The sequence below is a fragment of the Lactuca saligna genome, chromosome 4 (assembly GCF_052625555.1).
Source record: "Lactuca saligna cultivar CGN05327 chromosome 4, ASM5262555v1, whole genome shotgun sequence".
Classification (NCBI taxonomy): Eukaryota; Viridiplantae; Streptophyta; class Magnoliopsida; order Asterales; family Asteraceae; genus Lactuca; species Lactuca saligna.
In genome coordinates this window covers 135,752,112-135,824,200 of record NC_136420.1, presented here as the reverse complement: position 1 = coordinate 135,824,200, position 72,089 = coordinate 135,752,112, and the positions used below count along the sequence as shown (strand labels likewise).

General features: G+C 34.7%; 4 protein-coding genes and 1 long non-coding RNA gene across 7 annotated transcripts; 3 read left to right on the top strand and 2 right to left on the bottom strand.

The window, feature by feature from the left end:
- The first annotated feature begins 23,906 nt into the window (after positions 1-23,906).
- On the top strand, positions 23,907-26,164 carry LOC145042860 (inorganic pyrophosphatase 2-like). 2 transcript variants are annotated; one of them, XM_078991363.1, is made up of 5 exons: positions 23,907-24,115; positions 24,214-24,335; positions 24,425-24,626; positions 24,712-25,740; positions 25,846-26,164. In XM_078991363.1, exons 1-4 carry the CDS (start codon positions 23,978-23,980, stop codon positions 25,063-25,065), a joined length of 816 nt encoding a protein of 271 aa, XP_078847489.1. In that variant the 5' UTR covers positions 23,907-23,977; the 3' UTR covers positions 25,066-25,740; positions 25,846-26,164. The 2 variants fall into 2 exon arrangements, with proteins under 2 accessions (XP_078847489.1, XP_078847488.1); XM_078991362.1 differs by having other exon boundaries at positions 24,712-25,764.
- A 20,845-nt stretch (positions 26,165-47,009) lies between these two features.
- LOC145040176 (uncharacterized) lies at positions 47,010-47,618 on the bottom strand. The gene has a single exon (XM_078988143.1). It carries the CDS (start codon positions 47,616-47,618, stop codon positions 47,010-47,012), a length of 609 nt encoding a protein of 202 aa, XP_078844269.1.
- A 3,352-nt stretch (positions 47,619-50,970) lies between these two features.
- On the top strand, positions 50,971-54,059 carry LOC145040175 (uncharacterized). The gene is made up of 5 exons (XM_078988142.1): positions 50,971-50,991; positions 51,080-51,277; positions 51,359-51,482; positions 51,643-52,389; positions 52,459-54,059. Exons 1-5 carry the CDS (start codon positions 50,971-50,973, stop codon positions 54,057-54,059), a joined length of 2,691 nt encoding a protein of 896 aa, XP_078844268.1.
- Positions 54,060-57,716: 3,657 nt separating this feature from the next.
- Positions 57,717-58,948, top strand: LOC145038827 (inorganic pyrophosphatase 2-like). Its single transcript, XM_078987062.1, has 4 exons — positions 57,717-57,892; positions 58,021-58,142; positions 58,219-58,405; positions 58,530-58,948. Exons 1-4 carry the CDS (start codon positions 57,755-57,757, stop codon positions 58,866-58,868), a joined length of 786 nt encoding a protein of 261 aa, XP_078843188.1. The 5' UTR covers positions 57,717-57,754; the 3' UTR covers positions 58,869-58,948.
- A 2,391-nt stretch (positions 58,949-61,339) lies between these two features.
- On the bottom strand, positions 61,340-64,900 carry LOC145038826 (uncharacterized). Of its 2 annotated transcripts, none has more exons than XR_013679588.1 (4): positions 64,711-64,900; positions 63,963-64,066; positions 62,655-62,771; positions 61,340-62,343 (listed from the first exon to the last, which is right to left on the bottom strand). It is a non-coding gene; the product is annotated as an uncharacterized LOC145038826 (long non-coding RNA). The 2 variants fall into 2 exon arrangements; XR_013679587.1 differs by having other exon boundaries at positions 61,340-62,205.
- Positions 64,901-72,089: the final 7,189 nt, after the last annotated feature.

The following is a 72,089-nucleotide window of genomic DNA, read 5'->3' as shown; positions in this document are numbered from 1 at the left end:
AAACTTGAGGGTAGATTTTAAACTTTTCAAAAACATATAGGCTCAAACAACAAATAATTTAAATTATCATTTAATCACATAATTATCCATATTTGATTTATTTAATTATTTCTTGCAAAACAATTTACCAATTTAATTAAAATAATTAGTCAATTATCACATAAGGAAACTAATATTTAATTAATTGATAAATATCTTCAATTAGGTCAAGGATATACTCAAATATATCAAAAAATCGGATTTATATTGACCTAATATGATTAAGGTAAGTTTCAAAAGGATAAACAGCAAGAAATCCCGAAATTAGCTCTTTCTGACGCTCAAACTCGCCGAGTACCACAATGGACTCGCCGAGTTCATCAGGCAGGAACACAAAAATCGAATTTTGCAAGCATCAAACAAGTAACCAATGCATCAATTCAATAGAAACCAATCTAGGCTCTGATACCAGTGATGGGTTTTAGCCATATGAACATTCCTATGTGCACATACCAACCCTAATGCTTGGATCTAGGTTTCTCTAATTGAACATGCATGAATCCAAGACTTATAATGGTTATTCTAGCATAACAACATTGAGAATCCAGAGTTATAAGGTTACCTTGAATCACTTGTTTGATCTTCTTGTTCTTGGAGCTTTAGAGTTACAATTGTCACTCCTCTAATGGTTTACAAACACCAACTAGAAAGAGGATGATTTGAGAGAGCGGGGAGGGACTTAGAAATTCGCTAGGGTTTCCTTATAGACAAGGGTGCCGATTTCCATGACCCCAAGGGTCTATTTATACTTGTAAGGCTCCTAGGGTTTCACCCTTAAACCCTAATTGGATAACTTAAGCCCAAATAAATCCTAATCCCTTTATGATAACCCTTTGGATGGATTTTAGGATTATCCTAATCCCTAAAATCGTCCACCGTACCATCTATAAATGATTACAGCCTAAAGTATAACTATCACACATTTGACAGTTTAAGTCCTTCTATTTAATTAATCTCTTTAAGTCACCAAATTAATTCCTAATTAATTAATGACTTATATTAATAAAATAATAATAATATTATTCATTATAGTATTTCAACTCTCATTGTAAATCATCCTATCAAGTTGCTATGGTGATGGCAACCCAAAAGGACCATGCTCAATCGGGTCAAATACTTGCTTAATATAGTTGCAGCCTTGGACACTATTCCAACAATTTTAACCCTATAGGGCTGGATCTGTAATTTGGGGCTTTAGAATTGACTGGAAGGGGGATGAATATTTTGAGACAGGGGAAACTTAACGAGTTGACCTGGCAACTCGACGAGTTGGGTTAGGTTTTCATGTTTTCTACGTAATGAGCAAACTTGCCGAGCCAAGGAGATAACTCGGCGAGTTGGCTAGGGTCTTTCCCAGTTTTCTTGAACATTAAAGGAACTCGACAAGTTGCAAGATGCACTCGGCGAGTTGGGTCAACATAGGTTGTTGACCTTGACCTTTGACTTTGATTTTGACCTTTAACTTTGGGCAAGTTAGTGCCAAGGTGTGCTTGGAGTAAACAAAATTATAATAAAGGGGATTATGGGATTAGAGTAAGGTTGTAAGGGGTTGGGGCCCAATTTGGAATTCATAAAATTAGGTCATTGATGGATTTGTGGACATTATAGTGTTGGGCTTTTATTTTGGGCTTGGGCCTCAGTTTCACATCATACTAAGCTAGGGGTAGAATGGTCATTTTACCCTATGTATGGATTAAGGATTTTAGTATGGGACTCAATTGCTAATTGGGCATACCGATTGGTAATGACAGCTTGGGAAGTTAGCAGGGCAACAACTAAGGATGTCATTCGGGAAGCTTCTGCATTCAAGGTGAGTCTTGTCACCATACCAATGGGTCGAAGGCATTTAGTTAGTTGTAGTGTTTACTATGGATTCACTACTATTATGTCTGGTATACATGTATATGAGAATGTTAGTACTTATTGACTGGATATATGAATACCTCGGGGGGGGGGGGGGGGGGGAGAGCCTGTGGCAGTTGGATATAAGACCATGTGGGGGAGCCAATGCCACGTACAAGTAAGACCGTGGAGGGAGCCCGTAGTAGTTGGATATAAGACCATGTGGGGAGCCCATGGCATTCCAAGGTAAAGACCATGTGGGGGGAGCCCATGGAAAGTAGGTATACGACCCTTGGAGGAGCCCACGACATCCTTATATGTTTGTATGCATGGCTTATATGGTTATGGAGCTTATATAGCTAATATGAATTATGTGACTATGTGGATTGTGTGGGGGTATGCTCTGAGGAACTCACTAAACTTCATGCTTACAATTTTGTTTATGCTTTCAAGTATCATCGTTTTGGAAAGGAAGGTTCCAACTTGATCGCAATGCATACACCCGTGTTTTCCGCATTATGTGATTTTGGGAAGCAACTCTGATAAATGTTTTAATTAAGCAATGTTTTTTAATGGTTGGATTAAGTAACAATTGTATTTGACTATAATAAAAATGAAATTTTTACCCTTGATTTTTAGGTCGTTACAAGTTGGTATCAGAGCCTTAGTTTGAGGGATTCAGACATATTGTATGGTGTGTCTAGACTCCAAATGAGGATCTGTAAAATTTTCAAAGAAAAATGTTTTCAAGGAAAGAGTTTTCTAAGACAAGAAGGAGTGTGGTGCATTCAATCAGTCGAGCTCAAGTAAGTTTTCCCTAGAATACTATTATATGTTATCTGTTATGACTTGATTTATAAATCTAAGAATCACATACTAGTTAGGGCTAGGAGAGAGATGCCTTTATATGTTGTTTGAGCTGGTAGACTTGCATGCTAGTGCTGAATAGTCAGTGATATATTGGCCTGATATGTGATGCTTGTAGCCTTGGAGATATTGGATGCCATGCTGGAATGAGATGGATTATTGTTATTGGTAACTATTCTATGTATGTTTGGAAATTTTTATACGGTTAGGATCTTATAGCCTTAGAATGACTGATTTGGCCTTATTTCCTATTCCTAGGGTAGAGTCTCTTATTCGACAATCTATTAGATCTTGTTCTATGTATAATTTGAATGCATAGGGAAGCCGACAGCGAGAACGGATGTTGATAGCATGAGTTGTGGTGTGTAGACTAAAGGTCCTATGATAGTACTTTAGATTGAAGTGCTACTACACAAAAGCTTCTTGCTTTGTGCTTTGTGCAACTCTTGAATGATGGGGGTCAGCTACTATGTGAATATGACGATATTCAGGAGGTGGATGGCTAGCATCATGAGGAGTTCTTCAGCAGCTACTGGCAGGGCGGGGTTGGGAACCTAGGAAAGCCTAGGATATGCTCCCATGAGTTAGTGGGGTAGTTCGGTGAGGTTGGAAACCTAGGGAGAGCCTAGGAGTTGCTTCGGTGGGTAATATGCTGCTGTTTAGTAGATATTTGGTGCATTAATGGAGTAGGTGACTTAGAGGATTCAGAAGGATTGTCGAGGAAAGTATGGATAGGTGTGGAAGATAGTACTGAGCCCTTAAGGATCCATACTCACATCAGTGAGAGTCTTGGAGAATATAAGAAGCTTATTGGAAGGAGAGTTCTTCGTTATGCTCTGATAGTAGGGATAGCTGCTTTTCCAGATGTGGATGAACACGCATAAGGAAGGACCAGAGTTTGGTCCCAACTCCAGTGGTGAGCCAGTTTTGGGCATGACTATTAGGAATTTTGAGTTCACGTTGGAAAAGGGATATGGAAAGTTTTTTCCGCACTAGTGCCTACCCCTTAGCAGCTAGGGTTCGGTTTGCCTTGGATCTCTTGTATCGGGAGGCAAGGAATTGTTGGGAATTAATGGTGCCACTTATGGCGCTTTCAGAATTCGAGACTATGTCTTGGTAGGAATTTGAGGCCCGGGTTAGGGTAGAGGTTTCTCTAGCTATTACAGTTCTACCATTAATGATTGAGCTGGTGAGGGTGATAGGGTGCGAGACCCTGAATGATATACGTTCAGGTCATGAGAATTTAGTGGAGGGACTCGGGAAGAGATCCAAGACTTAGAGCAACATTTGAAAGGCCAACAGGTCCGGAGTCAGTGCAGTACATGCGGGAAACCGTAGGTTGGAGTTTGTCGTTCTAGGGGTTAGGGTTGCTACGGTTGTAGCAGGGTCAGTCACGAAAACAGGGATTACCCATAGGGGGTAAGCCCGTTATATTTTCGTTGTGATTAGGTGGGGGATAAAGAGGTCGATTGTATAATGATCAAGGAGTAGCGGTGAGTGCACCTTCCCCTACTATTTTGAGGATCATCGACGAACAAGAGGGTAGGGCAGGAGCCCCAACAGATAGGGGTTGCACTTCACAGAATCAGACATGAGAGATTAGAACCTCAGCAGGTGAGGGTGCGGGGTATTTACCTTTTTGCTTTTTCTAGCCTTACCTTTATATGGTTGCTGCTAACATAAATCAGCATGAGTAATCATATCGTTGGGTTGTTACCTCTGTTTTGGGTCGATTTATATATATATATATATATATATATATATATATATATATATATATATTCAAGAAGAGTTCTATGTCATTTTCATACTATGGACCTTTGGTTGTGTAACATGAGGTCGCCTCCTTATACATAACATGTACTCAGTGTTCAAAAGTCATCTTGATTGTAGTCAGTGTTGGTTCAAGGACTTGCACAAAAGAATTATGACTAGGTTTCAGTAGCCTTAGGAAGTATGCTAGGAAGGGCTTTCGGAGTTACCGAGAGAAGAGAGATTTGTTGTTGAAGTTTTCGTTGGAGCATCCGTCCTTTGGACTTTGAGATCTAAGTGTGATATAAGATTAATCATCGGGAGTCAATGATGTTGTTGGGATTCAAGAAGTGTTAGCTAGTTTTCAGGAGTTGTGTTGATTTAGGAAGGGTTACTTATGGTGCAATAGTTTTGGTAGGCACCGGTCGTCAACAGATTGATCATTGGAACATAAGAAGGATTGGAAATCATTTGATTTTCATGTGCCAAGTGGACTTAGTTGAATCTAAATAGGGGAGAACCTTCCAGGTATCCAGGACGGAAGCAAGGGTGAAACTAGGATGTGTTTACATGCCCATCGGGGAAAAGGAAGGTAGCCCTAATGGCTGTTTGAATGTAGGATTTTGTAGGTTGGGAGTTCGGGAAAATCCCCAACATTTGGATCGCGTGTTCTTAACGATAACAGGCTTTGGGGGAGGGAACCAGGATGGGTTCCAGTCAGTACCCGAGTCTAGTTTGGGATGTTAGACCACTTGAGTGCTCATGAGCAACAGCCGAATAGTAGGGGAAATGATGTAAGACTATGGGGGACCGTAGCATTCAGTAGCACTGTATAACGTGGAAATAGTTGTAAGACTGCGGGGGAGCCATAGCATTCACTAGCAGTCGGATAGTGTGGTAAGTGTTGTAAGACCACGGGGGAGCCGTAGCATTCACTAGTAGCCGGATAATAAGGTAAGTGATGTAAGACTGCGAGGGAGCCATAACATTCACTGGTATTCGGAAAGTGTGGAAAGTGTTGTAAGACTACGGGAGAGCTGTAACATTCACTAATAGATGGATAAGGTAGAAAATTCCGTCACACTGTGGGATAGTCATAGCATTCACGGATTCTTTCAGATAATTTAGGCTCGTTTGCAAGGTTGTGGGGAGGCCACAGCTTATCAGAATCAGGATCGAAGGTGTTTGTTCGATCAGTTATCCGTGGGAGAGCCCGAATGGTTATGGGAATTCAGGATGGGACTGGTAGAGACTGTTTATTCAAGGTCTTGATCATGAGTCGCATAATCATGTGGATAAGTAGTACGTGACACGGTAGGGCTACGAATGGGTAGTCCTGATATTTGATCTCTTGGGAACTTGGTTGTTGGACCAGGTGCGAGACTGGTAGTCTTGGGGAATTGCCTAAGGGTATTTATTTATCGGTCAAGTAAGGGATGTCGGAAGTTATGGTGCATTATGAAAATGAAGATTCGTGGATATCGATGTAAGGGAGGAATATCGATTCGTTTTGGGAAAGATCCTGAATCGGAGTTCATGCATGTTCAGTACAAGGTTTTGTTTCAATGAGATGAGATTTAGGGTATCTATATGCCAAGGGAGACAATTGCAAGGTACAAGGGTAATGGGTGGACTTAGCTGATAGTAGCCCGAGTTACTGTGATGTGTCTTGGGTTAGCCTTTTCCATGAAAGAGCCACAACGTATTTGAAGTTAGGAAAAGATGGGTCGATGGAGACCAGGCGTGATGTAAGACTACAGTGGTTCTGGCAACAATCACTTTTCGTATTAGATTATATGGTGACAAGTTGTCAGGCTAATATGATTGGATGTGTCATAAATATTCATGGAGCCATGAGTGGCGGTATAGCTAGGACAATTATTGCTAGACGGGGTCTCTTTCGGAGGTCACATGGGGAGAGTGTGAGGTTGCTAGTTGGCTCAACAACCACACAAGAATCTGGTATTTTGAATGTAGGTGTTTGGCATCCAATTATGGTAAGTGAATTCATTAAGTTGGTAACACCGAGATAATCAGGACCTGAGAGAGTCAAGTGTGGTTGGGTATTGTTGCCTTTTGAAAGGCCATTGAATGATTGGGGTGATGGTGGTGTCTCTCGGGATGTTAGGTGTCGGTATTCGTTGGGTTCAGAATGGGTTGTCGATTATTGGTAAGAGTTGGATACCCAAGTTTTATCAAAGCTGAAGTACTCTTAGGGCTTCGAATTGAAGGGTGACACCCGGTTCGGGAAGCGGGGCTGAAGGCCGAGTATTGTGATTTGGTCAGAATTTGGCTTGGTTGGGCAAGGCGATGCATCGTGTGGGACTGTTGCGGAAGCTTAAACTGATTCCTAGTGCATACTATGTATCAGCCACATAAGTGTTTGGACGACGAATCAAATGTACTTCCTTATAGTCGATATTCTGGCAAAGGAGCGTCTGAATCATGGGAGAAGTTAGTGCTAGTTATCAAACAAAAAATTCAGGCCATGAGGAAGTAAGGTAGCAAGATTAGTGAAGGTACAATGGGAATCATCAGTTAATCATAGTAGGTAATGGAAGTCATGGATGTGGCTCATGAGCAGCGGCCAGAGGAGGAGATGAGAAAACATTAACCAGACCCCGTGTATCAGCAGACTTTGAGGATGAAGTCTAGTTCAAGTGCGGAGATTAGTAATGCCTTGTTTATGTGTTATTCAGTTTTTAGCATTTTTAGTCTTTTGGACTGGAACTCGATGAGTTGGGGAGTTCCAACTCATCGAGTAGAGATCATTTTGAATTCAGAATGAATGGTCTACTCGACAAGTTGGAAGGCCCCAATTCGACGAGTAGACACTGGAAAGGAAAACCCTAATTTTCAAGGTTTTTACCCTATTTAAAGGCCTTAAGCCTCACTTGTAGCCTCCCTTATCACCTCCTTTGTCCAAAGAAACCCTAAATCGTGTCTCCTCTCCGATTTTGAGTGTGTAAGGGCTTAAAGAGTGCATTTTGGTGTTTATGTGAAGAAGCATGAAGTGGTTGGTGCATAGCTGAAGGGAGAGGTTGTAGATCTAGTGTTTATTATGTTGTGGCAACCATTTTAAGGTATAAAGTCGAAACCTTGACCTTCCATTGCTTAGATCTTCTTCTATGAAAGTTTACGGCCATTATTAGCCTAGTTTGGTACCGTTCTTAGTTTGGAGCATGATATGAAGATATGGCTTTAGATCTGGACATCTCAGGGCCTTTGGGGACTTAAAGTTGCATACTTTATCAAGTTTTGGCCCTCATTCATGCTCTAAGTCCCTTGAAAAGTTTTGATTTAGTGTTTTTAGCCTTTGATGCCTTGCATGGATGTAAAGTTAGCAACTTTACGTGGTATCTTAACCCTAGGGGGATGGATCTGTAGTTTGCCGCTTTAGATTCGACTAGAAAGAGGCTGAATATGTAGAGACAGGGGAAACTCAACGATTTGGGTTGGGTTTTCCCACTTTCTGGATACTGAGCAAACTCGAAAAACCAAGGAGATAACTCGGTAAGTTGGCTAGGGTCTTTCCCAGTTTTCCTGAACATTGAAGGAACTCGACGAGTTGGGTCAACATTGGTTGTTGACCTTGACCGTTAACTTTGAATTTTACCTTTGACTTTGGAAAGTTAGTCCCAAGGGGGTGCTTGGAGTAAACCAAATTATAATAAAGGAGATTATGGGATTAGAGTAAGGCTCGTAAAGGGTTGGGACCCAATTTGGAAAATTAGGCCATTGATGGATTTATGGACATTATAGTGTTGGGATTTTGTTTTGGGCTTGGGCCTCAGTTTCGGATCATACTGAGCCAGGGGTAGAATGGTCATTTTACCCCATCTATGGATTAAGGATTTTAGTGTGGGACTCAATTGCTAATTGGGTATACTGATTAGTATTAACAACTCGGGAAATCGGCAAGGCAGCAGCTAAGGATGTCATTCAGGAAGCTTCTGCATTCAAGGTGAGTCTTCTCACCATACCAATGGGTCGAAGGCATTAAAGACACCCATTTAGTTAGTTGTAGGGTTTACTGTGGATTCATTACTATTATGTATGGTATGCATGTATATGAGAATGTGCTAGTACTTATTGACTGGATATGTGAACACCCCGGGGGGAGTCTGTGGCAGTTGGATATAAGACCATGTGGGGGAGCCCATGACATTCCTAGGTAAAGACCATTTGGGGGAGCCCATGGAAATTAATCAATACCATGTGTGGGAGCTAATGGAAAGTAGGAGTAAGACCCTGAAGGGAGTCCATGGCATCCTTATATGTTTATGTATGAATTATGTAGTATGATAGATATTTCTATGATATATGATATGCTAGTTGATAATTATGCATGGAAGACCCGCAGGGGGAGCCAGTGGTAGTTGGATATAAGACCATGTAAGGGATCCCATCGCATTCCGATGTAAATACCATGTGGGGAGAGCGCATGGCAAGTAGGTATAAGACCCTGGGAGGAGCCCACGACATCCTTATATGTTTGTATGCATGCATTATGTGGTTATGGAGCTTATATAGCTAATATGGATTATGTGACTATGTGGATTGTGTGGGGGTATGCTCTGAGGAACTCACTAAACTTCATGCTTACAATTTTGTTTATGCTTTCAAGTATCATCGTTTTGGAAAGGAAGGGTCCGACTTGATCGCAACGCATACACCCGTGTTTTCCGCATTATGTGATTTTGGGAAGTAACTCTGATAAATGTTTTAATTAAGAATTTTTTTTTGAATGGTTGGATTAAGTAACAATTATATTTGACTATAAGAAAAATGAAAGTTTTACCCTAGATTTATGGGTCGTTACACATTGTTCATTTTTTTAGGTGTGACTATGGGCCTACACAGAGTCCAATTTTGGCATGTCACGTTGGTTGGGTTGGTATTTGGATTGATCTGATCAGGGTTTTGGCAATATTTCTGTATAATTTTTTACTTTGTATTTGAATTTGGAAGTTTTATTGGTTTAATTTCATAGTGGTGGGATCTTTTCAGCTTCATTTAAGGTATGGTATCTTGTTTTGGTTGTTAGGAGAATGTTTCTATTAAGAATTTGAGGTTTGTCACTTCGTTTGATCCATTGATACTTCACCTTTTGGGTAATGGTGTAATGGAGAAGGAATGCGTTAGACCTAGGTCTGGTTGCATATTCCCCAATGGGAGTGTGAAATATTAACAATCCATCAAATATTGTCATGAGGGGTATATGTGGACTAAGTTAGATAGCCTAAGAACGATTGGTCCGTCTTTATGGCATGGTTCTTGTTTGATTTATTTCTTTCAATTTGCAACAAGTATTCAACCGTCTATCTTATTTAAACTAGGGGCTGAACTATAATTATGTGATAGTTGCAAAGTAGGGAAATGGATGCCCTATAGGATAGGGTGGACGAATTCAAGGGGATAAGGCCTTAGAATTGGTCCATGATAAGGTTTCTAGGGTTATCCTTTAGGCTGCTTGGTGGGCAAGTAACCAGATAAGGTTAAGGACCGAAACCCTAATCCCTACACCTATATAAACACCCCTTGGCATATGAAATTCGTCCATGACTTGATCCCTAGGGTTCCTAGAGCCGAATTTCATACCTCCCCTCTCTCTCTCTCTTGCCTCTCCATTTGCTCTTAGTGTTTGTGAGCCATTAGAGGTATTACACTTGTGGTACTTGCTTTCAAAGACAAGAAGATTCAAGAAACAAGTTGTTATTACAACATAACAACAAGAGGTATGCATTTTATCGTTCCTTGTGATTTTCGAAATTTCTAGGAACATATTAGGTTTCCTTACGAGTTCATAATGTTTTATAACTAATAATGATAACATATATCCAACTTTAGGGTTGCATGCACACATAGGATTGTTTGTATAATACCCATCAAGAGTTTCAATCAATAGTAGAACGAATAATAAGAATCTAGTAGGCAGAAAGATAAAAGTTTCTCTATTCTAAGAAGAAGGGAGAGTAACTTTTATTGTGTTTGATGATAGGTCTTAATGATTAAGAACCATGTCTCAATTGATCCTCTAAGTGATTCTTAGTGCAATTGCATGTCTAAGAAGAGGAATCGAGTATTGTAGAAATGGTTAAATCACGAAGTCAATGATACTTCTTTCCAATATCGAGTCTTAGAGTCATACTCCAAGATTGCGAATTGAGTGACACGTATTAAGTAGGTTTGTAACACTTATCAAATGTAGAAAAAGACAGTTTCTTATTCTTGTACATTTGAAATTGGTAAGTTTTGATGTCTTGGATAAGACAAAGACCAAATAGAACCAATTGAGTGAAGTGTTAAACTTGATAAGAAGCTAAACTAACTCTTGAATATTTGTTTTGTCAAGAAATGTTTCTTGACAAGAGAACCTTATATGTCATGGAGTCAGTGGGAGTCTTAAATGTCTTGAAAAGTTTCAAGAACAAATTCAAGAATAAACCTAGTTGATCATCACTAGCGCACGACTTGAGGTTTATAACCTATCGTGACTGACATACTCTAGTTTATGTGTCATTCCATTTGAGTTAACTATGTATGTGAGTTCTATGAGTTCTCATTTGAATGCATAAAGGCAAGCACCCTGATCAATGGAAAGTACATTGATTGGTAAGGTGAGTTGCTTAACAACCCGGAAGCAATGGTGGCACTCGTGCTGCCACGAGGCAAGAAATTAAGATTGAACAAGTTCAATCCATATGAGTTGGATTTGTCACAAACATTGTCTTATGATTGTTGTTATGATAAATTTACATGGATAGGAACACATACACTATAAAATCTAAGTGTCATAAGTTCTCTCTCCTTCATAATAATGGTTGTGAGTAAATGCTTTCACTAAGAGAGATTTTAAGGAGATAGCAGTTGTGTAAATTGTATTCTCAAATTCGATTATGATTACGGCATCCCCCTTCATAGTTCGAATTGTGAGATTTGACAATTAGTCTGACCATTTGGGACTTGGTAACATAAGTGCTAAAATTGTTTAGACACACATAAGCTATCTAAGAAAAGTTATATGAGTTTAAGAAGCTTAGATAAAGGATTATAAAAGCATCTAGTATTAGAAATATGAACTTAAGGAATTCAATAAGCATTGTCTTCTGGAAGATCCATTGTTTTCTGAATACATGTCAAAGCTAGTGGGAGCACAAGTGTTATGCCAATAAGGAAATAATCATCATGTTAGTGGGAGCATGATTATTATGGTAAGTATTGCAAGTTAGCAATATTAGTTATAGAAAACAAGAGTTATACTTTGCAAAGTCGCAAGGGTTGAAAAGTCGTTTTGCTATAATTAAGGGAGAGAATATTATACTTCATTTCACATCTAAAGGCTTAGATTGTGGAAATTTATTCAAATTTAGTCAAATATATATGAATGTTGTGTTGGAATGGTTCAACATGAGGAAATTCTATATAAGGAAAGGATAATTACATTTTCAAAATTTGGTTATGATTACGGCATCCCTTTTCATAATCAAAATTGTGAGAACATGGAAATTAGAAATATTGTAGCAAAAGACTGGTAAAGTATCACGTCTTTATGTAAGAAATTATGAATTGTGTGCCATACGCTTCGGGTATAGGATCGATTTCATATGCTATAATGTTTGATCGTTCTAATATTTTTCCAAATGCTTAGCGCATTAAGAGGGAAAAGGGACTAAAACGGTTTTTGACTGAAATTATTAAACAACTATCAAAGGACGATCTAAGGTTCGCAAATGATTTGTTGCTTGTGAGTAGTTGGAAGTATAGTGTTGGATGGACCATATCGACATTATTATGAATAGATAAGATTCTATTAAGAATGAGTTATCATATGGCAAATATGGAAATGTTTCCATATTAGGAGTTGGAAATTTAGAATTTATGTCTAGATTAGAAAATTTTATGCAAAAAGGATGTTCAAAGGAATGTACTTTGAGTGAGAGACATCACGTCTCTAGAATTTTTTTGTAACAATTTCTGATAGAGAACCTTGTATTTTCATTGGCCAAGTCTTGGTGACTTTTGTGCCATGACTTTACGAAAGGATCGTTGCATAAAATGTTAGAATCTAACATATTCTAGTAGTGGCAAGAACCTTGTATTCTTACACTAATGATAAGGATAAGGAATTGTGAAATGAGCATCATTGGAAAAGGTTTTCAATTGATCTATTTCACAAAGTATGGACCATAGGTAGACATAGTGTGCATGCTCGGAGCATGGGACAACTATTGTTGAAATTCAAGAAATAAGTTGATTAGCTGAAACATTAAACAATTAATAATGAGTAAGCAATATGGTGTTCAAATAAAAGTGTTTTATTTACACTCAAAAGTTTTGGGGACATATAGGATTAAGTATTATTGTGTTTCAATTTTGCATGTTTTGACTTCCAGAATAACTAGGTTATTCGAACCTACACAGTCGGTCATACGTTGGAAGTAGGTATGAAGCAAGACTATCATGAAGAGTCTGTAGATTGTCTAAAGAGTTTAGACATAGCACAAGTTTGATGCAGAGTTCATGAGTGCTTTAATAAAATTATAGTATTGGGCTAAACCCACACTCATAAGAATCACTTCATGGATTTTATCATGAGTGATTGTGAGTCGATAATATTGTATATTCTTGAAACCGAGATGTGTGATTTGTTATTTGCTGGTCGGTTACACATTGATGATAAGTAAATGCACCAGTAACTTGGTGTTATAAAACTTATTGTTGTGTGTGATTCGATGAGTGAGTACAAGCGAGCATTTGAGTTGAAGTGTATCCATTTCTTTTACTCAAAGTGTAATAAAAGCGATATATATGGGCCCCTCGATGATTTAGTGATGACACCCTAAGTGCTTGGCCAAGTCGGGACTAAGTTGATGTGTTCAATCGTAGTCTATTGTCAGTCCTCATAAATCGGAAGTCGAGAAACAATCTAGAGAGAATGATTAAAATTCATGTCTTGTGTCTATATGATATTTTGAGAATGGAGGAATATATGATCCCTTATCTAAAGGACACACATATCTGATAAGATCAGAGTTGATAGCATCTTTTGAAAGCTAAGATTGCTGATCAGGTTCTGAAGTTATGCAAAACAGTTATTAGACTTATCCAAGTGGGAGACTGTTGGATTAGTGTCTAAGTCCATAACTATTTTGGTATGTACTTGACCCGATTATGAGCATGGTTCTTTTGGGTTGCCTTCACCATAGCAATATGTAGGATGAATTAAGGAGAGAAATGATTAATTATGATTTATTAATATATTATGAGAATAATATATTAAAGGAGAAATCATATTGTTTAATTAATATTACTCAAGAATTAATTTTGTGGCTAAAAGAGATTAATTAAACTTAAGGGACTTATTGTGTAATTATAAGATAATTACATAGATGGGCTTATGGACTCCATAGAGGGTGGAGTGGACGAATTCTATAGGGAAACACATTAGAAATATTCCAAGGCTTCTAAAGGAGTTCATGAGCTGCTTAGGGCTTAACCAGTCAAATTAGAGTTTCCTTGTTAGATAACCCTAATTGCCTACCTATTTAAGGAGCCCCTAAGCCCTAAAAACGTGAAAAATGATTCCCTTAGGGTTTCTGGATGATTTTGGGTGCTCCTCTCTCTTCTCTCTTCATCCAAGTTGGTTAGTGGTGTTTGTGACTCCATTAGAGGTGCAACACTTGAGCCACTAAGCTTTCTGAAGCCAAGGTTTGATTGTTATTGCAATATAACAATCAAATGTAAGATCTAAACCCTAATTTCAGTTATAGTTTATTAGATATAGGGTTTATGGTTTTGGATATTTAATTGCATGTTCATTAGACAAACTAGATCCAAAAGTTATTAGGGTTTGCATGTGCACCATAGGAATGATGTATTGCTCAAAACCCATCAAATATCTCAATCTTGTAATATATTAATAAAACCATTTTGAGTACTAATTTATTATTCATATAATAAATTCTACTCTCTCTCCTCTTGTCATCCTATCAAGTTGCATGAGTGAAGGCAACCCAAAAGTACCATGCTCATAATCAAATCAAGTACATACCAAAAATAGTTATGGGCTTAGACACCTAATCCAACATCTTGAAGCAAAGTCACCATACTTATCACACTGGTAACATTGAATATTTGAGAGATCCCTTTATTCACATTGCTTTCCTTTTTGTTTTTTTATCATCACGAGTTTTAGTGGATTCCTAGTGATTGTGATTTTGGGTGTTACCCCGACCATACCCACCTTCACTTCCACCGCGACATCCTCTTCCTCGGTAATTTGAACCACGACCTCTACCTTTTGATGATTTGGTGTTTCTGTTGGACGATTCAGTTTTGGAATGTAGTAATTTATTATGTGTCTTAATTACTTTGTCTTCTCCTTTCGATGCAATTCTAGATAATCTTGCTGCGAAGTTGTCTACGGTGTCTTTAGATTTTCAAAATATGTGATTAAGGTTTGGAGACTCACTTCCTTCACTCAATCAGCTCCTAAATTTCATGTTTTTATAGCATCCCACATTTTTTCAAGTTTTCATATTACTGATTTGAAGGATTGAGTCTTCTGTAATCGATTGAAGCAACAATCCTTTCACGATGTTGTTTTTCTTCACATCATCTAGCCTAGGATTGATGACATCCCAGGCACCATGAATCCCAAGTAGCACCTCCATGCACATCCTCCAAATTATGTAGTTCGTCAATTTCAAAGTCAAGCATTGGTATGTTAATGAAGTGTATTCCTTAGTTGGTGGTTGTGACGATTCTCCTCCCGACATCACAAATCGATTCCCGATCCCTCCTTTGGTGCTGATTAATCAAAGGCTTTATGATCCACCACACGAAACAGAAAAGAAAATTGATTTGGTTTTCGCTTCAAACACAAGCATAAAACAATTTCTCAAGTGAATTCAATTAAAGTGAATATCGTTGACAAATCAAAACTGATAAGATTTGGGCCCGCGAGAATAAAGTGAATATCGTTGACAAATCAAAACTTCGTGTGTCGAATAACTCACGGTCTCACGACTATTCACAATTTTGATTTTGAAACCGATCAGGAAACCTCACTTGGTGTCGTCGAGTTCCCACTTGCTATCATGATGTTACTTGCTGCTCAGATTTCCCTACATTAGAAATCTGATCAGGTAGCGATTTTTCTCCACACGAGAAATCTGAACAAGTTCTCCACACGATCCATCCTTCAAATCTTGAACACGATGTCTCTCTTACCTTTGTTGCATGTATCCTTCTGTTCACATGTACAACCTTCTGTTGTAGTGCTTTCGATGAAAGCTTCCTACTTGAAATGCTTCTTAGAACTCAGGTTTTCGATGAAAGCTCTAATACCAATTAACCAAAACATAAACGCGGAAGCATAAGTTTGGATCTTTAATCTCGAATCTGATTAAAAGAAAACTTAAACATGAAATAATGATTACATACCTTGTTCCATTGAGATTTTCGGATCTAGAGACTAGGAAGAGCTTTCCAGTTGATCTAAAGAGTTCTCTCTAAAATCTCCCAGCAATGAACCATACGAATTTCTTAGTGTATTTTCGTGTTTTTTGATTTGCTCCTCATCACATGTATTTATAGATGGAGATAAACCCTAATGTGAGAGATGGAAGGGATCTTCAGGATCTTGAGTCAAACCGGGAACTCAACCCACATGGTAAGTAAATATTGTATAAATCGGTCCATCAACAATTTATACTCTTACCATAATAACTTGATTTAATAATATATCGTACATATTTATGAAGTGGTCCCATAATTATCCAACAATCTCCCACTGGACCACGAATATATAAATGTACGTATAACTGTATAAGCGCTTTAATGAATATTATTATAACATTGGTAACCCTTAAACAATCTCGTCCACTAATCATAATAGTATAGGATCAAAGCGACTTTCGTTACAATTTACATAACTACACCTTTCAATGGTCACATATACATATATAACTAACGACATAGATTAAACATGATGTGTGGTTTTAAAATCTAAATAGATTTCCAACGAGTTCCTCTTGAGATTGAAGTGAGATCAAACTTCAAATAAGTGCAACTAATAATGGAGTTAACCAAATTCTTAATTCTGTACAGAAAAACATATTCTTAAACAAGACATAACGCACCATAAAACTCCCACTAAAACCAAATATCATACCAACGTGTGTAGTATGCTCATGAAAGACCTAGGGAGGTAATCCCTTTATGAGCGGATCCGCTTTCATGGAGTTTGTTCATATGTGCTATATATATTTCCATTTTGCACTATTGTGTTAACAGAAGGAAACTTGATGTCAATATGCTTTGACTTAATAGAACTTCTGTTGTTGGAATATAACATTGTTGATTTATTATCACAACTTTAATGGTCTTTCAATACCAATAATGTGTAGCCTCGTGACAATTTTTCGCAACCATATTCCATGCTATAAATTATGATGCCATTATGGAAGATGCTACCAAAGTCTATTCCATGATGTGGCTCATCATGCTAAAATGTAAAAGTATCCCGATATGGATCGGTAACCATTTTGGCATCTAATAAAATCAGATTTTTAATAAAAATGATATCCAAAACATCTGATTTCCTATAGTTGAGCATATAGCCTTTTGTTATATATAGATATCTCAAAATTCATTTGGCTACTTTCTTATGATCCAAAATTGGGTTGCTTAGATATCAACCCAAAACCAAAAAGAGATAATAAATTGATGAAAAAAATGGTACCATGCATAGGATATCCAAAGTTGAGGTTGTTGAGTTTGTGTATTCAAAATAGGAGATTGAAAAACATTGTCGAAAACTGATTCATAATTTGCATACTATCGAAAACAATAATAGGAATCAAGATTGATTCCTCCTTAAGGACAATGTTTTAACCTTGTTTCTCCCCCAAACTCAACATCCTCAAAGAATGTTGCTCTATCCAAAATGAATGGTCAATATCCATGCAATTGAGAACTAACATAATGTCCTCATTGCATTTCTTAAAGTTAATCTCATTGAGTAAGAATCATAAATGTGATCAATGTTAACAGGTATAATACCATAATTCAAATTTCTGTTTTGAGAATATAGGCAAATCTACTTTTATGCCCATTAATCCATAAACCGTAATCAATAATTTTAATTTATGACATCTTTACAAGGTATCAACACAACATTAATATCAAGTCTTTGGACAATAATACTAACTTGCAAGAGATAACCTTGTTTTAGAGATAAACATTGACAATAAATCATGTTAATTAACAAGCCCCTCTTTGGATTGACTTATTAATCACATGGAATCAAAAAATCACCACATGTTTATCACCACATATATGTTTATTCGGCCAAATATCAGTCTACCTTTGGGTCGGCTAATACCCGCATTAATAAACACGTAAGCTACAAATTTTGATAATAAGAATTGACAAAATATCATGTCAATTAATAAGCCCTTCTTTGGATTGACTTGTTAATGACATGTAACCTAAAAACTGTCACATATTTATCATCAAACATGTGTTTATCCGGCCAAATATTAACCTACCTTTGGGTCGATTAATATCTGCATTAATAAACACAAACCATAAAATTTAAGCTCTTTGTAAATTAATTTTCACAAAAGAGATCACTTTGGCGATATATTGTGTCAATTAATTTACTTTCAAAATAAATAACATGTCATAACTTTAATTTATTGATAACCAAAAATAAAAGACTACGATACATAAAATGGTGTCAAATTAATATAACAAAAGATGTTATCAAATAATTTCCTTAAATGCTCCACAATACTTTAGGCCAATTAAATTATGAAGATAATTACATGGACATTGTTGTATTAGAAACAACAACAATAAAATCAAAATATATCATAATGTAATCCCCATATAATCGTATGTGCTAAAAAAATTGAACCTTATGAAATCACGAAAATATATACAATAAAAAAAATGGATTCCATAAGTCCTTCAAATGTCAACCAAAACAAATAATTCAACTTGCAGTCAATTAGGCTATATGATCTGGCACTGCTTCAAAGCCCATCTACACACTCCAACTGCCTCCTTTTGAGCTAGTCAAGCAGGCGTTGAACACGGACTGAGACTCTCCCGCCCCTTCGACAGCAATTCCTGCACTTGACGTCGGATCTCCTCATTCCCTTCTCTTACTTAGATGGAGGAGAAAATAAGCAAGACTTTCAATGCGGCTTTTCTTTATTTCTTTTACGCTTGTTCTTCGATCAAGTTTTTAATGACTTTCTAGTCAGATCGTTCCTGCGTTTCGGATATGAAGTTTCATTCGAAGCTTTAGACAAAGGTGGCTTTCCTTCATTTTCATAAGAAAGGTGATGCATCTGTTCGCATCGCGCTAATTCAGTGCCAGCCGTTGGTGAAAGACTAGCCGTCAGAGATTCTTGCTAATCAACAAGTGACGCATTCCTTTGCAATCACTTAGTGGAAAAGGAAGTGATCGAGCGATGGCTACCGACTTGGCCTACTTTGACTACGCTAATGTACGAAAGGTGGTCTTGTCCTTTCCTTTACAACTAGTAAATGCTTGCTGCTCGCTTAGCGCACGGATCATACGTTATCTCAAACTCCGTCGGATACAGTATAGAGTAGTCTTCGCTAAAGTAGGTCTCGCATTCATTTTTTCATGAATATTCATAGCTGAGTCTACTAAAAGAGGGACCAGCTCTCCTTCAGAAAAACGAAGTTATTCAAGTTCTTTTTCTCAAAGAAGTCATTGCCTGAATGGCACCGGCTCGATAAGGCAGATCTGTGGGAAGACGTCGAAGCGGGTTTAGAATCAATCCCATCCGCACTTTCCCCTTGGGTTACCCTCGAGGAACTGTTTAGCGGTCCGGTTGTCATTCCAGGATTTGCAGTCCGATACATTTCCATTATGTTACCTAGCCAAACCCGCTGTACATTGATTTTTCATATATAGAGAGATTCCCAAAACGAACACGCCTGCTACCTACTGTACTGGACCTTCGACCAGGCATTCTACCTTTGTCGAATCGGAACCAATACCACTGCATTGCGCTCGAACAGTTGAGCGGCCACCATTTCAAGAACTTAAGACTTTTTAGACGGCCCTAAAGAAAGAAATTATCAAAACTCAAAAGTGATAAGCATTATCAATAATAGCGGAAGAATTTTAACAATAATATTGTGGGATTAACTTATTTGAAAACTCTATTTAATATTTTCGTTAATTATATCAAAACAAAAGTTTCAAATTGCCCCTCTGAAACATATCTTGATCTAAATGGTGAATTAGTATACATATACACACGCAACATGCATGGTAAACACTAATAACAGATCCATGAAAAACTAGAAGTAATCAAGGTGGGTGCTTTACAAAGGAAATTATTGGATGAGTATCCCATTAAATATTAAATAAGTTTTCCTAAATTCAAAGCATATATCAGCCATATGTATAACATCGGAAGCAGCAAGACGACCAGGAGAATTAAGATCAACTGTTATTTATTATTATTATTATTATTATTATTTTACATCGAGAAAAAACATGCTTGTTTATTTTGTTTATTTATTTTAATAACTTTGGAGTTTCAAGAAATCTTATGACCTTACAGGTAGGTAAACTTCAAACCCATTTTAAAGATTTCAAACCAAAAAAAAACATATCGATCTTAAAATAACCAAAAAAAAAATTATAAATCTTATACCCAAACATAATTTTCTGATAACATATTCGAGTTAGCTCTAATACCAATTGTTGGTTATTTTCATATAACCAAAACATAAACGCGGAAGCATAAGTTTGGATCTTTAATCTCGAATCTGATTAAAAGAAAACTTAAACATAAAATAATGATTACATACCTTGTTCCATTGAGATTTTCGGATCTAGAGACTAGGAAGAGCTTTCCAGTTGATCTCAAGAGTTCTTTCTAAAATCCCCCAACAATGAACCATACGAATTTCTTAGTGTATTTTCGTGTTTTTTGATTTGCTCCTCATCACATATATTTATAGATGGAGATAAACCCTAATGTGAGAGATGGAAGGGATCTTCAAGATCTTGAGTCAAACCGGGAACTCAACCCACATGGTAAGTAAATATTGTATAAATCGGTCCATCAACAATTTATACTCTTACCATAATAACTTGATTTAATAATATATCGTACATATTTATGAAGTGGTCCCATAATTATCCAACACTTCCTACTTGAAATGCTTCTTAGAACTCTGTTTTCGATGAAAGCTCTAATACCAATTAAAGAAGAAACACAAAAACTAGAAAGAATATGCAACCTAAAACTCACTAGAATCTTGGAATCTTTATCGAAGACAATCACTCAACACTTCAATCTTTATTATTTATAGGAACCTATCTACCTGAATTTATACTAAACAAAACTAATTATTATTAACCTAAGAATCTAAATACTTTTCATACACAAACATTCATTATGCTTCAAGGAAGACTTGAAGATCGTGGACAAAACTCTAAGTCTTGTGATATGGTCCATACATACCTATAAGCCTTATAATTTATTAATATTTTTTAGCTAAAAATACGAATTATATAAGTTCTTATGATTCTGGATGGTATAATAATATATCAGGACATAACTTGCTTCAAAATAATCCCAAAAATGATTGAGATCGTTTTTTCACATCTTAAAAATCGTAAAACTTTTAAAATTAAAATCTAGATCTTAACAATTATTTTTCAAAAATTAATATTTTAGTCTAAATTTATTTTAATATAGTTAAATGTGGCTTAGAAATACATGGATTAAATATTTTGTTACAATATTAAAACTATAAATATATCGTTGTCATTAAGAAAAGTGAATATAGTTCCTATAAATTATAATTAGCCACAATTTACCCAATATTAAATAAAACAACATTAATTGTATACGTTTCTAATTTCTATTCAACATGCGACATCCGGTCATCATGTCATACAATGTGTCTGCCATGTTAGACTAATACTGATTTATGTCATGCGCGCGCATATATATATATATATATATATATATCACATATGTGTATTATTAAATATACAAACACGTATACATTGCAATATAATCATTCAAATTCGGATGCAAAATGTGAAAAAAGTTTTAAGATAATATACTCAATAATGCAGCACACAAAAATCGACGTGAGTGATCGGTGTATCCTCGCCAGATTGGATCACATGAAACATGATGCGGATATACGTGGCGAGTTGTAGTTATATCTTAAACAATTTTTACAATTATATTCAAAATAATTTAAAATGTAATTATTATTTTATCACATCATATTGTGAAAATTATTTTATGTGGAATGGACACGGCCGCCTGTTGTTGTCCAACGTCACGGACTTCCTGGTAATTTCCTTAATCACATGCCCTAAGTTATATATATATATATATATATATATATATATATATATATATATATATATATATATATATATATATATTACTAATTTTTTTTTAAATGCGAATAAATCACCCTTAAACATCTCATTGACCATTTTATAAAAAATCAATATATAATTAACTACTTATAATCAATTTTAATCAATAAAAATATTTTAAAATTAAATTAGAGTTTTATATGGTAAAATTGGATTTTTTTTAGCCTTTTTTTTGTGATGAATATAATCTAATTCTAAAATACTTTTAATTTCATTTATGTCTACGACTGAATTTGAACCTCGATCTTAAGGAAAAATGACAATACTTGGTACTACCAAGCTAAAAACCTTTTGGTTTAAAGTATTGTGAATATATTTTTTATACTTAAAAAACTTAATTGTTATCTTTGAAAAATTAATTATTTTATGAACTTTGTTTTTCTAGAACATAAAGATAGTATATTTCTAAGCTAGAAGATATGATATTTTTGTTAGTAACTTGTTAGATATTTTGTTAGAAAAATGAATATATGATATCTAAATAATATTTAAAAAACTAATTAATAAAAAATAATATTAAATAAACTATTGAAATATATAAAATAATATAAAAAATATTAAATTCAATGAATATATTTTTAAAAATCAATTTAAAATATATTTAAAAACACTCATGAAAAACTACTTTAACTAGATTTGTAAAAAAAAAAAAAAAAAAAAAAAAAAACTAATTTAGGCTATGGCGTATTAGTTAAGAAACTAGTTGTTAGCTGAAAAGTTATATAATAGCTGAAAAACTAATTATTAAATAAAAAACTATCTAATAACTGAAAAATTAACTGATAAAAAATAACGTTTGATAAAACTAGCTGAAAATTATAAAATGACATAAAAGGATATTTAAAAGAATATATTCTATAACTAATTAAGAGGTATATTTCAAAAAAATTTAAAAATTCATAAAAAGCTACTATAAATAGCTTTTTAAAAAACTAGTTTAAATAGTTTTTTAAAAAGCTAGTTGCTAATCTACTTATTAGTCTTCCAAATATGACAACTTAGTATATGTTTGTTGTACTAGCTGAAAAACTTGTTGTTAAACACAAAGCTAGCTAATAGCTGAAAACCAGCTGATAAAAAATAACGTTTGGTAAAATTAGTTGAAAAGCTCGCTGAAAAATATAAAGTAACATAAAAAGGTATTTAAAAGAATGTGTTTTATAATTAATTAAGAGATATATTTGGAATATTTTAAAAAAGCTCCTAAACAGTTAATCTTTGCTTTTAAAAAGTTAGCTGATAAACTATTTTTTGGTGTAACAAATATGATAATTTAAAAAAATTAACTTATCAACTAGTTATGACGTGCCACACACAATTTTAAAAAAATTCGAAAAATAAATTAACTTACCAGTTAGTTATATCGTACCAAATACAACCTAAAATAGATTATAAGCTATTTTACTTATAAAACTTAACAACATAGCAAAAACTAAAAAAATAATAATTTATTTCGTAGACGAGGAACATCGTTTAAATCAACTATACATATTAGCAAATCACTTGTACATTTTGCATAAAAATTGTAAATTACAATGAACTATACATATTATTAAGTCCCGATATAAATTATTGAACCTAACCATACCGACGATCAAACCTATTTACAATAGGTTTTGATGTAAAAAAAAAGTTAATAAAAAATTACAAATTCAAATAAAAACATAATGAAATTTTAAACGTTTAAAATAATATAAAGAAAGAATAAAAGGAATAAACAGTATATTCTTTATCATATTCCCGCGCTTTTCCTTTCTTCTACCCTTTTGAAACTCCACACCAAACTCGTTATCAACCATTGGATTACAAAATATCGGTTGCTTGAGATTACATCCTACGGCTGAGATTTATCCCGAAAATCAGATACCACGTACAAATATTCGGGTAATATTCCTTGGCATAATTACCCTACGCCATTTACGTACTATAAATAGCCTCCATTCTGTATCTTCTTTCATCCACCGATCAAATAAATAAACTCACCGGATTTTCATAACTCCGACGAAAATGTCAGGAATAGTTGTGATTTTCGACTTCGACAAGACGATAATTGATGTTGACAGCGACAATTGGGTGTTGGACGAGTTAGGCGTCTCTGATCTCTTCAACAAACTCCTTCCCACCATGCCCTGGAACTCTCTCATGGTACTGTGTTCTTCTTCTAGATCTACCACAGATTTCATATTCTATTTTGAAGAATCGAAGAATGTTGATAACTATTTGTTGATTGTATAAAAAAACAGGACAAAATGATGGGGGAGTTGCATTTACAAGGTAAAACGATTCACGATATCGAACACGTACTTAACCGTGTGCCAATACATCCTCGTGTTGTTCCTGCCATTAAAGCTGCTTATGCATCAGGGTAACTGATTCAACTTTCTCTAGATGGGTCATTAACGATGTAAAGTTTTTCTTTTCTTACTGTTGTTTGTTGGATCTGTGTACTTTCAGATGCGATTTACGAGTAGTAAGTGATGCGAACATGTTCTATATAGAAACTATACTGAAGCATCTTGGAATTCGAGAATGTTTCTCAGAGATCAACACGAATCCAGGTTTCGTTGATGATGAAGGCAAGTTAAGGATTTTGCCTTTCCATGATTTTCACAAATCTGAACACGGTTGTAACCTCTGTCCACCCAACATGTGCAAGGTAAACTTCGATTCCGCCTTGTTTATCAAATACAGAGGAAGCATACGATATTTCTGATTTGTTTTGATGACATTGTCTCGAACAGGGTAAAGTAATAGAAAGGATTCAAGCTACGGTGGCCGGAGAGAAAAGGATTATATATTTGGGCGACGGCGCCGGTGATTTTTGTCCGAGTAGAAAGCTTGTGGAAGGAGATTACATGATGCCAAGGAAGGATTTTCCGGTATGGAAGCTGATTTGTGAAAACAGGGATGTTGTTAAGGCGGAGGTTTATGAATGGAGTAATGGGGAAGACATGGAGCGCATCCTTCTGCAACTAATAGCTTCCATAATCTCGATTGAGAAGATGGAGAATAAGAACGCTAATAAGTTGTTTGATTGCAAGTTTGAGAGGATTGCCCTCGGAGCTTTGTCTAAACCCATTTATGTTCCTCATTGAAGCATTTTTTTTTTTAATATTTGAATCGATATGATTAGAATTTAGAACTGGAATTTGTATTATAATTTCCAGATTATCGTATTAAAAAAATCTAACTGTTTCAACAAGTGTAGGTTTTTTTTTCCATTAAACTATCGTATAAAGTTGGTTCTAATGGATAACCTCGTAAACATCCTTAATTTTACAAGAAAAAGTCGGTTTTATGGACCGGTGGGTTTTTGGTTCGTTAATGCCGCACACTTATCTCATTTTTTGAGTTTATGCCAAATAGTAGGTTGCAAGAGGGTTTACCGATTACTCCTACACTGTTGAAGACTTTTCCACCTGTTTACCAAACAAACGAAGCCGGGTATTTTAAGAACATCACCAAAACAAAATCAGATTTCTACACCAATGTTGTAATGACAACGTTGAAATCAAATTCAAGTTGGAGCAGTACATCAAGAAGGAAAAATAAGGAGATAATCCACCCTGTTTACCAAACAAACAAAGCTGGGTATTTTAAGAACATCACCAAAACAAAATCAGATTTCTACACCAACGTTGTAATGACAACGTTGAAATTCAAGTTGGAGCAACACATCAAGAAGGAAAAATAAGGAGATAACCCGATGTAGCTGTGGTGATATTTGCCTTATTTTTGTTTCACGCACTTCAGAAAACTCAGGACGAAAGGTTTGTGGCTGCCCTAATTACTAGGTAATTATTGTAATGTTTGCCCTAATTATGTTCTCTTTGCTGTCGTCCCTTCTTTATGTAATTTTATTCTTCTTTTTGTAGGATGAAGATGGTGGTTGTGGTCATTTCAAATGGGTTGATGAAGAAGAAGAAGAATTTAGGGCTTTTAAGAAGCAATCGAACCTTCAACATAGCAATATCGAATCTGTAATGTTGCTCAAACTGATTGTAGGGCTGCTAGTGAGTATCTTGGTATGTCTTGTTGTAGTTGTTATTAAGATGTAAGTTAGATGAAATGATAACAAGTTTGTAGTGTAGTTTATTACATTGGTAGATGTATTGAATCCGTAAAAGTTTGAATGGTGTAATGGTATTAAAGTTTGAAAGGTTATGATCTATTTTATGAATGGTTTTGTGAAAATGGTAAGTACACGTTCAACAGAACACAAATGCAAAGTAAGATGCATAAAATGGTAATCAAATGTGCCAATAATGGTAAACATATTCACCATAACACAAATGGGAAGTAAGATGCATAAAGGGTTATCAAAGTTGATAATATTGGTAAACATATTCCACATAACATAAATGAAAAGTAAGATTCTTAAATGGTAATAAAAGTTGACAGCAATGAATAGCACATTTATCATAACACAAATAAAAGGGGGGTATACTAATTGCATAAGGTTTTTTACATTTCACTAATACGTAGCAGGCATCTAATTGTATCTAAAAGCCTAAATAAATTATCAAAAAAAGGTAACCAAGTTTATAACATAAAACAAGTGGATGCATGTTGCATTTAGTGGGTGGAATGACAATAATATTTAGCAAAAAGGGCTCCATACGCCTGTGTTTACCCTCCCCACTACTCCAACCTAACTGGATTGCTAGCAGATGAACCACCTCCATTCTTGTCAAATACTGTCTTCTTCAACTTCTGCAAAATGATCCTTACAGAGGGTTTTCTCGACCGTGTCACTCTAGGGACATCATTAGGACCTTCATCATCACCTCCTTCTTCTTGTTCACCTTCATCATCACCCAAGTGACCATCATCACCTCCTTCTTGTTCACCTTCATCATCACCCAAGTGACCATCATCACCTCCTTCTTTTTGTTCACCACCATCATCAACCTTAACAATAGCATCATCAACATTATCATCATTATCAGATGGATGATCCAATACATCTTCCATATTATGATATTGATAATTACATAAATAAGTTAAATTGGAGAAAAATAATGAAAAACAATTACAAACAAGTAATTTCTTACCAGCTCAACGGGTGGTATGTCATCCAGTTCCATTTCTACCCCCTCCATACATTCAATTTCTTCCAGGCTATATCTTGCTTCCAACATCATTGCAACTTGTTCAACATCCAGATTTACCTTATCTACAAAGACACCATCATCTTTTCCATCATTAAACTCAACGTTGGTTACATCTTCATCATTACCCCATAATTTGATTGAGTAGCATAGTAGGTTTGTGATTGTTGTTGAAAACTACCCTCCCTTAATATGTCTTCTAGCTCTGCTCAATGTCATCAAGTACTTTGTTTAGTTCTAAACCAACCCTTAGAAGCAAAACATATTTTTTTTCCAACATCAACCACTTCAATTCAGCAATACGACCATCTTCAACAATAACATCATTTACTCCTTCAGTCTCAATACCATCACCATGATCCCCAGTCTCAATACCATCACCATGATCCCCAGTCTGAATTCCATCACTTTCCTCAATCTGAATACTATCAATAACAACTTCTTTTTGAGTTGCAGAAACAACTTCTTTCTGAGTTGAAGTAGCCTATTTTTTGGACCTTGAAGCTTTTAAAACCTTGGAACTTAATGCTTCTTTCTTTGACCTGCATTTCTTCTTTGAAGGTTGAATGGATTGAGAATCTCTTAATGATTCATCATATTAAGTAACCGCTTTTTTGGACCTTGATGCTTTTAAAACCTTGGAACTTGATGTTTCTTTCTTTGACATGTTTTTCTTCTTTGAAGGCTAAATGGATTGAGAAGCTCTTAATGATTCATCATATTCAGCTAACAATGGATCTTTCCTTGGTCTGCCTCTCTTCTTTGGTGGCAAGGGTATCACACCCCCGAACCAGAACGACGGAAACGTCCGGAGGCAGATGACTTCATCTTGTAATATCATAACAACTGAATATAATTGGAAACATAGCAAACAACTTCATACATTACAAATATCAACATGCATTGTTTACTGAATTGTATTTGTTCACTACTTTACACAAAAGTGACAATAAACATGATGTTCCAAAAATGTGGTAAGTATCCAAAACTCCACAGCCCGAGTACCTGCTCACTGAGACCTCGAGAATACAAGTCATTTTTGAAAAGCATCAACATAGAATGTTGGTGAGTTCATAAGCATATTTGAGAGAAAACTTCTTAATATCTTTGTTTGTAGTAATTTGTAAAACTCTAGAAAATCCAATATTTTCTATAAAAATAATTTGTGAGTCTCGTTCCAAATCGTGTATAATTGCATGCATGTTCTTTATTTTTCCTTGTTTGTATTTGTAAAAAGAGTGTCCCCAGAAAATCCTATATTTTTTGTTATACGAAAAGTTGTAGTCTTAAAACCCTAAGACTGGAGTTAGTGTACACATTAGCTATAGTGTGGTTTGTATTTTTATAAAAACATGTAGAGTGTGTATTCTTCGTAAATTCAAAATAATATTGTTATTCCATATGTGAGTCATTATAACCATACTTGATGTGACGAAATACCTGTCATGACATTCTTCAGGCATCGGTTTCGATAAGATATTTGTCACCCTAGATTGGTCCGTCTAGCTGTAGCGAACAGCTCAGGTGTGGGTATGTCAACTCCGTATAGATTTATACACAATTACCCCGTTCTCGCTCTAGGAGACTCTGGTTATAACTACAAGACTTACGGTGTACGCTGGGTAGGTACGGTGAATGAGCGTCTCACAATAGCCTTAACAAAATTTATGCGAATTTATCGAATAATGCATATGGTGTTCTTAGTGTAAATTTATGACTGCAGTTTTATGACACGCACTTCACAGCTTTATGACATACAACCTAAGCAGTTATCGCGGTCCAAATTTCAATAGCATTCACATGCCGCTATTTGAAATCGTGGTTATCGCGGTGGTATAACAGTGGTATAGCGGGTTTTTAATATTATGTATAATTTATATTATATATTTATACATAATTTATATATTAGATTATTAATACTATATAGAATTAATATCATAAAAATCATATAAAAACATAACATAATCTATATATAATATTCTAATATAGTTATATGGAAACTAAAAAGTGTCAAAATGTCATTACAACTCAAGTCGTTCGTGGTTTCTAAGTACTGAAACAGACGAGAAAGGGAAGTTGTTATTTGTTGATTTATAGTTTGTAATTAATTATATTTATTATTTGGACTTATTAATACAAAAAGTGTAGTGGACTAGTTAAAAAAAATAAAGATTTAATATTGAAATAACACACAATCATTTTTTTCTTTGTCAAAGTAGTCCAATATGTACGAAATTGTAAAAGCGGGTATAGCGTCGCTATAGCGCTGATGAGTTTCACGGTAAATGACAGTCAATAGCGCCGCTAATAACGTCGCCACTATTTGTAAATACTATTTCAAAATAGCGGTTCAGTAACACCGCAAAACGCTATAGCGCCACTATAGCACCGATATAGCGCGCTATTAATAGCATGGCATACAACTTAACGCTTGTATTTTTAAAGCTTTATGTTGGTCGGATTATGACACACGGATATTCCTGTCGTAAAACTCTATTTTGCATACCAGTTACATTAAATTATTTATAACGATATTTATAAATAATTACTAACAGCTTGACACTAGGTTTTAAACCTTTGAAATAACCTTTTAATATTATTTTACTAATAAAACTATATTTTAGTAAAATATTCAAGTGAGATTGTGGGTTTTTAACACACTAAAAATTTGTTTGAGTGTTTTGTAACACCAAAAATACTCTATTTTTGTTGTGACCAGAACTTGTCACAATTTACACAAAATTACATAAAACCTTGAAATTTATTATGTTTCAACAATTTTACAAGTATCAGTGGTAAAAATTTATACATCCAAAATTTACCATTTTGAGTGTAAAGTCTCATATTTTACCATCTTTCAAGCTTTTATAACCAAAAATGCTTTAACATTTTCTTTGATATTATTTGTGATTTTTAACACATATTAAAAGAAACCATTTTCAGTTAGCAAATTGTTTCATTTGTAACATGATACCAAAATATGTGAAACTACACAAAGATAACTTTGTTCCAACAACTTGAGACTTTGTAAAAATCTCGAGTTTAGGGAGTGTTAGTATAAAGTAACAGCATTCCAACACACATAACATATATACATATAAGTACATGCAAATATCCAAAGATTCTAAACAAGACTTGACTTGTATTCCCCCCAAAAGAATGAAAACTTGAAAATAATGGGGTATGAAGCTCACCTTGAGGATTTTCGGGATATAGAGGAAGAAGAAGAAGAATTTTTGAGCCTAGCTTGCTCTCTTGAGGAGATTCTTGAAAATGAGGTTGTAAGAAGAATGATTTTAGTATAAACTTGAAATAAAACACCTTGAGTTTAACTATGGACTTACCAAGGAGCTTAAAAATCGATCTTTGATGATGATGAACTTGAAAATTCTTGAGAGAACAATGGAAAATTTAGAGAAAAATGAGATGAGAGTGAAGTTTGGAAGTAAATGTGGAGAGAGGGGAATGGAGATCGGCCGATAGGTAGAGAGAAGGGGAGAGAATAAGAGTTGACGTATGGAGGGTGATAAGATTGTGTCTTGATACATGCAACATCTAGTATGGATATATGGGGGATAATTGTTGGATAAGGTGTCTAAGTCCATAACTATTTCTGGTATGTACTTGACCCGACCCGGCATGGTCCATTTGGGTTGCATGGCACCATGCAATTGGATAGACTAAATGAGAGAAATAACACTTGGAGATTATTAATATATTATAAGTTCTAATATATTAATAATATTATTTGATTAGTTTGATCAAGAATTAATTTAGAATTAATTAAGTGATCAAAAGATAACTAATTAAATATATGGGTTGATTATGTAAATCATCCATATCTTGTATAGTGGGCTAAAAGGCTCCATGGACCATCAAGTTGGGTTCCACCCATAGGATGCTCCATGGATGCTCCATGGGAGTTACAAACCCATGGGTCATGGAAATGAAGAGTCATGACACATTAGGGTTTAACCCTAGATGTGTCAACACTATATAAGTAACATGTTCTCCACCCAAAATCGGCTACACTAAGAAACTAGAGGGCTTGGCCGATTTTGAAGAAGTGAGTATTCTCTCATAAGTTATTCCAAGAGCATTTGGTGTTGTGTGAAGCATTTGAGGCATCACACTTGGGGTTCTAGGCTCACAAGGTTTCAAGGAACACAAACAACAACAAGGTAAGTTATTCTATCTATACTTTATGTTAAAATTGTTCCCCATGTATGCTAGATAGGAATATAACCTTGGAATTCAACTTTGCATGACAATTAGACTAACATAGATCCAAGGTTATTAGGGTTGCATGTACACTTAGGAAGTGTTAGAATGCTCAAAACCCATCAGTGGTATCAGAGCCTAGGCTTGTTTGTTCTTATTTGTGCTTAAAAGTTGAAAACAGAATCAGAAATTTTGCTGTCTGCGAATGGACTCGTCGAGTCTATAGGGGGGACTCGTCGAGTCCATGAGTATCTTCAACCAACTCGGCGAGTCAGTTTATGCACTCGGCGAGTAGGGTCGAATGAGTGCAGAATTTCGATTCAGTTGCTGGAAAATGAATTAGAAACATTACCCTAAACTGTTTTGTTAATTGAAAACTTGTTTTTGGTGGTGTAATGTCTTTGCTAATTCATTTACAACAACTAGTTATCAAAATTACAAAGTTTTATGTAATTTTTGATTGTGTTCATATTCATGTTCTTGTTCTTATGATGTTTTAGATGATCATAGGAATTATTTGTAACCTATTTGGTAGTTTAATTCTTGATCATAATGTGTTTTAATGGAGTCCATAACTTATCCTTAAGTTATGGAAAACCAAGAGTCACACTTGAGTTAAAACCATTAAGAAAACACAAGAGTTAGAAAAATGAAAAGTCTTCATTTTATTACTCTATTAAACTCATAAGTTACAAGAAATGAAAAGTTTTGAAAGTTACAAAACTTGCCCTCAAGTTTTGGAACAAGTAAAGTTAAGTTAAAACTTTAAGTTCCAACCCCTAGAATTTTAAAAGTTAAAATTCAACCCTTATACTTATATTATGATAATTTAATAATTATATATATATATGTATAAGAATAAAGTCGTCTTACCGCTAGTACGCCTCATTCACGAAGCCGGTCTATAAGGTGGGTATAAGGTTGTTGCCTATAAAATGGTGACTTAATGGGTGAATATTCTCACCCACCGCTTGCTTGACTGGTGGAGGGTCGTTAGCCGAACGGATAAGACAAGGACTTATAAATTCTCATTCAAAGTATGATGAATATAATAAAGTAACTAAATGTTTATTAAATTCCCAATCTTAGTTACTTTAGGAAAAATGTGAATAAGGTGCTAATCCATGAAATTACACTTTACACTTTGTCTAAGTCGTTGGTGGAGCGTGTGTGGTTAACCGGCACACTAACTTGGACTTAACAAGGTAGGTAAAGGGTGACTTAAGGTTTATTATAGTATCGGTGGAGCGTGTGTGGTTTACCGGAACATCGATTGAGTGATAAACTTTAAGGGTACCCAGTGATTTGCATGGTTACTTCACACCTCGTTTTGTGATCCTCGGCATCCCAGTCACAAAACCTGGAGGGCACTCCTGAGATTGAAACATGCCTTTGAAAAGTTCATTGGATCTCAAAGAATCTAGGAATTTCTAAAACCAATAAAAACTAAATATCTAATATTTCGGTTTTCGTGGTGGAAATTGGTGAATCGTCATTCACCTACCTTTCAAATATGGTATAGCTTAGATTACGGCATACCTCTTCTAAGTTATATTATATTGTGATTGGATCCTAGCCTTAATATTACATTTGGGTGTTTTATTAAGGATTCTCTTAAATCTAAACTAAACTTGTTCTTCTCTTTCAGATGTCTTCAAACAATGCTTCGGGCTCGAATCCTAATGGCTCCTTTACTCTTATGAGTTTGTGTGGGAAAGTCACCTTTGATGGATCCAACTTCAATAAGTGGATCAGAAACATCAGGATGATTACCCGCTACGAGGACAAAGAATATGTCCTTGACAAGGAGCTTAAGGAAATTGACGAGTCCACTGCAACTCCCCAGGAGATCGCTGACTTTCATACTCATGAAAGAGATGCAACCAAGGTGGCTTGCATCATGTTGGCCACCATGACAGCTGAACTCCAAAAGTCTTATGAAGATTTCTACCCTTATGAAATGCACCAAGATTTGATGGAAAGATACCATCAAAGTGCACGACAAGAGAGGTACGAAGTCATCTGCTCCATGATAACAACCATGATGAAGGACGGAGAGTCCGTCACGAGCCACATGCAGAAAATGCAAAGGTATGTGGATCGTTTGCTGAAGCTTAATGTGAACTTCCCTGAGGAGCTTGCAATAGATATCATTTTGCACTCCTTACCATCGTGTTATGATCAATTCCGCATGACATATCACATGAACAAGGAAGAGGTCACCCTCAGCAAACTTCAGGGACTTCTCAAGACCGCAGAAACAGGTCTTAAGGGGAAGTCGGTTGCTATCACTCCTACTCCAGACTCAACTCCGGTCTTGGCAATCGGGCAAAGTCGAGGGAGGAAGAGAAAGAGATCTTCAAAGGGTACCAAGGCTCGGACCCTTGATGGCTCTTCTTCAAGTGGAACCAAGAAAGGTTTCATTACTCCTTCTTCTGACCCAAAAGAGGCTGAATGCTTCTATTGCCATGAAAAAGCTCATTGGAAGCGAAACTACCCAAAGTACCAGTAGGATGTAAAGGATGGGAAAGTCAAACCCAACCATGCAGGTATTTACACTATCATTTCTAATAACTCACCCCATTCAAAATCTTGGGTCCTTGATACCAGTTGCGGTATTCATATTTGTTGTGACTTGCAGGGACTAGGAAGAAGTGAGAATGTGGAGCAAGGAAGAATAAACTTAATCATGGGGAATAGGAAAGTTACACCTGTCACCAAGATTGGAGTTTATACTTTATCGCTAAGTAGTGGGTTAAATTTAGATTTGAATAAATGTTGTTATTCGCCAGAAATGGCAAGAAATATTATTTCCTTTCATGCATTGTACAAACAAGGTTTCACCTTTTCGTTTGATAATGAAGTTGGTTCGATTAATGCTTTCTTTAATAATGTACTTTATTTTAAAGCATTACCTTGTGATGGTGTGTATGAAGCTGTATCTATTGTAGATAACTTAGGAAATAATGTTTTGTGTATTGATTCTACTAATAATAATAACTTGGATAAAGCATCATTATGGCATTGTCGTCTTGGACATATAAGCAAGAAACGCATAGGCCAATTCCAAAAAGATGGAGTCTTGGAGTCGTTTGACCTAAAGTCAAATGATAGTTGCGAATCATGCTTACTTGGAAAAATGACAAAGTCACCCTTCACAGGCTCGTGTGAAAGGGGTGAAGGTTTGTTGGACCTTATACACACGGATGTGTGTGGACCATTCAAACATGCCACAAGAGATGCTAGTCGTTATTATTTGACTTTTACTGATGATTACAGTAGATATGGATATGTCTACTTAATCAAGCATAAGTCAGAGACTTTCGAGAAGTTTAAGGAATTTAAACAGGAAGTCGAGAATCAATTGGGCAGGAACATTAAGATGCTTTGATCCGATCGAGGTGGTGAGTATCTTAGTTCAGAGTTCCTCGACTATCTAAAGGAATGTGTGATTGTCTCACAATTGACACCTCCCAGGACACCGCAGTTGAATGGTGTGGCTGAGAGGCGTAATCGAACCTTGTTGGACATGGTTCGTTCCATGATGAGTCGAGCTTCGCTACCAATCTCATTCTGGGGGTATGCCTTAGAGACTGCCGCCCATATCCTTAATCTAGTCCCTACAAAAAAAGTTGCCAAAACTCCTCACGAGATGTGGACTGGTAAAGTACCTAAACTAGACCACATCAAGATTTGGGGATGCGAGGCTTTCGTGAGACGCGAGACTCATGATAAGCTCGAACCCCGAAGCGAGAGGTGTATTTTCATCGGCTACCCACAGCAATCCTTTGGTTACCTCTTCTACAGACCTAATGACAATGTGGTCTTTGTAGCAAGAAGAGGAGTCTTTCGAGAAAGAGAGTTTATAAGCCAAGGAGACAGTGGGAGGCAAGTTGATCTTGAAGAAATTCAAGAGTCAAGTGGTGAAGGAACTTCAAACTCTAGCCCTCAACTTGAGGAGGAAACTCTTGTTGAGCCAATTGACGAATCTGTACCTCTGATGCGTTCCACGAGAATTAGGAGTGCACCTGAGCATTACTATGGATTCCATATTACTACAGAAGGTGAGACACTTATTAGTGATGAGACACTAGTAAGTCAAGATGACCCTAACAGCTACGAGGAAGCCATGGCAGGCCCCGAGTCTGCTAAATGGAAAGAGGCTATGGATAGCGAGATACAATCCATGTATGACAATCAAGTTTGGAACTTGGTTGAAAATGTACCAGGTCGAAAGACTGTAGGGTGCAAATGGGTCTTCAAGAAGAAGACCGACATGGATGGTAAAGTACACACTTATAAGGCTAGACTGGTTGCAAAGGGATTCTCTCAAATTCCTGGAGTGGATTATGATGAGACCTTTTCTCCGGTAGCCAAGATTAAGTCTATTCGGGTTCTGTTAGCCATAGCCGCGTTTCATGACTATGAAATTTGGCAAATGGATGTCAAAACCACTTTCCTTAATGGGAAGTTGGCTGAAGATGTTTACATGAGTCAGCCAGAGGGTTTTGTCAGCAACGAGTACCCTAATAGAGTGTGTAAGCTTGAGAAGTCCATTTATGGACTAAAGCAAGCACCTCGCAGATGGAATCTTTGCTTTGATGAAAAGGTCAAGGAATTTGGCTTTTCTAGGAGTGAAGATGAATCTTGTGTATATGTCAAGGCTAGTGGGAGTATAGTTAGCTTTTTGGTATTGTATGTGGATGACATACTACTCATAGGAAATGACATTCCACCCCTGCAGGAAGTAAAGTCCTGGCTTGGAAAGTGTTTCGCTATGAAGGACCTTGGTGAAGCTGCCTATATTTTGGGGATAAGAATCTTGAGTGATCGGAGTAAAAGACTAATTGGACTTAGTCAAAGTACCTACTTGGAGAAGGTTCTGAAGAGATTCAGAATGCAAGACTCCAAGAAAGGAGAGTTGCCCATCCAGAGTAGCGCCAAGTTGAGTAAGACACAAAGCCCTAACACTGAGGCTGAGATAGCAGAAATGAGTCGAGTACCTTATGCTTCGGCTGTAGGTTCGATCATGTATGCTATGACGTGTACTCGACCTGATGTAGCCTTTGCCTTGAGCATGGTTAGCAGGTTTCAGGGGAACCCTGACAAGGCACACTGGACTGCGGTAAAGAATATTCTCAAGTACCTACGAAGGACTAAGGACTGGTTCCTTACCCTCGGTGGGAGTGATGACTTGAGAGTTGTAGGGTATAGTGATGCTAGCTTCCAGAATGATAGGGATAACTTCCGCTCTCAGTCGGGCTGGGTCTTTACCCTAAATGGAGGAGCAATTTCTTGGAAGAGTTCCAAGCAAGAGACAGTGGCAGATTCTACTTGTGAATCAGAGTATATTGCAGCTAGCGAGGCGGCAAAGGAGGCTTTATGGCTGAGGAACTTCATTGGAGACCTTGGAGTTGTACCAGCTATTAAAGAGCCAATGGAAATTTTTTGTGATAGTGAAAGTGCTGTTGCCTTAGCCAAGGAACCAAGGGATCACGGGAGATCCAGACACATCGATAGAAAATACCATTTCATCAGACATCGGATCGAAGAAGGACTCCTCGTGGCAAAGAGGGTATCATCATATGAGAATCCGGAAGATCCCCTCACGAAGGGACTGACTCGGGTTAAGCATCTCCAGCATGCTCGGAGCATAGGGCTGAAGGATGATATTAGATTTAGTAGTTAGATAATCTCGAAATTTGTAAAGTGTAATTGACATTTGATGATGAATAAAAGTGTTTTATTTATGAGTAAAGTGTTGCTATCTCTTGTCAATCGTTTACTATATTTCTTTTGCATGTTTTGACTTCCAAAATAATTTGTTTGGTATAACATATTATTCAAACCTCCACATTCGGTCATATGTCGGAAGTAGGTATGAATCAAGACTGTCATGTTTGGTTGTAGAGGTCTGGGACAAGGCTACAATAATCATGAGTGCTCATAAGTTCTGAGCATTGGACTCAACCCACGCTCACTGGAATCACTTCATGGAATTATATCTCGAGTGATCGTGAGACGGTAATATCATATAAGTCTTTAAACCTAGAGATATGATTTGTTACTTACAAGTTGGTTATGCATTGATTGTACGAAAAACGCATTGGTAACTCGATGTTATAAAATCTTGCTCTTGTGTGTAATTTAATGAGTAGTAGAACAAACATATGAGTCAAAGTTTATCTGTTCCTTCTTGGATTAGAAGCTGATATCTGGGCCCCTCGATGATTTTGTTTTGACCTATGTACCGGGCCCGGTCAGAACTAAATTGATGTGTTCAATGAAGTTCTTTGTCAAACAAATCGGAAATCGGGAAACAAATGTTGGACAATAAGTAAGACATTGTTCCATGTATTTGTCCGACTGATATCTAGAAGAGAGGATTATATGATCACTTATCTTAAATGGCGTACCATCATTTTCTCAGTTTCGAGAAACCTTGTAAAGAGCTACGATTGCCGATCGGTTCCTGAAGTCATACTTGCAGTAATCGTTATTAGACTTATCCAAGTGGGAGACTGTTGGATAAGGTGTCTAAGTCCATAACTATTTCTGGTATGTACTTGACCCGACCCGGCATGGTCCATTTGGGTTGCATGGCACCATGCAATTGGATAGACTAAATGAGAGAAATAACACTTGGAGATTATTAATATATTATAAGTTCTAATATATTAATAATATTATTTGATTAGTTTGATCAAGAATTAATTTAGAATTAATTAAGTGATCAAAAGATAACTAATTAAATATATGGGTTGATTATGTAAATCATCCATATCTTGTATAGTGGGCTAAAAGGCTCCATGGACCATCAAGTTGGGTTCCACCCATAGGATGCTCCATGGATGCTCCATGGGAGTTACAAACCCATGGGTCATGGAAATGAAGAGTCATGACACATTAGGGTTTAACCCTAGATGTGTCAACACTATATAAGTAACATGTTCTCCACCCAAAATCGGCTACACTAAGAAACTAGAGGGCTTGGCCGATTTTGAAGAAGTGAGTATTCTCTCATAAGTTCTTCCAAGAGCATTTGGTGTTGTGTGAAGCATTTGAGGCATCACACTTGGGGTGCTAGGCTCACAAGGTTTCAAGGAACACAAACAACAACAAGGTAAGTTATTCTATCTATACTTTATGTTAAAATTGTTCCCCATGTATGCTAGATAGGAATATAACCTTGGAATTCAACTTTGCATGACAATTAGACAAACATAGATCCAAGGTTATTAGGGTTGCATGTACACTTAGGAAGTGTTAGAATGCTCAAAACCCATCAATAATAAGGAGGCGACACCCTTATTATCCACCCCTTAATCTTTTTTTATTAGCCTAACGAGCCCAAGGAGGTTCTCGGCCCAAGGTTGGCCCAAAATAATTAGCGGGCTTTGATTTGGCTTGACCCAATAAATATTTTTGGCCCACTAATGCCTAATAAGGGGTTTTTGATTCAAAGTGTCCAAAAATAGGAGTCCTCGGCCCAACCAAGGCCCAAGTATGGGTTTTTGGCCCATATAAAGGTCAACTAGAAGCTCTCAGCCCAAAAAGGCCCATTAGAGGAGTTTTTGGCCCAATATAATGTTTAATAGATGTTTTCTGCCCATTAGGGACAAATGAGGGGTTTTTGACCCAACAAGACCAAAAGGAGAAGTTATCGGCCTATTAGGGCCCAATAAGGAAGTCTTGGTTCAATAAGGGTTTTGGGTCGAAAATTCTTGGGCTAAGGCCCAAAATTGATTGGACTTGGTTTATTGGATTGAGTTTTGTGCTTATACGAGGTTGTTTCGACTTGAATGACAATGTATGAAAGTATGAACTTAATAGTATTGAAGTTTGAATTTCACTAGATGAGATGTTGCAAGATTACAAAAGGATATTAGCTTGTACAAGGATCAACATCTTAACCCTAATTTGCTGGTTGTGATAAAGGGCACTGCTGTCTTTTTCTCATTCTTACAACCTTTTTGATTATTGCTATACTCTAAGCACTTCCCACATCTTACCGTTCTTGGTACAAATACCCTTGTTGATGAAAACCTCCCCTCTTGTTCACTGGCATGCCTCTTCCTTTTGGTAGTAGGCCTACCTAGCATTCTCCTAGCTAAAGGAGGCAATGGCTTAATGAATCCAGTTTGGCTCCAAAGATTGCAATTATTTTTGTTTTATCACATTTATCAAATTATATATGATATCCAACTGACACCCCATAATTTTGAATACAAAACTTACATTGTGAAGGAGACTCAAACATATCACCTACCTCAAGTTCCATCCTATCCCATGGTGTGTTTGGATCATGAATTCAGTACTTATTCTTCACCGCCTCTTGTTCACCTTATTCATCACTTTCCCATTCATTAGCATGATAAACTTGTGATTGTAACACCCCATTTCCACTTTTAAGATAGATAAAGTATTAGATTTTGTTTATAAAATATAAAGTGAAAATATATTATGATTTAGTTGAAATAATCTAAAGTAAAGTTGTAGCAGAGGAAAACACACAAACGGAGTTTGTATGAAAAAGTTATAGCCAATTGATATATATATATATATATATATATATATATATATATATATATATATATATATATATATATATATATATATATATATTGGGGCAGGATCCCATAATCATATTCAGGATCCTCAATATCCCTGAAGTCTTTGGATCTGTAAACATATCTCAAGATCCTGACTATTATTACTAATATTTCCCTAACACTTATAACGACTATATTCTTCTTTCTTTTTCTCATATGTAAAGAATTAGTCAACACGAGACTCATTCTCAACGGGGAGTCATTTCAACAAAGCTTAAGACTCGGGAATACCAAGTCAAACAACGTGTAAATGCTTATTTAAGGAGGATCTCAGAAATATCGGACTTCTTGTTATTCAGGTTAGACTACAAATAACACCTGTAAATTGCACACCATACATACGATTAGCTCTGTCATCAGACTTGTACTTGTATTATCTTCATCATCTTTGTAATCTCATATTAAAATCAATAAAAAGCAACAAGGCAGGTGATCATTATTACCTCCAAAGATTTTTATGTCGGAGATCCTAGAAAGGATCAAGTGCTTTCCTTTTAACTCACTTGTTTCACTTAGATTATTATTTTACACTTTCATTATCCTAACACTACAGCCTCTCATATAATTTGGTTGAATTATACTTGATCAATTTTCGACCAAGACATATATATATATATATATATATATATATATATATATATATATATATATATATATATATATATATATATATAGGGTTAGGGAATATGTGGCTGTTATGTACCTAAGCTTATATATAGAACCCTCCAAAACTATGCAGTTTTAATCCATCCATTTATATCTAAACTAATCATGCTCTTTCGTTTACTATTTTTCCTTGACACGTGAGTTACTAAAACGATCAAATTTATGTTCTTTTCTTCATTGTATCTAACAACATAAAGCACTAAAGTTCATTACCATGTAATGAGCCTTACCAAATTTTAAATCAAAAGTAGAACAAAGATAAAATAAGAACATTCAAATAACTCAATCAAGGTTTTCACAAATCATTGGATATAGTTTTTTTCAAATAAAGGAGGAAAAATTTGAGTTATATTCATTAAAAAATATTGGCGTTTTACGATCCCTATAAAATTCGATGAATTTTCACAAAAAGAAGATATATCACTGATCTTTTTAATTACATAATTTAACTCAATTCAATGGTATTCTATTAAAACAAAATTAAGAGAAAATGAAATGAGAATTGTTTTGTTTAAAACTACTCGTTTAAAAGGTTTTATACCCACGCTTAGGTACATAATAACCACATATTCACTTTTTCATATATGAGCTTAGGGAATATGTGGCTGTTATGTACCTAATATTAGGTATAGAACCATAAAAAACAACATAATTTTAACAAAATTCAATCAAACATCTTTGCCATATTTCTTGTGTCCTCTATTAGAGCTTATGTTAGGTTTTGTATATACTTTTATGTAGTTTTATAACTCTAATTATGCACCACAAACCGTATATAATAATATTTTACCAACTAAATATAGTTCAGTATATTGCAATTTATTACACAAAACTATAGTGAAAGATTGAAATTGTTGATTAAAAAACCCGATAAACCTCTTCCTATAATCCATCAAAAAAAACAAAGCAAGTATACATAAGGTAAGTGTTAGAGGAGGTTATGAAGCTTCTACTAGAGGTCTAATAAAAAACATATTCGAAATGCATAGATGTCGGGGATGAACTCCAAAATAAAAAATAATATGAGTTCAAAAACAATAGTAAAAAGCTAACAGTGAAGGAAAATTTGTTGGATATAAAATTAATGTGGAAGATTGAGTTGAATAAAAAAACAATGGGCCATAACTTTGACTGATATGCATGGGAATGGATCGGGTATTATGGAGATTATTCAGTCATTTGTATACCCACGTTTCTGGTAGGATGTGTGCCTATTTTGTAGGTACAATAGTTTATAAATAGATTAGGTTATCATTTGTTTTAATAATGTAATCAGTTTCTCTTTTGAAAGTAATATAGTAGTGAGAGCAATTACTTAGAGCAATCTATGAGAGTCGTTGTTAGCATGTATGTTTGGGGGTCGTTTGCAGCAGGGATAAAAGAAGGCTGATTACCAACAATTGGTATCAAAGCCCTAGGCTTGTGGGATCTGTATAAGGGGTTCTATGTGAACCATAGAGTTCATAGAAGGTTGAAGCTCCGTGTGAGCCGAACAAAGCTCTTTGTGAGCCGAGTTCAACCAAGAAATCTGTGTGCTTGAGTGTTTTGAGAGTTGAAGGAAAGTTGTGTGTTGATTCCATGTTCTGGGTGAACCAAGAAGAATAAGAACCTATCGGGTGAAGCTAACCTGTGTGGAGAAGCAAGTCAGCATGAGAAGAAAAAAATAGATTTGTGTGATCAAAAGAGGAGAAATTTGTGCACCTGCAAGTGTGTGGGTTGAAGAAAGGAAGAAGATTTGAGATAACCCAGATCTATGTGATCTATGATGGCTGGTATGTATGAGAGAAAAAGGGCCAATATGAAACAGATGGTGTTTTATGTTAGTTTTTATGTCTTGATGAAGGAGGTTGTCGACTATCAAGGTTGCTGCAGAATCAGGCGGAGGTGATGGTAAACAATCCAATGGCTATGAATTTTGGCTGAAGAAAGAAAGAAAGAAAGAAGAAAGAAGAAAGATAGAAATATAGAAAAAAAGAAGAAAGAAGAAAGATAGATAGAAAGAAAGAAAGAAGAAAGTAAAAAGAATGAAAGCAAGCAACAAGTCTGATCGTGTTTGTTAATCAGAAGAACGATGCAGCAGTAGAATTTTGTTGTTTGTTAGCAGGTAAGAAAGAAGAAGCAGGCAACAAGTGATTAACAAGCAGGAGAGGGACGATTTGCAAGAAAGAAAAGCAAGATAGCTAGCATGTAGTCTGTAGCAAGTAGCAGACAAGAAAGAAAGCAAGCAGTAAGGGTGATCAGGTTTGGTGAGCAAAAGGAAGGATGAAAGCAAGTAGCAAGATAAAGCAATTAAGCAGGAAGATGAAGCATGTTGGCCAAGAAAAAAACATGAGAAAACAAGAAGTTAGCAAGATTATAGCAAGAGAAGCAAGGTCAAGAGCATCAAGATTAGGGGGTGATTGTTGGATATAATCTTGATGTGGAAGATTGAGTTGAATAAAAAAAGAATGGGCCATAACTTTGACTGATATGCATGGGAATGGACCGTGTATTATGGAGGTTATTCAGTCATTTATATACCCACGTTTCTGGTAGGATGTGTGCCTATTTTGTAGGTACAATAGTTTATAAATATATTAGGTTTTCATTTGTTTAATAATGTAATCAGTTTCTCTTTTGAAAGTAATATAGCAGTGAGAACAATTACTTAGAGCAATGTATGAGAGTCATTGTGAGCATGTATGTTCTAGGGTCGTTTACAGCAGGGATAAAAGAATGCTCATTACCAACAAAATTGTGTTTTTTTTTTTAATTAAAATGAAGTCAATTAAGATGGTTCTATATCTAATATTACATACATGAAAACCATATATTCACTTTTCTATCTCTCTCTCTCTCTATATATATATATATATATATATATATATATATATATATATATATATATATATATATAATAAAAATAATATAGTAAATAAATTTAACATACTTATGTAAAGTTTAGCCATAAGGAAGGGCATAATTGTGAATTAAATAAAAATAAAAAAAAACCTAATGATCATATTGTAAATTAAAGGGCATGTTGGGTTTATTAGGAAAAATTTGAGGGACCATTAGTGTAACTTGAAGGGTATATTGTGTTAATAAAAAAACCAAGGGACCATAAATTTAATTAGAATTGATTGGTGAACTACAATTGGTCCAACGAACATACGTGTAAGAAATTTAATAAGTTCGTACATAATTTTCACTACGTGTTATCAAAATGGGATAATTTGTACGATTTTGATGTGGTGTCAATATTTTTAATGACTAAGCTAATTAGAATCATACATACGTGTCCAAATTAATGCCACATGTTAATTTTGAAAGATTGGTAATCACGTTTAACAATGGGTATAAATAAGGGTATCGATTAATGATTTATTATCAAATTATTTTTCCATAGTTGAGAGGTACAAACATTATATCGGGTTAATACGTGTGTAACGCCCATCTCTCGAGGTATTAATTATTTAATTTTTTCTTAAATTATTGTTGGGAATAATATGGAAGGAAAAGAATATTGTTTTGGGTTTTTGCATTTGGGCCAAGTATTGGGCAGCCCATAAGATGTACGATAGGTATAGCCTGGACGTACGCGGGGCGTAATGGACTATGATGGAAGCGGGGACGCGCACACTTACGCGCAACGTACCACTAGGTACGCGTAACGTAAGTGAGCAGATAAGAAAACCCTAATTTAAGGGTTTAAGACCTATATAAACCCCATGATAGCCTCCCTTTGGATTCTTACCAGCCTCCTCACCCCCAAAAGAAACCCTAATACGTTCTTACCTTTTCTTTTTTGTGATTTTGCTCCTTGTGAGGGTTTTAGTGAGAAATAAGTTGTGAAGAAGGAAAGCAAAGGTTGGAGAAGAAGCTTGAGCTCAGGGATCCAGTCTAGACTCACTCTTTGTCACCAAAAGAAGGTGTAAAGTACTGAAATTTCTTCCTCATATGCTAGATCTAGAGTTATTGAAGTTTTAGACCTTTTTAGGTCCAAAGGTTGGAGCTTGATCATGGAGTTTCGTTTTTGAGCTTGGGATTGCCATCCTTTGGGCTCAAAGCACCTCATTAGCAATAAAGTTTCGATCTTGGAGGTTTGAATGAGGCCATGCAAGAGATCTAGTCATTTCTTTGGAGTTAGGATATTGCTTGTTGAAGTTTAAGCCTTTATGAGTTGCCCAAGCCATCAAGTAAGCAACTTTATGGCTTAGGATAGAGAATAAGTCATGGATGTGAATTTGTAGCTTCTGAATCGAAGGATCAAGCACTTAATAAGAAGGTGGATTAACCGGACTGTACGTTGGACGTACAAGGAGGTACGCACGGCATACAAGCCAACAACCAGTAAGCCCAGTGTACCTTGGGGTACGCCCCGCGTATGCGATCAGTTTGGGCTTTGAGCTTTTGGGCCTAGGTGTGGGTTGTGCTTTGGACTTAGAATATTTGGGCCTTAGGAGTCATCAGAAGTCAGTGTATATGGGCCTTGTTTAGGTGTTGGGCCTAAAGTAAGGCCCAATAAAGAGATTTGGGCCTAATGTAGAAAATAGGAGCCATTAGTGGGCCTTTAGTAGGCCATTGGAGGACTTAGAAGGAATTGAGGGTTTGGTCCGTGTTTGTGACCCACACCATAGTAGGGGTAAAATGGTTATTTTACCCCGAGAATTGTTATCAGTATATGATTTTGTATTTACGGGATTTGTAGCCAAGGAATTTCGGAGCGGCAGTCAGATAGTTTCAGATTTAGCATCTCAGCAGCCAGCGTTACGAGATGAGTTTTCCTTCCAGTAGGAACGGGTCTATGACCACATTGCTGACCCGTTTAGTTAGTAGTAGTTCCGGACTGCGGTCCGATGCAGTAGTTAGAGTGCTTGATGTCTTTGTGATTCAAGCATGTTTTGTGTTATGTGTTCAGGACTCTGGTCCGATGCAGTATGCAATATATGTGTTCATGCTAGTTGATATGTTTATGTTATGCTATGTTCAGTTAGTTTCCAGACTTCGATCTGATGCAGGGGACAAGGTCCTAGTCAGTTCCGGACTTTGGTCCGATGCAGTTTCTGGACTTCGATCCGATGAAGGGGACAAGGTCCCAGTCAGTTCCGCACTTCGGTCCGATACGGTTTCCGGATTTCGGTCCGATGCAAAGGGCAAGGCCCTGGTTAGTTCCGGACTTTGGTTCGATGCAGTTTCCGGACTTTGATCTGATGCAGTGGGCAAGGCCCAATAGTTGTTTATATGTTATTGTATAGTATGTGGTAGTTTGGGGGAGCTCACTAAGCTTTGTGCTTACAGTTTTAGTTTAATATTTTAGGTATTTCCGCTAGCAAAGGGAAGAGCTCGGGTTGATGGCATCGCACACACCACCGCTTCAGTTTTATCTTGGGAGTTTTATTCAAATATTTTGATATGATTGATGCAATATTGTTTTGACACAGTTACTATGACTTTTGATTTACTTATTCCATGGTTCTTATTATCTATGACATTCGATGATGTGATTTTTAGTAATATTAAAACAAAAAATTTTGCGTTGTATTTTGGGTCGTTACAACGTGTTTGGCATGCCTACTTGCCAGCTAAACTGTAGTTAGTTATTTCAAGATTATTCAGGTGAGTTTTCACACTATACTATATATTACGTATATATATCCAATGTATGTTAGGATGTTGTTATGATGAAGAGTGTTGTTAGGAAAGTAGGCTAGTTTAGTCAGTTTTCTGTTGTGTTGAACTGTTTGTTTGTATGTTATGTATGTCAACATATCATGTTGTGAGTTAAGGGCGGTCCAGCTTTGTGCCGAATGCCAAGATACTAAGGGCGGACCAAATTTATGTTGAAAGCCAATGAGGCAGACCAATTTTGTGTTGTAGGTCATTAGTGCATACATTATATGTATATTTTTATATATGGTATTTTGTGGAACTCACTAAGCTTTAACTTACAATTGTGGATTAAATGTTTTTCAAGTAGTTTCTCTGATTGTAAGAAGGCTCCAGCGTGATAGTACTCGCATTGAAAAAATAATTATGTTTTAAGACTTCTGCTAAACTCTCTTTTATGTTTAATGAATGTATAACTATGATCTTTTAATGAAAAATTGATTTTTAGAATATGTGTGTGTGTGTGTGTGTATATATATATATATATGTCTTAAAAAATGATCAGGACGTTACAGATTCCCCTATTGAATAGACACTTCTACCACTTGCTGTTGTGGAGGTTGTTGTTCGACCAATTTTCCAAATAGCCTAGGGATCCCCACTGATTGTTCTAGAAGGTCTCTAAATATTTTAGGGTCAGTGACGGAACCAGAAACTTTGGCTAGGGGTAGCACAAAAAAAATCCCGATAAAAGATAATAAGATAATTTTTTTAATTACGGTTTCATTAGAAATAACAAACTAGCGCAAAAGTCTTATATAATTACATTTTTTAAAGTTGTCATCTACGATTACCCATTTCCCGAAAGCGCTCTATCACTCGTTCGATCTTAACATCCATAAGTGCTTCTTTTTCTACATTACAAATTAAAGCATCATTCAAAAAATCATCACCCATTTTATTACGTAAATCGGTCTTCAAGAGCTTCATTACGGAAAAACATCTTTCAACGGTTGCGGTTGCGATGGGCAAAACCAAACTCAACTTTAATAACCTATAAACCAAAGGAAAAGAAAGGTGTTTTCCGGTTTCCACCATCAAACGAGAAAGGTCTGCAATTCCCTTCAAATTAGAAAATCTCTCATCATCAATCAAAGAGTGATAATAGGTTTCAAGTTGACCATCAAGATACACCCTTTCCGAATCATTAAAATTAGTTTTGTACAACTCACTTAGTTTCACTAACTTTGATTTGTCAAACATAGAAAATGCATTACAAGGACTCAAAGCGGCCATGTATTTAAGCAAATCGGTGCTCACTTCACTAAAACGGTCCCCAAATTCTTGAATTTGCATATCCAAAACCGTGTTGAAAATATCAACTTCAAAGTGATGTTGATTAGTAACCTTGGTTCTATGGTTTCTTGGAGTAACATAAAGTTTGGACATTTCCACAATTTTAATTTTATGTTTATGAAAAAAAGAAAATACCTTCTCCAACATTGAAGGAAACCCATTATTTCTAAAAGCTTTGAACGTTTTCATCGTCACTTTTACCAAAGAAGCCGCTTCCAAAATATTTTGATCCTTTCTTTGAAGATGTTTTGACAAGGTATTCGTGAGACCAAAAATCTCCAACATCAAGTGTAAATAAAAAAACAAAATCAACAGTCTTGAAATACGACAAAATACTGTACACTTGATTTTGGTTATTTAAACTAGATCCCTCCTCTTCAACATATTTAAGAACCTTGATAACCTCCGGAAACAAATTCTTCAAACTTATTATTGTTTTATAATGTGACCCCCATCTTGTATCTCAGGCTCGAACAAGAGAGGTCTCTTGATTTAACCCTCTTCCGATCTCAATTTCATCATTACCAATTTCTTTTTGAAACCTTTCCTTGTAACTATCTCGTATGATATCTTTTCTTTTACAAGAAGCACACACCACTTTAACCACCAAAGCTAATTGTTCAAAGAAATCATCAGCACCATCATGGTTTTTTGCTACAGCCACAACCACTAATTGAAGTTGGTGTGCAAAACAATGTATATAATATGCCGAAGGATCTTTCAATATCAATGCTTTCAAACCATTAAATCTACCCCGCATATTACTTGCTCCATCATATCCTTGCCCTCTTACCTATTTCAAAAAAAAATTGTATATATAAGAAATAAAATAGATAAAGATTCAAATACATAAAAAAAGAATTCATAATCTCTTACCTGAGATATACTCAAGTTATTGTTGGTAAATACTGAATCAATTGCTTCTTTTAAAGTTAAAGAAGTTGTATCATTCACGTGAACAATTCCAACAAATCTTTCTTTCACTAATCCAAGGCTATTAACATATCGCAAAACCATAGCCATTTGTTCCTTTTTGGATACATCACTAGACTCGTCTACTAATATGGTAAACACATCATTACCAATTTCTTCACAGATGGACTTTATTATCTCTTTTGAAAAACATTGAACAATCTCTTTTTGAATCTATGGAGACGTCAACTTTTCATTTTTGGAGAATTTTCTAAAGTAACATTATAAATTCTTTCATTATGGTCCCGAAGGAATGATAATTCTTCAATGAAAAGGCCTTTAGAAATTGATTCATTCGACGCGTCATGACCACGAAATGGTAACGCATTCTTCAATAAAAATCTACAAGTATCAATTGTAGCACGTAATCGAATTTGATAGTTACTCGCTTCAACTTCAATTTGCTTATGAAAAGCTTCACGGATATATTGATTTTTCTTTACTAGATTTTCACATTTTTGTTTAGCTTTGTTGTGATGACTGTCAACTTTACCCTCATGATCTTTCAATGATTTCTTTTTACTCCAGGTGTCAAAGCCTCCTGTCACAAATACATCTCTGCCCCCTTGTTGCCCCCACAATGTCTCCAAGCAAATAACAACATAAACAATAAGCTTTGTTCTCTTTTGTGCTATACTCTAACCAATTAAATTCATTAAACCATTCCTTTACAAAACATCTATTCTTACCACCAATCTTTATTGATGGAAAATCATGGCCTTTTGTTTGAGAAGGTCCTTTAATCCAATATACTCTCCTTATTTCATCCCTTTGATTTGGATGATATGATGTAATTCTTGGTCTATCCATCGGATCCGAAGGAAGATTCTTAATATCAAAACTAGGTGGAATATGATGTAATTGTGGTTGTGGTTGTGGTTGAGGTTGTGGTTGTGGTTGAGGTTGAGATTGTGGTTGAGGATTAAGTCTTTTTCCTCCACCACTTTCATCACTACTACCAACATCCAATGTCCTTTTAAAAAAATTTCCAATTAAACCCTACAAATACAATTAAAGATATAAAATTCACAATTGAAGATTTAAACATAATACAAGTGAACACCTAGTTAACTAATTAGGTTCTCAGTTTGAACAAATAAATTAAACTAAATCATTAAACATTAAATGAAAAACATTAAAGATTGGAAATTAAAAATTACTTGTTTCATATCGGGTAAGTGAGCCAATAGCAAAATGGTGAATAAGCCAAATTACAAGAGATTTTCTGATGAAGTAGCAGCGGCAGGTAGCATTGTAGCAACGATATGAACCTAAAAAAAATAGGGTCCTCCTATATACACGAATTTTTCGTGTATTTGTTGTATTGAATTGCGTGTCTACAGTAAATCAATCAGTCAGTGCTTTTAATCTTTATTTATCAAATTTTCATTTTGAGTCCTTTAATATTTACCCCTTTGTTAAGTTTTACATATTAATTTAACTGCTTACTTAAATATTTTAGTGGTTCCTACTTTTATTATTATTATATATATATATATATATATATATATATATATATATATATATATATATATATATATATATATATATATATATATATATATTGGGTGCTCCTATATACACGAATAAAATCGTGTAAGTTCGATTTTGAAACATCCCATCATCTTTCGTCAGTTTTGAATGAGGTTTTTCAATTTCCTTTATATTTTTTTATTTTACTCCCTTCATCTTAGATGTAAGTTCAAAAATATACCTTTTTTTTCTAATTTTTGTATTACACTCTAATTTTCTAATTTTTGTATTACACTCTAGTAAATAATTTTTTTATCTTCCGTCACTTTTGAATGAGGATTTTCATCTTCCGTAACTATTGATAAATATTTTTAAATATTAATAAAAAAATTTAATTTGTTAAATAAGAAATATAAATATGAAACATTAACAAAAATAGAAGGGATAAAAATGAAAATTTGGTTTCAGATTCTTACGATTGATATGTACCGATAAAATATATTGATATGTGTGCTGATAAAATGTATTAATATGTGTGCCGAATCATTTTAGCGATAAAATATAATATTACAAATTTATACATTCGGTTTACATTGTAGTTTTAGAAAAGACCTTAGATTTTATCAATTTAAATCTTAAACCCTTAAAACTTTATTAATTTTGAAAACTAACAAGTAGAAACATATTAATTATTCATAAAAGTTGTTTAATTAATATGATCTCATGAATACATTTATAAAAAAAAGTAATAATGAATATTATTAAATATTAATAGAAAAAAATTAATTTGTTAAATAAGAAATATAAACTATGAAACATTAACAAAAATAGAAGGGATAAAAATGAAAATTTGGTTACAATTTCTTTCTATATATAGAGGATTCGTATTTCTTATATGGTACACTGAAAGTGATTTGCTGAAAGTAACTTTCCTTAAAAGCAAATATATGGTATTTGTTAAAAATATAGATTTTATTAAACGACAAGTTGGAAAGAATGGATGGGTGACAGATATTATGAGGTATTTGTACTTAACCTTTATTATTATTATTATTATTATTATTATTATTATTATTATTATATATTTTTTTTCTCTTTATTATGTTTAGAGAGATGATATTCATCCAATGGAGACAAATGAAATAGATGAAAATAATAGCTTCAATGAAAGTAACTATTTTTTCGACGACACATCACCATTCGAAACGGATATTCATTCAATGGACACAAATGAAACATATGAAAATGAAAGTTTGAACGAAAGTCGTTATTTCTTTGATGACACGTCACCCTTCAAAACAAATAAGGTATAAATTCATTAGTATGTTGTTACTGTAATGTAAGCATCAAGTGGATTTGTCTGCTACTGATAATAATATAATTGTCAGGTGTTCAATTCTCGTCAAGAATTGATGGATTGGGTGCAAAATATGGCAAATACTTTAGGTTATGTCATCGTCATAAAAAATTCTAAACGTAACTTTAATGTTGTATTTCAATGTGACCGTGGAGGTACATACAAAAGTACACAAATCTCCAAAAAAAAAAAAAACAGGGACAAAAAAAATTAATTGTCCATTTAGCCTACAGGGTAAATATTCGTCAGTAGATAATTCTTGGAAGATAAAAATGATATGTGAATTTCATAACCATGAGCCGTCATTATATTTAGAAGGTCATCCTTATCCACGACGACTAACTGAATATGAATGTCGAATAGTGGAAGATTTGTTGAAAAAAAATGTCAAACCAAAAGATATATTATCTGCACTAAAAAACCTAAATCCGAAAAATGTATCTACTCTCAAAACTATCTACAATGCAGACGAAAAACTTCGACGTAGGGAGAGAGAAGGTAAAACTCAAATGCAAGGTGTTATGGAATTTCTAGATCAAAATGGATATGTTTATTATAGTCGTGCAAATGTTTTGACAAATAAGTTAGAAGATTTATTCTTTGCTCATCCAAGATCATTAGAAATATGGCGTGCATTTCCACATGTCTTGTTAGTGGATGCAACATATAAAACAAACAAGTACGGGATGCCTCTATTGGAGATTGTTGGTGTAACTCCAACAAATATGACATTTTCCATTGCATTTGTGTACATGCATGAAGAAAAACAATCCAACTATGTTTGGGCTTTAGACTGTCTAAAATCGGTAATGGAAGGATGTATGTTGCCGCGTGTTATTGTGACTGATAGAGAAATGGCTCTCATGAACGCATACACTATTATATTTCCAGATGCTAAAGGATTACTTTGCAAATGGCATATAAATAACAATCTCATGAAGAAATGCAAATCATGTTGGGATGTTCTTTATACGTCATGGACGAGGTTGGTTAACTCTGAAACAAAGGAAGCATACAACAAGAATTTGGCACAAGTTGAAAAAACTACGAACAATTATCCAGGTATTTTTAAATATACATTATAATATATTATAAATCATTACATCAACTGAAATTTTTTATGTATTTCAGATGCATTTTCTTATCTAAACAAAACATGGTTGACACCACACAAAGAAAAGTTTGTGTCTGCATGGACCGATAAGTTTCTTAACTTTGGCAATCACACAACTAATAGAGCTGAAAGTCAACATGCCAAGTTAAAAAGATATGTCGAAACATCACGATCAGATATCGCCAAATCATTGAAGCGTATTGCTGATGTTGTTGAGTCACAATACACAGGTATAAAAGCGAGTCTTGCGCATAACAAAATTTTCATTGTACATCGGTACTATGAAATACCACATCTAAAACCATTGTGTCGTTTCGTTTCAATTTATGCACTTGATATCATTTTCAAAGAATATGAGCAGTCCAAAGAATTTGGATTTGTTTATGAAAATTATGGATGTCAAGTACGTACAAGTTATGGGCTGCCATGTGCGCATGAACAAGCTATATTTGTTAAAAAAGGTCATTGTGTACCGCTTCATTCAGTAGATAAGTTTTGGAAGAAACTTGATTTATTAGAATGCAAATCGTTAGAAGATGATAAATTGGGTTGTGCAGTTGAGGTAAATATGTTTAATGCTCATTACGAAAAACAATCAAGACCTGTTAAGTTAAGTTTAGCAAGGAAGTTACTAAACTTAATCACGCCGTCAACAACTTCAGTTTCTGAACCTGCTACTCACAAAAATACTCGTGGGCGCCCCTCCTTAAAGAAGAAACTTTTCAAGAAAACCCATATCGATTTAAACCACGACCCACCAACTCAACATCCACCACCTCAAGATCAACCGACTCAAGCGCCACCAACTCAATATCCGTCTCGACGTAGCATTTCTACTTATACGCCTGATTATATGCGGTCTAATTTTTTTGATCTAAACCAGGAGCCGGATAGGCACAGTACGTACTCGTTCCGAGAACCTCCAATGTTCAACTCAACTTTTAATCAGGAACAATCGATGCATAGCTCGTACTTCAAGCAAGAACAAGTACTGTATAATTCAGATCCACTTATGAATGAAATTCCGTATGAATTTCATCCATATGTCACAAACATACAAAACGTGAGGGGAGATGGCAATTGTGGATTTCGTGCAATAGCTGCGTGTCTCGGTTATAGTGAAGATAATTGGCGTCAAATCCGCTTAGATTTACAGAATGAGTTGTTAGCACACCTAGCTGAGTACGCACAGATTTTTGATTACGATTTAAACACCATACATCACTCATTGAATTTCAATGGATCACATTTCGCACCAACAGATCGTTGGTTGATTATGTCGGTCACTAGCTTTCTCATTGCTAACAAGTATAATGTAATAGTTATTTTTCTAAGCAAAGATAGTCCGTCAACATGTTTTCCACTATGGCTTGGTCCCCAAGACATCTCAACTCATAGAGTTGTTGTTATTGCTCTTGTTAGAGGTGATCATTATGTGAAGGTTGATTTACATGGAGCATATCCAATGCCTACTATTTTACCACTTTGGCATCACAACAGATCATCACGGTCTGCTGGATGGGAAACTGTTTATGCTGCTCGCCTGAATTCCTACATTTCTCCATTTGCAACACACAATAATTGTAACAATTCTACAGTTATAATATCTGATAATTAATAAAATCAAATTTATGTTTTGTTGTTTATAGTTATAACATTTCTCCATTTGCACTAACGCATTCCCATCAAATTCTATATTTTACATTTTTGACAATTAATATCTTCAAATGGTCAAATTTAGTAACGGACATATATCAGTCAATCAATCATTCGTGTATTTGTAAATTGATTCGTGTATTTAGAAATACCCTATTTTTATTCAACACCCCACAACTTATAATAATAATCTATATTGATCATAAAACTCTCCATGGGGATGATCATACTTTATCATCATTTTTTTTATTTTAATACGTACATATATATATATATATATATATATATATATATATATATATATATATATATATATATATATATATATATAACATTTTTTATTTGGTGGTGAACATTTTAAAATTCTCAATCATTAAAAAGAGACAATGTTGAAAATAATAATAATAATTACCATGTGTTTTAATGTTGAAAATAATAATAATAATTACCATGTGTTTTATTATATATATATATATATATATATATATATATATATATATATATATATATATATATATATATAATAAGTTTAATTAATAAAACAAATTAATAAACAAAACAGTAAAATAAAAACTATAAACTGGAAAGTGGAAAGTGGAAGGTAGATTTTGTTACTTTAATAGAAAATAAGAGATCTCAAATGAAAAGTGATAAAATATATTAAAAACGAAATTGAATATCAATAATCTCCTGACAAATGAAGTGAGGTTCGTGTATATAAAGTTTTTTTGGTGCATTTAGAATCACCCAAACCTAAACTAGTAACTTAATTATTATTTGAGTTTAATTTTATTAAAAAAAAATTAAAGATTGTATTAAGTTAATATTATATCATAAAAGATTAGAAGTTATCTTTTTAAAATAATAATATAAAATATAGTATAGAGATTGAAATGGTAAAAAAAACATATTGAAAGTTTAATAAAAATGAAAGGATAAAGACTGCAAATTAATAATGATTGAAAGGGTAAAAGAAACCTATTGAAAAAATGGGATGGTAAAAACTACAAATTCATATTAAAACTACTTTTGAGTGATGCGATCCGTGTATTCGTGTATTTAGAATGTTTTTTGTGCGAATAGAATTACCCAAAAAATATCAGTTTCTCTTTTCCCTTTTAATCCTGCGCAATTGATGTGTAAACAAAATAAAAACACATATCTTTTTATATTAATTTAATGGGCTATTGGGCTAAATCATTCACAATGGGCTAAGTGACTTCCATTTTAAATACAATATAATGGTTGAGTTTGGTTCAAAAAGCAATATCGTAATTCACTTGTAATTATATATATATATATATATATATATATATATATATATATATATATATATATATATATATATATATATATATATATATATATAAATTAGTATTTTTATGGAGGAATTGAGGGGTAGCATGTGCTACCCTTGCCAACTACTTGTTTCCGCCGCTGTCTAGGGTTATCCAAATGAAGAGTGTAGAGGAGGTTTGAACACAATGACAAGGTAGGGGAGGATCGATCCAACGAAAATACTTAGGGGTCGTTTGGTTCGCTGGAATTGAAAGGAATCTGAAGGAATTAGAATTTAATTCCATCACTTTCCTATGTTTGGTTCAAGTTTTTAGAAGGAATTAGATTCCTACATGTGTCCAACTTTCCTTTCATTGAGGGAAAATAAATTTCATCTAAAAGATGAAGAAATTCAACTTCCATCGAAAAGATGAGGAAATTCAAATTCCTTCAAGTTGGAATGTTGAAGATAGCCATATTACCCTTTTCATTTTTAACATTAAATATGAAAAACCTGTATCACTACTTGTGACCATCTCCACCACAACCTTCACCACCACTACCCACCATCTCTACTACCATCCACCACCTCTACTACCGCTCACCACCACCACCTTGACCACCCACCCACCACAACCACCAACATCACTAACCATCACCACTGATGTCGTCGTCACTGTCACCCACCACTACCACCACTTCCGTTACAATCACCACCACCATCACCATCGCCGACACCACTACCACCAACACTGTCACCAACACCACCACCACCCATAACCTCCGTTACCACCTACACCACCACCCTACCATTGTCGTTGTTACTACTAACTCTATCATCACCACCACCACTGTCGTCGCTACCTGTACCCACTACCAACATCCACCACCACTGCCGCCACCACTAACACCCACCACCACAACCACCACTACCTCTACCATTAACACTAGTGTTGCCACTACCACCACCACCTCCACCTTCGTCACCACCACACACTGCCGCCATCACCACCACCGTCACTTCTGCCACCATCGCCATCGCCACCACCACTGTTTACTATTTTTATAATTTATATAATATATATTTACATATAATTATAAAACAAAGTAAAAATAAGCAAAAACCAAGAACGGTACTTCTGTCATTTTACATTATTTCAATTCCATTTTCCGCCAACCAAACAAAATATAAAATCGGATTCAAATTCCATTTACTGCTAACCAAACAGAATATTGAATTGGATTCCAATTCAAAACAGATTCCAATTCCTTAATAGATTCCAATTCCTTCGAAAACATTCTGTGAACCAAACACCGCCTTACAATCTTTGAGTTCATCTAGGAAATTTGGGGAGCCGATGAACCTTCTTCCTGGGTTTAAGGGTGTCCAAGATGTTTATCTTCCTACATGATCCTCACAATAGCACGTATTTCTCAACCGATTTGCTATTTGGTTTGATACAAATTATGAAGATGACATTGATGATGAAACTCCTGGTGTGATTATATATATATATATATATATATATATATATATATATATATATATATATATATATATATATATATATATATATATATGACAAGAATAAAGATCAATTGCTCTTCAAATACAACCTTAGCATCCTCATTTGTTGACTCATCAACCACTTCATCATCAATTTTTGGACATATAAGCAAGGGCAATTGGTTAAATGAGGGGTGACCGGATGAAAAGAGCCAGCATGTTAAATTTACCAGGTATTCCGGGTTATTTTATTCAAAATAAAAAATTAAAGCACTAAAACGTAAATCTTTTCAAAATATTAGAATTTTTCTAAAAATTTCCTTATAATTTATTAATCCGTTTTCAACTAAATTAGACTATGTTCTTCCACAAACCTAGACGACGACTTGTGCATTTTGCATCATAGGTCGTACAAACGAGTAATTATCTATTATTTTTTGATGAATAAATTGATGCAATTTTAATGTAACCACTTCCATACTTCAAGACATTTACGATTTATCGTATCTTTTCTAGTTAATAGTTTAAAATTTACGAATATGGATAATCACAATATCATAAAATTCTTATCATATCATATAAAAGAATAAAGAAGAAACGAGAAATAAGTGGTATATTCTGTAATATATTATTATTCCCGCGTCTTTTTCTTTCCTTAAATTCTACATTAAACTCCTTATCAACCGTCCGATTACGCATGATCAACGACATGATCACATAACGGATGAGATTTATCCCCGCATCAGATATCGTAAATATTCAGTAATATTCTTTTGGCATCTTTACCTATATTTATAGCCTCCTTCCTACTATCACCTTCAACACCCACCTCCGATCAAATACTCACCGGAGTTTCGATTATTCCGGTGACAATGTCAGGAATTGTGGTGATTTTCGACTTCGACAAGACAATCATTGATGTCGACAGCGACAATTGGGTGGTCGACGAATTAGGTGCTACTGATCTCTTCAACCAACTCCTCCCCACCATGCCTTGGAACTCTCTCATGGTACTCTGTTTTTTTCCCTTTATCTCCTCACCAGATTTCATGTTTTTTCGAGGAATTTAAGAATGCCAAAGACTGCTTATATACATTGGGACTTATGAATTTTGTTGTTTGTACAAAAAAAAAAAAAGGCTAGGATGATGGAAGAGTTGCATCTACAAGGTAAGACCATTGAAGACATTAAACAAGTATTACACCGTGTTCCTATTCATCCTCGGGTTGTTCCTGCCATTAAAGCAGCTTATGCATTAGGGTAACTAACTGAACTTTGATCATCAACTAAATAAACTCTGTTAGTGGTTTCTAATGTTTGTTGGATTTGTTTTCAGATGTGATTTACGAGTAGTAAGTGATGCGAACATGTTCTTTATAGAAACTATACTGAAACATCTTGGAATACGAGAATGTTTCTCGGAGATCAACACCAATCCAGGTTTTGTGGACGAGGAAGGCAAGTTAAGGATTTTGCCTTTCCATGATCATGGTTGCAACCTCTGCCCTCCCAACATGTGCAAGGTAAATTACTATTCTAGTTTTTACATTAATCTTTACTAAGGTGTTTGTTACTTTAAACAAATCAAAAGTCTTAGTTAAACAACCTTACATTCTCTAAAATTCCAAGATTTCTGATTTCTTTTAGGGTAAAATAATAGAAAGGATTCAAGGTGAAGGAATGAAAAGGATGATATATTTGGGTGATGGGGCGGGTGATTTTTGCCCGAGTACGAAGCTTGTAGAAGGAGATTACATGATGCCAAGGAAAGATTTTCCGGTTTGGAAGCTTATTTGTGAAAATCGACATCTTGTTAAGGCTGATGTTCGTGAATGGAATGATGGGGAAGAACTGGAGTGCATCCTTTTGCAACTTATGGCTTCCATGATCTCGATTAAAGAGATGGAGAATTGTGTTGATAATAATGATACTAATCAATTGTTAGATTGCAAGCTTGAGAGAATTGCTCTTGGAGCCCTTGCTTAAGTATATTTGATACTATTTCATATGGACATGTTTAGGACGTATTGGAGTTGTCAATTCAACATAGGTTAAAGATATTCTTACTTTTTGAACAGGTTTTATATTTTTATCATATTCTAGTTGTTGTTTGTTTTGGTTATTTGATAATTGGGAAAATAAGTTAAAAAGGTAATAAAGTTTCAAAAATGTATAAAAAATACAATTATTATATTTTTAGTACTCAAAATACCATTAAAGTATATTTTTTATACACAAAATACTAATGAAGTACATATGTGTTCAAATAAAACCTTGTGGGTAATCTACAATAGCCGGTAAAATGGTATTTTGTGTAAAAAAAAAAACAATGGTCTTTTTTGTACACTTTTGAAACTTTGTTACCTTTTTAAGTTATTTTTCCTTCTTTGAATGTAATGGAAATTTAGCTATTTTTTATAAAGAACTCTCAACTTCACTTCAGCCACTACTGTTCTTCATCGCCACCCTTCACCACCATGGAAAAACCTTTTTCTTATTTTTCCTCCTAATCATCTGCCTACTTTCATCAACGCTGAAATCTTGCCGGCCACTTCCGTTTCTCAGCAAATCCCCACGGCTTCTCAAATCCCAAAACATTCTCGTTCAGCTGAAGTACACTTACGAGACACGATATTTTGATTAGACTCTTGATCATTTCAGCTTCAATGATCTTCCCAAGTTCCAACAACGTTATCTCATCAACTCCGATCACTGGGTGGGCCCAGGCCCTAATCGTTTGGGCCCAATCTTCCTTTATTGCGGCAACGAAGGCAACATCGAATGGTTCGCTGCCAACACCGACTTCGTTTGGGAACTCACCCCTCGTTTTGGTGCCATGGTCATCTTCCCCGAAGTAAAAGCCCTAATCACTATACTCTACATTAATTTCTTCACTTGCGGACCTTTAATAATACAATTTTATCAAAAGTTGCGTGATTTGATCTAGCATCGATATTATGGTGAATCGATGTCATATGGAAGCCAGAAAGAGGCATACAAGAACGCTTCTACTTTAACCTATCTAACAGTCGAACAAGCACTTGCTGATTACGCTCTTCTCATCACCGATTTGAAGAAAAATTTGTCAGCCGAAACGTCACCTGTAATCTTGTTCGGCGGATCATACAGTGGAAGTAAGATCTTTTCCAACAATTTCAACAAAAATTAAACAAGCAGTTGTTGATTACACTCTTCTCATCCCATTTACCTGAAGCCTAGTTACCACAATGTTTTAGTTGAACACATATGTATTTTGTTGGTATTCTGTGTATAAATAGTAACATTAATGGTATTTTTTGGTATTTTTTGTACTAAAAAAACAACAATGGTATTTTTTGAACATTTGGAAACCGGATAACTTACAATAACCGGTAAAATGGTATTTTGTGAACAAAAAAAACAACAATGGTCTTTTTTGTACACTTTTGAAACTTCATTACCTTTTTAAGTCATTTTCCCTTGATAATTTAAGTAAGATGAGTATCACACATATTTTCTTCAGCATCATATCCTACTTTTATGCTTACAATTATTATTACCTACTAAAATTATAACAAATCATTATTTAATTTTTTTGATATCTTATTAATATCATCTTAACGAGTTAGTTAAAAAAAAAATATGGAATGATTACACTTATCATAATTTTATTTGGTAGGAACATTTGTAGGCCTAAAAGTAAGAATCAATATAATTTCTCATTGAAAATATAGGCCTGGCAATGGCATAAAACTAAAAGATCATAAATATTTTTATGTTATCTTCTGATACGTTGGGCATTTACATAAGAATTTATAAAGGGTAGTGATTTGTACATAATATTTTTTAACTATGCTTTAGATGATTGTATTATATAATTGTATAAAGCATAATTTGTTGTGTATAGCTAAAAAATGTTACTTATAAAACTAAATACTATTTCATAAGCATCCACTACAAAAAATATGTCATTTAGTGGCACACAAAAACTGTCACTGAAATCCTAAAAAATGCCACTAAGGGCTTCTCATATAATGAGCGGCACACATAGTGAGTGCCACTAGAAACGCTTCCACTAAAACCTTTTAGTGATACATTTTGTTTTTGCCGCTACTGTTTTTTAAGCATTCAGTGGCACTTTTTGTCACGATAGAAGAAATGTTTTTTTGTGGCACCTATTTTGTGCCACTGAATGTTCATTTGATTAAAGAAATTATGAAACTGTTAGTTACACATTTTAAGATTTTTAGTGGCACTTACAATATTAAAAAAAAAATGTGGCACTTTTTATGTTGGCAAATACTCATGAGAATCTATAAATTAGTCTACTTATATCTATATAGATTTTGTCTTAAGACACAAATTAAAATAAATAAGTAAATTGCATCATCCAAAAATAATAAAAATTTCATCAATTAAATGAAACAAACAACATTTTCTTTTTCATTCCAATGGAATTAACCATTCCATTCCTTCCACAATTCAATAATAACATACAAACACTACCTACAAGAAACTTTTATTGTTTTTCCAATCTCGTGAAGAAATTCAATAATCTTTTGTTTGACTTTGACTAAGCCATAGTGGTCATCAAGCATATCTTTTGAAAATTTCAAGTATGATTCAACTTCTTCACTTGTCTATCATGACATATCAACAAGAAGCTCAAGGTAAACATGTGACCTAGTATACCCTGATTGTTGAACTTGCATTCTTTTCAATCTCCTGATTTAAAACATTTTACATAAATGTCAAAAAAAAAAATCTCATCTAAAAAACGAAGATATATTTAGTTTTCAAGAGTTTAATGAAGCAACAATACTCAAAATCCCATAATTAATGAGGTAAGACACAATTATAATAAAAATAACAACTTTTGGTCCATATGTAATGCCTATTTTTTTAAGTTTTGATCCTTACCTAAGGCTTTTGTAATATTTTTGGTGCTTATTCCATGTAAAATGACTATTTTTTAGACCAATATTGCAAAAATAAGCTATCAAGGACCAAAAATATGCATTTTATTTGGAACCACACATAAAGATAAAAATTACAAAAATCAGTTATACTTAGCCCCTCAGGGACCAAAAATCAGTTATAATAGGGTGAGAATGGTCTAAAGATGGAAGTTATTCATATTGAATTTGGGTAGTACTTACTACTTCGTTTAATGTAAAAAGTGAATACAAGTTCAAAAATAGAGTATGAAAAACATAAAGAATAACAAATAAAATAAATGTAGAAGAAGATAAAAGAAAGGAAACAAAAATTTACTTACCATGTCAACAATAATATTACTGAGTTGCACTTTACCATATTCAGACATAATATTTTTTAGGCGCTCCTATGCAAGATTTAAACAATACAAGTTAAAAATACAATAATAGAAAAAAATATATTTATAAAGAACTTGACATTGTACCCATAAATATAGAAAGTATACCTGTTCTAGAATCAATTCCTTAAGTTGAGCATGAAGGTCCTACATAGAATTAAAATAACTATACTCAGGTTTGCAATCCAAATTCTAAATCATGGATCAAGAAAACAAATTAATGCATACATGATAGACGCATGTGTTTCTTATGCTAGATAAAGTTTTATTCAATAAGCTTAATCTCTTTTTTCTTGATCAAATAACCTCAGTTTGACTTTTGTGATCACTGTATGTTCATATTAGTTTATAATTTGAAGAATAGTGTGACATGTTATGCTTGGATATATATTTTTTTAAAGTATAATGTTGTAATGGAAAAAAATAAAATAGGATCCTATAACAAACAATAGATGTACCTTAAAAAGTCTATGATTTCTTCTTCATTGGAGACATTGTTTCTTCTGTGTAAAATGCATCTAGAATAGAGAAACTACTCGGTTGTTTAGCCATCGGCTTATACTCCATTAATCTTTCTGCAAATTTATTTTGAAAACAAAAAATATAAAAAATGTTAGCAAATTACATAATAATCTCAACAACATCATTTATATAAATTTCAAAATATTTTCATTTTATTTAATATATACACACACACACACACACACACACACACACACATATATATATATATATATATATATATATATATATATATATATATATATAAGTGCACTAACAAACCTTTTTTCCTTGACTCTAATCGTTTCTTTGTAACCTCCGACTCATTTTTTGAAGATACACATGTATCACTTCTGAAGGGAATGTAACCATGTCACTTCATTGACTAAAATTTCTTATATGAATGCTAAAATTACACAATTGACCTTTCGATTGCTTTCTATTCCCACAAACCGATTGCTTTTCAATTCCATTCTTTGATCTCTCCAAACTCTGGCTCATAATTCATGAGTTTCTTGAAGGTGATAGTGGTTTTTTAGCTTTTGATTCAATAAGATTTAAGTTTCTTGCACATCACCTAACATCTACACGGTTGACTTTCTTGACTTTTTGAACACTTGTAATCACCATTGAATCGTACCCAATAAAATTACATACGAAACCATTTTGAATAGATGTGTCAAACTTGGAGTTGTAGCTATGACATTACCAACATTTATAAAGTATCAAGATTGATGTAAAGGGAATGCTAAAAGTTCATATCTTAAAATGGATTCTTGTTGCATATATACATATTATAGATGTTAAGTGTCGTTGTTTTTGGTTTACCTACAAAATTAAGTCTATTAGTTAGTATAACTTATGTAAGGCTACTGTACTATAGATTACACATGTGAGATTATCAAGAACATAATTTATATTGTAACTAAGGACACCAGCCTATAAAGAAAGAATATGAACCTCCTAGTCTTCTATATCAAGTACAAAATATGCACCATATTCTAGAATCAATAGTTACTATATAAACTACTAAAAGAAGAATAACACTTGCCTCCTTTAGCATGCAAGAAAACAATAACGATATAAGCAACCATCTAAGTTTTTTAACTATACCAGCTCAAGTTTCTTGCTAGCTGCTATAAATATTTTCGTGGAATGATCAAGCGTTTTTTTGGGCAATTTATGGACAAAAAAAGAATAAACATGACTATCTATTTACCACTTCATCATCATAAATATCAAGCTTGAAACATCAAAATTATTACCTTGCTTGATAACTAAGAGGCATCTTTGAGGAGACAAATGCAAGTGAAGCCAAGACTAAAGCTTTTCAACTTAATGAATAAAGCTCAACCTGTAACTTGTTTCCCTGTATACCACAGTGAATTAAGATAACATATATAATAAACAATTGTGAAATTGTTAGTCTTTGTACCTAAGCAAATAATTTATCACTAGTGCTTGGGTAGTGAAAAGACGAAGGCTAAAAGGAAAAATAAATAAATAAATTAATTAATAATAGTATCTTGCAATTGGTGAAGAACTAGAAAAAGCTTCTATGACATAAAAAACCTCCTTGAATATAAGCAGAACCAGAAGATAAATAGAAGAATTGAAAGTAAGTTCCGGCCAATAAAAATTGAAGAATATTGATGGTAAACAAACAAATCAAAACGTGAATAATCTTGTTCTAACCAGAAAAAAAAAAAAAAAACAAAACATCCATCCTCAGAGTTGATTACTTCAGTTGATTACATAACATTACATAACAGGGCCTTAGTGATCGTTGATTGCAATTAAATGATGAATTCAGAAGTGAAATAGAACCATCGATCATACCTGTGGGAAATAGTGATGCGATCTAAGTATTTTGATGCGATTGTGTACATAGAGATGCATAATAAAGAAATCTATAATCCAATCAATCAGACCTTACAAATCGATGTGACCAACTAGACCTTACAAATCGATGGCAAGTGGAACAAAATAACTGAATGTATAATAGATTTATACCTTAATCTTGGGTAAATCACATAGGTAGGAAGACAAAGGCGGAATAGGGTTGACGATGACATAGCATGGCCGATGAGAGAGTATTGCGTAGAAGGGACGAACTCTCACTGAGAGACTGTCGATCGATCAGTTGCCCTGTTTCACTTATATTACAATTTTGACCTCTTTCCAAAATTTCCCTCTTTCAATTTTTGCCCTCTTTCAAAAACATTGAAGTTCCTTTGAGGGATGGAAAATAGGAGGGACAAAAAACTAATACGTTAACATCTTAACATCTACAGTGATAGAAAAATTTAGCTAATATACTGTAAAATATTTAGTGGCATATAATAATTTATATGACATAAAATCTATAACATTTAGTGGAATTTTAAACCATTATATCACTAATAAATATTATCATTAGTGGCTCAAAATGTTATGTTCCATTAAATCCATTGATTTTTATAGTGGCATATATAATATGCCACTAAAAACATGATATAGTGGCACAAATAGTATATGTTATTAAAAATGTATGTCACTAAATGTCATTTAGTTTGTAGTGATCATTGAAAAACTTGGGGAATTTTGATAACATACATTAATGGATATTAATAGATGTATAAATTCGCAAAATAATATACTGCCAACAAAGCCATGTTATTTTTATGGCAAAATTCATTTCTTTCAAAAGAAAAAATTAATTCGTATAAATATCATCATAGATGGGATTAGATCACACAACTATGCGTTAAAGGGAAGAAAGTAATTAGGAGTAAATATATACAAGCCTTACGCGCCTTAGGAGTAAAATGTATAACTCCTAAGGTTCGTAAAGCTTGTATGACATGTCTTGTCATTAGACATTTTGTCACAAAACATATATGGCATGTCATTTTCAAGAGATGAGTCAAATAGTAAAATTTGAGGAAAAAAAATAGAAATCTCTCTCTCTCTCTCTCTCTCTCTCTCTCTGGATTGCAATGCCATTTGAAGCCATGCAACTCAACATGCCACTGTCGGGGGATTGTGTATGCCATGGACGCCGAGCTCAATGTTGAGCAATTTGTCGGCCACTCCCCAAGCCTAAGCTAAAGAAATAAAAGGAACATTGGCGAAATCAAGATTTTGTTTTAGGGTATACCAAATCTCAAGTATGTTCGTCTAATTTCATATTGCACATTGGTTGCATATTTCCATATAGGTATGCCAAATCTCAAGTATGCTCGTCTTTGAACCCTTAGGTTATGATAGCCTAAGCGGTGACTCGTGTGAGTAATAAGAAAGGGATTGAGTTATTTTAAAACTTATCCCATAATCGGAAAAAAAAATTGTCGAGGAATGATATGTGTGTATGTAAAAATTGTGTATGTAGAAGTGATTACTTGATGAAATATAAAAATTGTGTATGGACTCACGAAAGTACTATCGATCACGTGTGAAGGTAATTGATAAAATATGAACAAATTTATATAAGACAATAAGAGAATTTGTGATATCCCACGAAGGGACAAGGAGCTAGGAACATCCCAATGAGGGATAGGGAAGACTCTACTGGGATTGTACATCTTTTGTGAGGTGGAAGTCGAGGGATACCTTATTGAGTTTAATTGTATCCATGTATTGTAACTTAACAACATGCATAATAGTGACCAAAGCAAACATGACCATCATATATATAATTGAAAAGGTTACAACATTATAAGTGTTAAATTTTTCAAAAGTCAATTACAATATGACGACAAAAGATTTGTTTGACGCCTTAGCGTCCCATCCTTAAAAGCTGGTGGTTACCTGTTTTAATGATTCCCTGAGAATACAAATTGTTTGAAAAAGTGTCAACAATTAAGTTTGTGAGCTCATAAGAGTTTGTATGAATAATTGTAAGCCTTCCTTTGTAAAGTAATCGTGTTTGTTTCTAGAAAATCCGATATTTTCCATATAATGGGTTGTAGTCTTAAATGTTCCAAGACTGAAATGTATAAGTATTTTCCATACTTAAAATAGTAACATGTAGTTTTATTTGTATATAAAACCATTTGAAGAAGTGTGTTTTCATGTAAAATAAACGTATCGTCGTTTCCCCATGTGAGTTTTCATAACCATGCTAAAAATGAAGTTGCATGCCGCGATGTTCTTCAGGCGTCGAAGTGTTTATGACATTTGTCACTCATAACCTTCCGGTCTAACTATAGCTAACAGTTAGGGTGTGGGATCATCAGTCTCATATAGATCCATACACAAGTAACACACTTTCTTATGAGAGATTTTGGTTATAAAACAGGACTTTATTATATACCTCGGTAGGTATGATGAAGACAATGTCTCACAAATTTATTCAACGAAAGTACGTGTTTTTGTAATGAAAAACGTTTGTATATGTAATTATCCCCTTTTTCCAAGATAATATAAAAAATGACGTAAAACAATTGTATATGTCCTTTATATAATTACACCCTTTGTTCACCAGGTTACAAAGGTGGTAACGTTTCACAAACTATATATATATATATATATATATATATATATATATATATATATATATATATATATAGTATAATGTAGTAAATAATTTGTACTCAAAATATGTGGTTATGTATTTATATCTTTTAAGAATAATGTAGTGTATTTTGCACTCGTTTTTTATATCTTTACGTTTTTATCAAAACTGTGTATGTAAAAGTATACAAGGTTGGTAGTAAAGCCATTTCACGTATTTATCACTTTTCGTAAAAACAATAATTAAATGTATTGGAATGTTTGCATTTAACGTAAATTTTCTTGTGTGTTACTCATATCCATCCCCTCCCTAAAACATAGAAAAGGTTTTGAAAAATGTAGGGGTACGAACTCACATTATGTGTATTGGTGGTTTGATAACGAAGTGAGGGTGATGATCTTCAAGTTAGAATACTTGAAGGTAGTCGTATCCTAATCGTTTTTAACAAAAAATAGTGTGTATAAATTAGATGTACTAACATGAAAATATTGTATAGATACTAAATAAATCAAGGAAGCTTACAAAGATTCTTGACAACTATCTTGGGGAACCTTTTCCTAGGATAGTTTGAAGGTGAACTTTGGAGAGAAGGACTTGATCTTTTGAGAGAATATATGATGAAATCTTGTTTAACTGTGAATGAGGTTTTGAAAAGGTCCCTAATTCGTGGTTATATAGGAGGATAAGAGGTAATCAAATGACATTTACATTGGTATGTGTAATTATCACATTGGGAAGATAATTCTACTAATCAAGTGGTATCATTTGACCATATTTTGGTGATTTCGGCCAAGGTATGACCGAAATCACCTTGATTTCGGTTTGGTATCACCCAAGAAAGGGTGATTTCGCTCTTGGTTCCACGCATTAAGGGGTTTTCAGTCCATGAGTGGTTTGGATCATGCATGATTTCGGTCTTATGAAGATCTGTCTATGAGATTTCGGTCCTATTTAACCAAAAACCCTTGGTTTTAGATTCCTAAAACCGAAATCCCTTAAGTAATGTATAATTTCCTGCTTTTAGATTTATCTATTTGACTTGTGTTGACTTTCATAGGTTCACTACCACATGGTTTTCAAAGTATATATTTACTTACACAAATGATGCCTTTTGGCTATAAAAGATTTATTGCAACAAGGTTAAGATGTGGTTTTACTTATACATAATACACTTTTAGACTTTGCTCGACTCCAAATTTGCTAGTTGTCACAAATATCCAATTGGAATGTGATACATGATATTCTATAGAAAGTTATAATATAGTGTGAAATGACTCTAAAAAATGACAATGGTATAGCTAAAACATGGTGTATAGAATTGTTAAGAGACTCAATGACTCACTTAAGTTTCGTTGAAAATTAACTTCTTTTTATATGAGTTACAAACTGAACACTAATAGCTATATATGTAAAATTATGGAATGAAAAACTCAATAAACTTATAAGAACAAATGGAGTAGTCCAAGATTGACAAAATGTGAAAAGGATAGTATCAACCTTCATGGTTGTTACTGATGAAAATTGTGTTACTTAATTGACGGAAATAACAAGAGTAGCGTATTGTGAAAATGTCTATATTAAAGAAAAAGTCATGGAAACACAAAGAAAATAAGCTTTTGGTTGAGAACATCTATAAAGATGTTGTAGGTTGACAATTATCAAAATTATCATTTTATTTGATAATTCTAATGAAGAGGACCAATAATAGTCCTCTGTTGACGATCAAAATCCATTATACATACCAATCATACATAGCATAAGTTGTGGTTGATCTAAGTATTCTAAAATTATGGTCATCTTTGAGATTCTTCTTTGAATCCTAATCATTGTGTTGGCAATAAATATGCTCTTCATTTACAGAATGGTCTTTAATTACCAAATTTTGGATGTTGACGAATATATTCGAAGTGAATATAAATAGAACTAAAAAAAGTTATAAGACTTGTCATGCAAATATAAAATGATAAATAAAGGATACATATGGTGATACATGCATGGATCGAAAGTGCAACATCCTTACATGCATGCAATAATAACAGAACCATAGTTTGTAGAATTTACTTATGATATACTTGACTATGAATAATATCAATTGATAACCACCGTTGTGGGGAAGATCATTGTAACACCCGATTCTAGGTATGGATTTAGTTAAGTCAATTTTATAGTTTTACCCTTGGACTCGACGAGTTGAAGGCTGAAGATCATTGTAACACCCAGTTCCAGGTATGCATTTAATTAAGTCAATTTTATAGTTTTACCCTTGGACTCGACGAGTTGAAGGCCGAACTCATCGAGTAAGATCGAATCCGGGTCGGGAATTAAGTAGTATACTCGACGAGTCGGAAGACCGACTCAGTGAGTAGGCGATGTCTGATGAAAATCCTAATTTTAAGGGATTGTCTCCCTATTTAAAGAACATAACACCCCTATGACCTCCCTTATCACTCCCTCAACGTCCAAAAACCCTAAACTGCCACCTTTGAGCCTTGTGAGTATTTGTGTGCCATTTCTTCAGCTACATTGTGTGTTTGAAGTTTGGATGAAGAAGAGGAAGAAGGAGGAATTCAAGAGGAGAATTCATATCCAGAATCAACACCATTTTCTCCTCATTTTCTGGTAATAAAGCTTCACACTTAACTTATGATTTCCTAGATCTTCTTGTGGTTATTTTGGGCTTTGAAGCTTTATTTTTGGGATTTGGTGTCCCAAGTTGATACACCTTCAGATTTGGACCTTGAAGGGTCCTCATGGCATAAAGGTGCCATCTTTATGGCCACGAGAACCCCCATGCATGCTATTAACCCCCATTTTGACCCTTTAAGCTCAAAAGCTTCATGCAAGCACATAAAGCTTATGACTTTACGTGATATATCGGCCTTAGGAGCCCCGATCTACCTTTTGGTTAAGTTTTGCACATTAGAAATCGACTTATGGGCTTGGTCATTCGTAGACTCGATGAGTTTGTTTTGGGACTCGACGAGTCATGGGTTGATTCCCCAAATCAGCTTGGGGTTCAAGGGAACCCAGTTGAGTTTAGAAGGGATTAGATGGGTCCAGAGGAGTGACTCAACGTATTAGGACACAACAATGGTCTGGAAACCATGGGACTCGGCGAATGGAAGAACATACTCGGCTAGTCCAAGGCAATCTCCCAACCCATGAAGATAGACTCGACAAGTTGTTCATACAAATCGGCAAGTCACAGACTGGACATGTTCATATGATGAAGATAGACTCGACAACTTGTTCATACAACTCGGCGAGTCGGTTAGAGGTTGTCCTAATGTCATGAATAAAGGAGAACTCGTCGAGTTCTTGCTAAACTCGGTGAGTAGAATCGGGTTGAGGACAAAGGAAGGATTAGGGGACTCGATGAGTTGGCGGGCTAACTCGGCAAGTCAGGTCAACTGGAAGTTGACTTTGACCAGGATGTTGACTCTAGCTAGGGGTAAAATGGTCATTTTACCATGACAATAGTTATCAGTGTTTTGACTAAGTGTCATTGTGGCAATTATAGCCGGGGAGTCATCGAAGCAGCAGTCAGACATTTCCCGCTCAGTATTTCAGCAGTAAGCTACGTGATGTGAGTTTCCTTACAGTAGGAGTGGGTCTATGGCCAGAATATTGGCTTGTTTAGATGATAGTAGTTCCGGATTTGAGTCTGATGTCGGGGTAGTCCCGAGAAGTAGTTTGTATGCTTGATGTCTTCGTGATTCATGCATGTATATGTGATGATGTTATATGTTACGATCATGTTTATGTTATGTTCAGTTTATTCCGGACTTCGGTCCGATGCAGCGGGCAAGACCCTAGTTATTCTAGACTTCAATTTGATGTAGTGGGTGAGGCCCTAGTTAGTCCGGACTTCGGTCCGATGCATGTGGCGGGGCCCTAGTTAGTCCGGACTTCGGTCCGATGCAGCGGTCAAGGCCCTAGTTATTTCGGACTCCGGTCCGATGCAATGGGCGAGGCCATAGTTAGTTCGGACTTCGGTCCGATGTAGTGGGCAAGGCCCATTATTTGCTTTATATATTATTGTATGGTATGTGGTAGTTTGGGGGAGCTCACTAAGCTTCCTGCTTACAGTTTTCAGTTTTGGTTTTAGGTACTTCCACTAGCATAGGGAAGGGCTCGGGATGATCGCATGACACCCACCATAGTCTTCAGCTTGGGAGTTTTACTCTGATATTTTGGTATGGCATTTGACGTGAGATTTGATATTTGATAGATATTGTGAGACTTTGAAACACATAGTTTATGATTTATTACTCTGGTGATGAAATGATGGTTTTAATGATGTTTTAAAAATGAAATTATTGGGTTGTATTTATGGGATGTTTCAATCATAAACTCAATTATGATCATTGTAATTTAGAAGAGATTCTTGAGGATGAAATCTACTTAAGGGGAGAGAATTTTGAGGACCTAAATATTTGAGTATTTGAGTATACCTTATACGACATGTAGAGCCAATTCTGGTATAGTCACTAAGTTGATTGTTATTTTGTTAAGGGAAAACATGACATGCAAAACGGGAGGGAACAAGATGAGTCGGGAGTGAGGGAACCACGCTCTTGTTCAAGTTAATTTCAATGCAGGCCTACGAAAGAACATGACATATTTTTTTAGGATGCGATGTGTTAACATGCCGGTCGATGATATGTGGCTAGTTCTAGCTATTGTGCAGGGGACGACGTTCCCATGCTTGTGACACACACATCAAAGTTTCTGGGTGATAGACGTGTGTAGTCATAAGATGATATGTGGCAAAGGGATGAGCCACGTGGCCTAAGGACATGATACATGGCATGATCTAGGAGGAACAAATGGATGCGATGCATCTTCGCGCCAAACTGAAAAGTATATATATATATATATATATATATATATATAT

Bases quoted from the DNA above. Each gene is read 5' to 3' on its own strand.
- LOC145042860 (XM_078991363.1), top strand. From the start codon at position 23,978: ATGTCAGGAATAGTTGTGATTTTCGACTTCGACAAGACGATAATTGAT. The intron at 24,116-24,213 runs GTACTGTGTTCT...ATAAAAAAACAG, and splicing joins TGCCCTGGAACTCTCTCATG to GACAAAATGATGGGGGAGTT. The intron at 24,336-24,424 runs GTAACTGATTCA...GTGTACTTTCAG, and splicing joins AAAGCTGCTTATGCATCAGG to ATGCGATTTACGAGTAGTAA.
- LOC145040176 (XM_078988143.1), bottom strand. From the start codon at position 47,618: ATGTCCAAACTTTATGTTACTCCAAGAAACCATAGAACCAAGGTTACT.
- LOC145040175 (XM_078988142.1), top strand. From the start codon at position 50,971: ATGGGTGACAGATATTATGAG. The intron at 51,278-51,358 runs GTATAAATTCAT...TATAATTGTCAG, and splicing joins CACCCTTCAAAACAAATAAG to GTGTTCAATTCTCGTCAAGA. The intron at 52,390-52,458 runs GTATTTTTAAAT...TATGTATTTCAG, and splicing joins AACTACGAACAATTATCCAG to ATGCATTTTCTTATCTAAAC.
- LOC145038827 (XM_078987062.1), top strand. From the start codon at position 57,755: ATGTCAGGAATTGTGGTGATTTTCGACTTCGACAAGACAATCATTGAT. The intron at 58,143-58,218 runs GTAACTAACTGA...ATTTGTTTTCAG, and splicing joins AAAGCAGCTTATGCATTAGG to ATGTGATTTACGAGTAGTAA. The intron at 58,406-58,529 runs GTAAATTACTAT...GATTTCTTTTAG, and splicing joins GCCCTCCCAACATGTGCAAG to GGTAAAATAATAGAAAGGAT.